This window comes from Seriola lalandi, unplaced genomic scaffold, assembly GCF_002814215.2.
Source record: "Seriola lalandi dorsalis isolate HSWRI2012SDOR001 ecotype SW California unplaced genomic scaffold, Sedor1 jcf7180002054320, whole genome shotgun sequence".
NCBI classification, from domain to species: domain Eukaryota; kingdom Metazoa; phylum Chordata; class Actinopteri; order Carangiformes; family Carangidae; genus Seriola; species Seriola lalandi.
The window spans coordinates 6586-67412 of NW_019524873.1; the positions used below are offsets into that span (position 1 = coordinate 6586).

Sequence of the window (60827 nt, forward strand, 5' to 3'; positions counted from 1 at the left end):
ACTATACTATTACATTTTTTGACATTTTTATGCCTTACTATACCATGATATTTTTTGACATTTTTATGCCTTACTATACGATAATCTTTTTTGACGTTTTCATGCCTTACTATACTATGGCATTTTTTGACATTTTTATGCCTCACTATACTATAACTACTTCATGCCTTACTATACTATGATGTTTTTTGACATTTTTATGCCTTACTATACTATGACTCTTCATACCTTATTATACTATGGCATTTTTTGACGTTTTCATGTCTTACTATGCTATGAGGTTTTTTGACATTTTTATGCCTTACTATACTATGACGTTTTCATGCCTTACTATACTATGGCATTTTTTGACATTTTTATGCCTCAGTATATTAAAATGATTTTTGACATTTTTATGCCTTACTATACTATGACCTTTTCATGACTTACTATACCATGGCATTTTTTGACATTTTTATGCCTTACTATATTATAATGATTTTTGACATTTTTATGCCTTACTATACTATGACCTTTTCATGCCTTACTATACTATGACGGTTTCATGCCTTACTATCCTATGGCATTTTCTGACATTTTTATGCCTTACTATACTATGGAATCTTTTGACATTTTTATGCCTTACTATACTATTATGTTTTTTGACATTTTTATGCCTTACTATACTATGACTCTTCATACCTTATTATACTATGGCATTTTTTGACGTTTTCATGTCTTACTATGCTATGAGGTTTTTTGACATTTTTATGCCTTACTATACTATGACGTTTTCATGCCTTACTATACTATGGCATTTTTTGACATTTTTATGCCTCACTATATTAAAATGATTTTTGACATTTTTATGCCTTACTATACTATGACCTTTTCATGACTTACTATACTATGGCATTTTTTGACATTTTTATGCCTTACTATATTATAATGATTTTTGACATTTTTATGCCTTACTATACTATGACCTTTTCATGCCTTACTATACTATGACGGTTTCATGCCTTACTATACTATGGCATTTTTTGACATTTTTATGCCCTCCTATACTATGACGTTTTCATGCCTTATTATACAATGACATTTATATGCCTTATTATACTATGATCTTCTTTGACGTTTTCATGCGTTACTATGTTATGGCGTTTTTTTACATTTTTATGCCTTACTATACTATGACTTTTTCATGCCTTACTATACTATGGCATTTTTTGACATTTTTATGCCTTACTATACTATGGCATTTTTTTTGACATTTTTATGCCCTCCTATACTATGATCTTTTTTGACGTTTTCATGCCTCACTGTACTATGACTCTTCATACCTTACTATACTATGGAATTTTTTAACATTTTTATGCCTTACTATACTATGATATTTTTTGACATTTTTATGCCTTACTATACTATAATCTTTTTTGACGTTTTCATGCCTTAATATACTATGGCATTTTTTTGACATTTTTATGCCTTACTATACTATGACTTTTTCATGACTTACTATACTATGGCATTTTTTGACATTTTTATGCCTTACTATACTATGATGTATTTTGACATTTTCATGCATTACTATACTATGGCATTTTTTGAGATTTTTATGCCTAAGTATCCTATGATGTTTTTTGACGTTTTCATGCCTTACTATACTATGATGTTTTTTGACATTTTTATGCCTTATTAAACTATGATGTTTTTTGACATTTTAATGCCTTACTATACTATGGCATTCTTTGACATTTTTATGACTTACTATACTATGACGTTTTCATGCCTTATTATACTATGACATTTTCATGCCTTTCATGCCTTACTATACTATGGCATTTTTTTGACATTTTTATGCCCTCCTATACTATGACGTTTTCATGCCTTATTATACAATGACATTTTTATGCCTTATTATACTATGATCTTTTTTGACGTTTTCATGCCTTACTATGCTAGGGCGTTTTTTTTACATTTTTATGCCTTATTATACTATGACTTTTTCATGCCTTACTATACCATGGCATTTTTTGACATTTTTATGCCTTACTATACTATGACTTTTTCATGCCTTACTATACCATGGCATTTTTTGACATTGTTATGCCTCACTTTACTATAACTTTTTCATGCCTTACTGTACTATGGCATTTTTTGACATTTTTATGCCTTACTATACTATGACTTTTTCATGACTTACTATACTATGGCATTTTATGACATTTTTATGCCTTACTATACTATGGCATTTTTTTTTTTACATTTTTATGCCTTACTATACTATGATATTTTTTGACATTTTTATGCCTTACTATACTATAATCTTTTTTGACGTTTTCATGCCTTACTATACTATGGCATTTTTTTGACATTTTTATGCCTTACTATACTATGACTTTTTCATGACTTACTATACTATGGCATTTTTTGACATTTTTATGCCTTACTATACTATGAGGTTTTTTGACGTTTTCATGCCTTACTATACTATGGAATTTTTTTGACATATTTATGCCTTACTATACTATGACGTTTTCATGCCTTATTATACAATGACATTTTTATGCCTTACTATACTATGATATTTTTTGACATTTTTATGCCTTACTATGCTATAAACTTTTTTGACGTTTTCATGCCTTACTATACTATGGCATTTTTTGACATTTTTATGCCCTACTATACTATGACTTTTTCATGACTTACTATACTGTGGCATTTTTAGACATTTTTATGCATTACTATAGTATGACGTTTTCATTCCTTACTATACTATGATATTTTTTGACATGTTTATGCCTTACTATACTATAATCTTTTTGACGTTTTCATGCCTTACTATACTATGATGTTTTTTGACATTTTTACGCCTTACTATGTAGTTCTCATGCCTTACTATACTATGGAATCTTTTGACATTTGTATGCCTTACTATACTATTATGTTTTTTGACATTTTTATGCCTTACTATAGTATGACGTTTTCATGCCTTACTATCCTATGGCATTTTTAGACATTTTTATACCATACTATAGTATGACGTTTTCATGCCTTACTATGCTTACTATACTATGACGTTTTCATGTCTCACTATACTATGATGTTTTTTGACCTTTTCATGACTTACTATACTATGGCATTTTTTGACATTTTTATGCCTTACTATACTATGAATTTTTCATGTCTTACTATACTATGGCATTTTTTGACAATTCCATGCCTTACTATACTATGACGTTTTTGACATTTTTATACCTCATTATACTATGACGTTTTTCGACATTTTTATGACTTACTATACTACGATGTTTTTCTCATCTTACATTCTCATGCTTTACTATACTGTAATGGATTTTATGCCTTGTTATATACTATGGCGTTTTTAGACATTTTCATGCTTTATTATAATATGGTGCTTTTTCACGTTTTTATACCTTACCCTACAATACTTGTTCCATGTGGCGACACAATTTTACTATTGTTAGTTATATTGCCCCACGGGTTTGTAAGCAGTCCCTCTGCTAGTATGGATTTTCTGTGGGTACCGTAATGTTTTTATGCCTCAATATTTACTGAATAAAACAACAGTGAAAATTTTCTACTCAGTATTTAAATTGACAATTCTTTCCTAACAGAACCATAAGAACTAATGACCAAAAGCTTGTTCTGATGTCTTTGTTTTACTTTGATTTGGGGTCTTTCCACCCACAACCCTGGCCCAACAATCTACCAGACTTTATCTTTCTGAAACAGAAAAACTGTATTTTAGCATTAGCAAATGTACATTTAAGTCTGGGACTTCTGCAGTGACTCCATCTGTATGTATAAACAGTTTACAGCATCTGAACAAACCAAAAACTGCCACGGAGGTCTTAAATAGTGAGAATGATTGTGTTGCATCACAACACCCCAATGAAAATGCTGTAGAGCAGTTTGCAGTCTCACTCTTCATGTACACACAGAGAGAATGATGCTAAACATGGACTGAAGGGAGATGAAGAGAAATGGCTTTTACATGACTGAAATTACCCATCATCCTTTCTGCTACGGCCTTGAAGATTGACAGGAGTTTGCCAAAAATGCAAATGATGGAAATGGTCACTGACAGACATGAAACATAAAAATGGATAGAAGGCCTCGGATGAGACAGGCAGTCGATTCATGTAAAGCAGGCTGATTTTCTTCTTCTCCCTTTCAAAATTTTATGCACAGTTCTTATTCAAAACACACACCTGACACTGAGCAGTAATGCTGGAAACAGGACAAAATGTTTTGTTGTGACTGTGTGTCAGCTAAGACTGATGGGGATGTGATGTGATGTGATAACTGTGGACATTTTACAAAGCAAAGCCCAGGTGTTTGCTGCATTGAACTCAGAAAAAACAGGGGTTCATGTGGGTTCTTTGAGAAGTCCAAAGACACCAAAAGGCACTTTAGGGTTCTTCACTGGAACAAGACTAAAGTGCAACACACACTAGCTGTGTCATGCCACAGCGATCTGTGAAGTGAATTAGAAAAAGCTGCTGCTTTACAGGAGATGTGAAGCGTGTTGATGCTGGGGAACAGGGCAGTATCTTGGCGGTGGTGCTGCTTACATAGAAACACTGGGTAGAACTGTTAAGACATGTCATACACTGCTGGTGTGTGTTGCGTTGGATGATTGCAATATTCATGACACTGGCATGAATGAACAAACTGATGATTTTGCCATTCTAAGAGTCTTCAGCAGCGGTGTTATAAATGTAAAGATTTGTTTTGAGAGTGGCACTTAAGGAAAGGAAATGGAGTTATTCATATCAAAAAGGTTTGTCATGTTAAATGTGCACAGCAAATAGCTCATGGCAATACACAGGCAAGATAAAGAGATATCTTGTGTGCATTTACAATTTTGACCTGAGGGGGGCACTAGAATAAGTTCATGGAGCATCCAAAATGGAAACGCTCAACTTCTGGGGAGCTCAGAAAGTTTTGATTACAACCTGCCAAAACAAAATTGATGGTGGCCTGATGGTCTACGGTCATCCCTGTCTCAGGTAGGTTTTGAAGGAAATGTAATACAGACAGGATTAACTTTCCCTTAAACACAATGAGGAAATTACACAATGAGTTAATACATGTATGTAAAGTTGCAAAACTGTTGATATGCATGAATGTGTGTCATTTGTTTTCCACCAAAATATTAGATTTTGAAAAACTATATCCACTTGTAGTGACTACAGCCTTATTCAACGTATATATGTTTATGTTTAGACTCTCACAGAACTTGGTTCAGATCAGTGACAGATGACAGATTGGTGGTCTGATTTAATACAGATGTTAATAGGGACTTGAAACAGAAACCCCATCTGAATGGATAAAATAGTGTAATCTGGACTGTCTTTGCAACCACGCTCCTGACCTTATTTTAACATGGGTGCAAAACTTCTTGGCTTTGGGTTGAATATAGGTGTCTCTTAATGTAAGTTTGTTGCTCTATTTACTGTGCAGATTAACTTTTGTCGTACTGGGCAGTTATGAAGAGAAGGTAACTCCAGTGGAAAGGGCTAAAGGGAAGCTAAAGTGAAACTAGATTAGTGAGCTGAAAAAATATCAAACCTAACAAGACAAGTGAGTCTTGAGTCATCCAATTCTCTTTTTATCTAGAGCCAGAGAAAAGGAAATCTGCCAGTAGAGTGTGAAAGCAACTAGTCTAGCAGCAGTCTAATGCAAAGAATCTGACAGAGAACAAGAAAAATGTAAAATATCTCCACAGACTGGCAGATTTCCTTCACTATGTCAAGGAAACAAACATTTTCTGCAGCAGGTTGAGAGTTTCTGCTCTTTTCTATCATTCCCTTACAATCACTTTAAAACTTGAATATATAATTGGGAAATAAAACTGAACTATGAGTAAATTACTAAGTATTAGGAGTTTCCTCCAAGAAAGAAGAGCAACAGTAGACTCTTACTGTAGTAAGATAAAAAAAAAAATGCATCTCAAAAAAGTTCTGATAAGATCAAGGAAAAAATTGCTGCCCAATTATGTTAAAGGTAACTGCTAAGTTGGTTTCAAATGAAATGCTCATGTTGTTGGATACATATTGTGTAAAACGACTGAGTTTGGTTAAATTTTACAAAGTCTGGAAGTCACAGAGCTACAAGGCTTTGCAGTGACTACTGGAAAATGTAAAAGCAAAAGCTGTGAATTGTCCTTCAAGACTCAAACCTTTGACTTGTCAAGCTGGATATGTTTTGCAGCATGTGGATGTTGACAGGACTGACTATGCTAGAGCAGAGTGCTGAATGTCCTGCAGGAGAAGGGTGAATGAACTGCCCATGCCACATACCTTCCTCCTCATGAACCACCTCCTGCACCTCCTCTGGCTCTGGTTCTGGTTCAGGCTCTACCTCTGGCTCTGCTTCTACCTGGGCCTCCGCCTCAGGGGCTACTTCTACTTCTACTACCTCCTCCTGGGCTACGGGCACGCAGCATGCACCAAACCGCCGGGGGAGAGGGAGGGTGTCGGAGAAGGCCGTTAATGAAGACCACAGACATTACAGAGCCATTAGAAACCAAAAGTGAGAGATTACTTTAGTTACAGAGAGGATGGGTGTTTGAGCGAGGGATAGCGCTGCTGGAGAACAGAGAGAAAGAAACAGATGATGATGAGAGAAAATCACTTGACCTTTCACACAGAAGCAATATTTAACTGTTGAGGTGGACAACTACCTGAAGAGCAGCGGGTTTTGTGTTGACATTGTGAACATCAACACAAAATCAATACAAACCAGAGAATGGACATCTAGAGAAGCCTCCCATTATCCTGAGATCATTGAGATGTTAGTTAGTTTTCTGCCTGTTATTCTAATAATTTTAACAAAGCCTAAGGTAACAGGGTCAATAAAAGATTATTTATATATTTAGCATTAACAGTTTCAGCAGAAAGAGCAGACACAAGAGGCTCATTTCCAGAAACCAAATGGCTTGAAAAGGCCAATGTGAAAAAAAAGCTATCTAGATATACTCTATGGTACTAATAAATATGAGCTTGTGCATGCATTTTGTCACTTAAATATATTTTATTTAAATATATTCTATTCCAGAAGAAAACTCAAATTACATTGAGATTCCTAATAAGTCAAATTACTAAAAACATTTAAACTAACTTTTCCAGTGTTGCCGACATGTTGCTCACTTACCAAAATAAACAAATATATATAATGTAGTTAGCCATGGTTCAGTCGAAATGTTGGATTTTATTTTGATATTTTGTGAGTGTTATTAACTTTAATTAAGAGTGTTGAAATTCTAAGTAGATGCTATTTTTTCTTAGTTGATATAGATATTAATGTTTAAGTAACTTGATGTACAGAAAGACCAAACCCTCAAAAATATTAATTGAGTTATAAGTTAGTGAACTACAGCTTGACTGCTAGCTAGCTAGTAGTAAACTACGGCTTTTTAGAGCTGGCTAACTTTTTTCTAAATTTATTATGATGAGACTGATTTCCCTGCGGTTGCTGCCAGTTTGCTCTTCAGTGAAGTCCCTCGTGATATTTGGATTAGTAACTCCAGTTCCATGGGAATCATCCAGGTAGCTTCCACCTCCACTGTTTAAAATATGGCCGTTGTGTGAATGAGGTCAATGACAGTTGCATTGATGCAACCTTAATAGATGACCATGTAAACATGTCACATGCCAAGAAAATAAATGCAAAGAGCTGAGAAGCTCACATTTTTTCCTTGACCATGTGAATTGAAACATCACTCAGAAGAAGTCGCCCTTATCATGGAAGTGTTTGATTGACAGCTGTAGCTTTACGCCGCAGTAAATACAAAATAAATAACATACGCTCCCTAAATTACAGATGTACATTTATTTCTGCACAAAAATGAAAAAAAGTTCTGTAATAATAGCTCAGCACCCACACAAAAAAAGGCATTTTATATTGTGAAAATAATGCAACTGCAGATGATTAAAGAGACAATACTGACCTACTCAACTGAGACTGACCGGTCAACTTATAAAACAATGAGGTTTCATAGTATCACTTTGCTCAAAGGAAATCCTGCTAAGACTGAATTAAATCTGCGCAGATGTTGTCTATCCTGTATAATGAGCAGGTGTCAGAGTCAAACACTTCAAATAAAGGGCGACAACAAGCAGCTGACAAATTAGTGCAGTGGAAAAATGTCTTAAATATCATCTTTACCTTCCTCGTCTTCAGTGTTGGAAAGAAAGAGATGGGAGAACAGAAACAAATACAACACAGTGTCATTTAATTTCATTACATATAATATTCTCTGAGCTGACAAGTTACCATTTGTGAAATAAATTGATATAATATATGTTACCAGTGCATTTAAAAAAAAAAAAAACTGTCACAATAATGGAGAAAAGAGAAAGACAAGCAGCTCTGAAATCACGTCATGGGCACATTTATCAAAATCACCACTGTGAGGTAACACAGCATGGAGAAGAAGGGATCTTATTTTGTCAGGTCAAATTTCATTTTCAAGTCTGTTGTGGACACAAAGCCTTACAAAGTCAGTTACTGTGTGAGAGGTGAATCTTAAAATATAACTTTAAATAGAAATAATAATTCTCTGAAAAATAGATTAGATTTATTTAATAGATTTTATTTTAAGCATTGTATGTCATAATTTGCAGTGAAAATGAAACAGAGATTATATGCATGGTTTGGTTACTGAACAGGCCGACTGAGCACAGTAGGGGTCCATGGCCATAGGGGCCGTGGGCCAGAGCCTCTGTATTAGGTCATTGTTAATATTTCTTGTTGAAATAGTTAAAAGACACAAACATCTACAAAGAAACAAAAAATGAAATAAACGACACAGAAGAAGATGAAAAATGACCACAAACAAACTGAAAACAGCCATGTAAAATGACTTAAAAAAAAACATAAAACAAGCAAATAGAAAATCAGAATGACTACAAAGAGACGAAAATGACCGTTAATAAATATGAAATGACCATAAATAGACAGAGAACAACAACAAAGAGACTCAAAATGACCAAAAAGCAATACAAAACAACTAGAAAGACACATAAAATAACCATAAAGAGACAAAACAAAGAGACGCAGAACTACTACAAAGAGTGACCAACACAAAACACAAAGTTTCAGTCTTCAGGCCTTTTTACGTGTTTGTGCCCGGGGGCCATTTTCTCATAAGCCGTCCATGCGTTGTGTGTTTGTTGTGTAGAACTTACAATAACTGAAACAAACACGTCTGAACGGTCGTCACTTACCCTCGTACCTGAAATACAGAAACACAAGACATTCAGAAGTCATGAATAAAATCCTTCTGACTCATCTGCAGCAGCTTGTTTTAATTTGATCTAGTCAAACACATCAGACAGTGTGTGAAGTTACTGACAGTGTGGGATTCACTTACACTTCCTCAGTGTCAGACATGGTGACAGCAGACTTCACACCTGAGGAGAAAGACAAAGGACTAATGAGTTGACAGGGTTGAAATAGCAGCAGAGCGACTGTGCTGATATGAAAAGATTAGTAGAGTAGAGTAGAGTAGAGTAGTAGGGTTTGATCCCCTCAGAGACATCGGTCTTCCTGCAGAAATACCAAACTTCTCCTGCTCCAGTCACACTTTATTTTTATGAAAACTTAATTTCTTTCATTGAAGGTAAAAGCTACAAGACTGTGCACACCTGGACGAATAGATTGCACTTATTCTCTTTCTTGTCGAGAGTTAGATGAGAGTAACCGCAGTAAAGCTACAGTTAGCTTAGCATAAAGACCGGAAACAGGTAGCATGGCTTTGCCTGGAGGAAACAAAATCCTTCCTTCCAGCACTTTCACTAATTAACACGTTAAAGTTCACTGATTAACATGTTATATAATGGGATTATTTTGTACAGAAACAAAAACATAAAAAATTAAATTTGGGGTTTCACTGGGAGTTACATGCTGTTTCTGCTGGTTGCCTGGCAACATCAAGGTGACAACAAGACTCAATAGTAAATTATTATAGAATATACAATGTGTTAGTTAGTGAGCTTTTGCTGGTAGGTGGATGTTTTTAACTTCCCAGAGGTGAAGTATTTACTGAGGCACTCAGTACAAATTTGAGGTTGAAATGATTAGTCAATGGATTGATTAGCTGATTGACAGAAAATGAATTGTCAACTACTTTGATAATAGTTTAAGTCATTTAACCATTAGAACCATCTGGAAATTCAAATGAGATTTGTTCACACAAAAGGCCTGTGATATCACCCACTCATTCTCTACTCCCTATAATACACACTAACTGGTTTCCTCAAGTCAATTCAGATTTTCAGACATTTGACTTCATCACTGATAGATGGGGAGTCACACAACTGTAACTTTGCATCTATAAATTATGATATATGTAGAATTTTTTGGGATTCAGAATTCAGATATTCAATTATAATGGCTACGGGTAAATATGAGTTTGATTTAGTTTTTTCTTTTACAGTGCTGTGAGCACCACAAACAAAAAATCCATTCACCTCCATTGTATTGGAGTTGAGACAGAAATCTCAGCTAATCGAATCAAACCAAAACTAGTTGCATGATCAGATATCACTACAGCTAAGTGGAAAAATTACAAAAATCATTTAACCCTTGAATGTGACACATTCAATCAATTACACTGTTAGACTTCAAGCACACAGGGCAAACATATTTCACTGTTTGTGCAGACAGCTCATTAAGTCTTGCTTGATTTCAGCTGAAACCTTCTTTCCTGGAAGCAACAACAGCTTTCACAGTTCATAGAAAATGACAAACTCTGGTCTCATATATGGAAAATACCCCTCTAATCAGCTGAAGTGGCACCGTGAAGCTCTGCTGAAGTCCCAACATCACTGCCAATTAAGTACGGAGGGGGGGGGGGGGGGGGGGGGGGGGGGGGGGGGGGGGGGGGCAGCCACACTGGAGCCATAGTAAGAGGATTTCTGCTCACTGTATGTACAAATATATCATATTTGATATATATATATATAAAGTGTCTTTGGATGACTCCTTCACACTTAGTGGTGGGCACAGCTGCAGAGGACTTGGAGGATTAGTTCTGGATCATATTTCTACCCATCAGCTGAGGAACGGTGTCCAAATAGCTGCTTTAATCCCTCAGCTCGGTCCAGTGGGAGGATCCTCTGCACTCAGGCAGCCAATCAGCATCCGCTTCCAACAAACGAGCTCTTTGATCGACTTACAGCTGACAGCAATCTCACCTCTGTGTGTCCAGCAGTCGCTCTGTACATACCGACACTTCAGCACTCTGTATATTTAGTGGATGGTTACTTCATTTCTTCAGTATGAGAGCACTGAATGCTGAGAAATGTTTCTGAGTCTTTCTGAAACCAAAACTCTGTGCTGAAACTCAAAGACCGATCAAACAGGTGACACCACAGAGGAAAATCACATCCTGAGCCAATCGAGGGCAGAATCAGCAGATTTAAAGGCCAATAGGAGACGGATATATAGACTCATCACATCAGTCCCTATGAAGGATTTGTATTTTGCCTCTGACAGTAAACAGACCTTGTGACTCCTCGCTATCTCTAAACCTCATGTCTCTAAAATGTTGGCCGGGCTTACAGGTCGACCTACGTGGGTGTATCAGTTTAAAGTTCAACATACTGTCAAGAGCTTACAGGGGAGGAAAAGAGAAGAAAAGAGATGGCAGACATTGTGAAGGAACCAGAAATCTGACAATTCAGCATCTGCTCTTGTAAAACCTGAACCAGATCCTGGATGTGAAAGTCTGTTGACGTGCGTGTGTCTCTACAGATCTTCACATGTTAACATGAACCACAGGAGGTATAATCGCTTTTACAAAAACAGGACATGCAGGAAACAAAGACCAAAGATACACCAACAAAGTGTAATAAATTAGATATCAAAATCCGTGTGGTTTCAGGCTTTTCAGCGTTTGATTCTTTGAATGCATTGTGATTTTTCTGTGGCGTACATTTCTACCACTCATCTTTGAGCCACAGGCACAGCATCCTCAAAATGATTTTATATTGTGCAATGCTGCAGGAAACAATTTACATCCAGTGCAAATGCAGCAAGTTTGATATTGGGGAAAAAATTGGTAAAAATTTTCTTAAAATATTAGATATAAAAATCAAATTGTGGTTCTGGCAGGTAAAAACAGTAAAAAAAAACTCTAAAGAAAACATAAAAACTAAATCACATCAGAATTTTCCCTTTATAGCTGAAATTCAAAGCCATGAGTGGAGCATTTCAGCATCAAATAAAGCAAAGGATTATTTGGCAATATCTGATCATATGTTTTTTGTTCTTCATTACTTAGATACATTAATTTAATTTAATTTATTTATTTAGGGACAGTGCACGTTAATCAGCATTACTATAAATGTGCCACAGTGTTAGCCAGCTGGCTGATTTTAACCATTCAACTATTTCCCTCCAGAGCTCTCAGGTTTTACTCCTTCATTTCAAATGATGATCTACTTCCTTCAAAAGTGCATAAAATAAAATTGAAGCTGTCATTTTCAAATTAAAACATCAGATTTAATTACATAAAATGACATTTTAATTAATCTGTGAATAAATCAAAGCTGAGGAAACTGGACTCCAGCTCTTCAGCCAGACTGTCAACCATCTCAAACATAAACTACACATGTTTGACATGCAGGAGAACATGTCTACGTCTATTTCAAACGTCCCTCCTGAGGTTACAGCCAGTAGTATTGGAGGAAAGATCTGAGGAATGATCTGGGTTTTCTCTCTGTCATTTAACACCTGAGGCTGCACACAAATGCAACAAGAAACTAAATCTGGGAGCAGCAGATTTTGGCTTAAAAGAAGAGACAAGTAGTCAGAAAAGTGTTTGTTTAGTGTTGATGAGTGATTTCAGGGCTGCCGCCTGTCTGCGGCCGTCTTACCTCAGAGGGGAAGAGAAGCTCCTCCGGCGATGAAGATGAAGATCTGTAAGAATCTGCAGCCTCTGCTCAGAGAATAAGTCCTTGTGTTATAGTGATACTTGAGCTCATCAGGCCCTTATTGGCTGCGGGATGAGAGCGAGGTGTGTGTGTGTGTAGTATATATGTTTATGTGTGGAAAAGGTGGGGAAAGGAAGGGGTGGGGTGGGGGGGGTGGGGGGGTGCTGCCATGACCCTGGAGAAGGAGATGGATGAAATACTGTGGATGGAAGAGGAGGGCTCAGGTTTAGGAAAGGAGCAGCTGAGAAGCTTCTGTTGCTAAATTTACAGTGATAGAAGGCTGAGAGGGGGAGTTACACATCAGCTTGGCATCCAGACAATGGAGGGAAAGTGTGTGTGTGTGTGTGTGTGTGTGTGTGTGTGTGTGTGTGTGTGTGTGTGTGTGTGTGTGTGTGCATGTGTGTGTGTTTATCAGCCACTTCATCAACCAGCCATTCAATCACCCAGGCACTCAGAGTACACTTCAGAGTAACAGAATAATAGAATAATAATAGAACTAAAAACAGAATCCTAAAAATAAATGAAAATAGACAATAGCAGGTACTTTAAGTACTACATGCCAACTTACGCCAGTTTATAGATTCATTCATAGCTAAAAAGCCTGGTTATGTTTTCAATAAACCAACAATAACTAAACAAAACATCTCTGCTAAGCAATCAGTCCAAATATGCAGATTTGGCCTGTGTGGACTTTCAGGTTTTCTGTTGCTCATCCGAAGTGATCAGGTCTCAAGTTGAGCAGCAACAGTTGGATTCACTCGGTGTTGGCTGGTGGTGGGTCTCAGTTTTAGGCCGTTACAGAAGTAGCTCCCTCCTTGAACACAGCTGCAGGCCTTGCTATGACTGGATGGGTGTATTACCCAATTTGTATTAGCAAATACGTACCATCACACAAGGGTGTAATCTCCACTGGGGATGTGGGGGCACATGTGCCCCCCACGTTAAGGTTTCAGTTTGATTTAGTCACTAATATTTCTCTAAACAGAATCTTCAAACTGTCCAGGTGACAAATCCAGAAGAAAGAAGAAAGGAAATGATAAAAATGTTGATATGTTGATCTAGGTCTCTTTCTTTTAATCATACTTTACAAGTAGTGAACTATGTATAGACTTTTTTGCCCCTGCTTTTGCCTCTCAGGCTCACATACTTTTGAAGGCTGCTGCTCCATCTTGTGATTGGTAGAGGTTGTACCTGCAGCCTGAAAGGCACAAGTCAGGGCTGTAAAACTAGTGAAAATTGCTCTGCAAGCTTTTCTGGTACAAAAAAAAAAAAAAGATTGTATCTTATCACACATGAAAAGCATGACTTGAAAAGCATAAGGGTGGACTGAATGAAACCAAAATCTTATCTAACCAACGTCCTGTGATTTGCACACCCACAGTCCTCTCCAGCGAGTGTGCAGTCAGATCGAAATCCATCTGGCAAAATCTACAAGCGTGTTCAAAAGCAGGAGGGGACAGGAAAGTATGGATTGAGCTTTAAACATAAATAATGGGAGCTAGCATGGCTAGCAGGCTAACAACAGCAGTCCACAATGTTTTAAATCATACAGCATTTTATCAAACATATTAATCCCTGTTACTGTCTTTGCATTCACAACAATCAGTATTGTCTGTAGTCTTGGATTCATTTGAAATCATGACACAAGGTTATGAACAGTCAGTATTTCCTGAATGAGAGGTTAGTCCCACCCCTGTCTCTTGTTCCAGTATTACGTTTTAATGGCTGAATGAAGATTATTGGACATTAGAAGTCAGCTGATAGCAAAACAGCTGGTGAATGAGCCACTCATGATGAAGCATGACTGAAGCAGCTGATACCAAGCTGGACTTCTCTGACCCATAGAAGATAAGTGCATCCTGTACAACAACAGTTCAGACCTCCGCTGCAATCAGACCCCTGATTCTATCGCCTGCTGAGACCACACCACAGCTAAAGGATTGGATATTGGACTTAAATTTGTCAGGACAGAAACTGTTGCTACTGCTAATTGTTTGCTAACATTTTACATCCCACGACTATGTAAGCTGCTGGAAGGGTGGTGGCTGTTTCTCTGTCAGCTAGTTTTTAGATAGAGACCAAAATCAATCAATACAGTTTTGATGAGTCTGTATATCTGTATATACAGAAGTTTAATACGAGAAAATGAACTTAGTGCACTTGCAGGAGTGCTCTCAAACCTGTTGTTGTTGGTCGTTCATCATCTCAGATAGGCCTGGTTCACCAACAGCCAACTGGCCTATGTAACAGTTTAATGGGGGGATGTGTATTGTGGCCAATCACCCCACAGCTCTCTTGACAAGCTTTTGGAAGAAATCCAAGGTGCATAAATTTGCACTGAATGAAGTGCTGCTGCTGTGCGCTGTACAACACTGCCACAGGTGGTCGGAGGCTGTACTGCAACAACATGGAACAATATTGATTGTCAGTGATCATCAGCACTTTTTTAAGAAAACAGAAAGCTAACAATGTAGTCACACATAAAAAGACTTCTAAAAAGACAAACTTGAGAGATAAAAAATGTTTTGTGACTACTGTTTTTGTAGAAGCTTAAAAGACATCTGTTTTCAAAAAAGAGCTTTGTCATAGTTCCTGAAGCCTGAGTATGGTCAGAAGCTGCAGCAGGGAGTTAAAGGTACAGTACTAAGGGGGGAATTGCAAACAACAGTGTGACAGAAGGGCTGGGTTAAAAAGCAGTGACCCCACACTTATCGATGCCATGTGAAGGGTTCATGTCCTCCTCACATGCTGGTTGTCCCCCTGCGGTCTGCTGAGCCGACACAGGTGACCACCTTCCCTCAGGTGGAGGTGGCTGCCGACTGCCTGTAGGGGCTGCACATCGGCCAGCTCAGGTGGCCTGGAAACCCCCATCTGCCCCCTGCAACACACACTGAAGGCAACAGTTTTATTTTTGGAGCGGCAACGGGCACTGTGGCTCGCTCCCTAAGGCTGTAGTTCACTTCAGGATGAGACGGCCCTGTGGCACTCTGAGCCGGGATTAACAAGCAGAGAGCAGTTTGTCCCGACAGCCGCTCGCCGAAGGTAAACCAGTCAAACTCAGTGTCTGTTGATTGACAAGCTGGTGGTACTGCAGTGTGTTCCGGACCCGTTAGCCAGGTGCTAACTTGCAAAGGGTGCATAGGATTTGATACTGGCACGTGCACGATCTGAAATCTTAAACGCATGATGCATATCAAACAATATATCCATGAGAGGAAGGGCTTGCAATGCACTGTTTACCATGTTGTCTGCTTCGGCACAATTTTGTGCCATGGCAGGTAAATGTAAGCATGAGTCAGCCATTATAAAAACCTGCACACCAGCACATTAAATTATACTTTTATTCCTTTTTTGGCCTTTTTATCCACTTATGGTTTTAAATTGTAGATAAATAAAGTGTCTCTATTCCCCCTTTCTTACACTTACACTGTTTGTTTTGCAGCCTGTCCAGCAAAACACAAGCAAAACCTGTTTCCACTGCAGGTAAGTGTTGCTCCGATTCGTAATGTAACAACCTGATGATTGATGAAAAGCTGGCCCTCGATTTTGTTTAATTGAATTCCTCAAAGGTGGATAGATTGAGGTCATGGCACAGTTTTATCGCAAGGCTAATCTTATACTTGCCTCTTTTGAGCTGCACCAGTGGAAGCCTCCCAGATATCCAACCCCAGAGCCTTAAAAGGGGGACATCTCATGTGTCAGCTGGCCTTCTTGTCACTGTGACTCCAGGAGTCACTTTGACAACAGGGATTCACTTTAAACATTTGCTCTACACAAGATAAACATCTCAGGGTGTTTCAATTCACAGCGACCACACTTCACAGGAGTTATTTCTATGCTGGAGCTTTTATAATCTTGTCAGTCAGAGATTGTCAAACTTTCAGTAAACACCCAGTTAGGTTTGATTATCCTGCTGACCAAACCGGCGTGAATATGTCATAAATAAAAATTCAAGAGAATCATCGCTCCGAAACACGAGGCTAAGCTGACGGTCAGAGCAGCTCTGAGAGGATTTGGGCCTCGGATTGATTTCCAGCAGACTGAGGCTGTTTGTGTGAGAGTGGGACAGCAGGCAGCAGGTGCTCGGTGTCAGGATGTTTGCTCTTATTTCCCTCAGTGTAAAATTAGACTGTGGCCCTTTTCTAGCGTCACCCAAAGATACTCCAATATTCAGACTGAAAGAGAACAATCCAGCCCATGTTGACACTCAAGACAACCAAGTAAATGTACTCTATATTATATAGTTAATACAACCAACTGACTCTCATAAAATTTGAGTATTAATTATCTTTTTTATGTAAGTTTTCATACAATATGTGCATCAAAGTTCAACTCCCTCTGTAGCTCTGATGCATCTCTGTCTCATATGATCCCGGATGCACAGGGATGTCTGTTACATGTTACGTTTATTGTCAGTTAATTATGCCTCTGACCTTTGACCTCCTTCTTATTGTTTGCTTGTAATGTCAATTACCAAGGAATTTGAACCCCATTTACTGCTGCTCATGTTTTAAGTTTCTTTGGTTATGAACACCAGCTAAATGCAAACACCCATCTTCCATGCATGACCCTTGCCACCCTCCTGTATCATCTTCCTTTGGATTTACTTTTATTTCGTGCAGAGGTCATTTTTAAATTTGACAGTCTCCTTGAGTGACTATTTTCATAAGTAGTTTGTCATCATTTCAAAGTAGCCTTGCCATAAGCCATAAGGCTACATGCCTTTCTATTTCCACCAGTGACGCTTCTTGTAGCCATGCAACATCTTAAGGACCCAATTAAGAGTTTCAAAACCTGCTAATGAGCCCGTTGTCATGCGAGCTCATAGTTCTCTAAAGTCAGCTGCAGACTTGTCTCAGGGCCATTAGCATGGGTTAAATCAGTGCAGTTGGCAAGCAGCTGAATAAACTATACAGAGAACACAGTGGATGGAAGCAGAGACACACACTTTCTGAGAGCTAAATATTGAGGAATCAAACACCAGGAACGATTTTAATTGATTTTATTTCATCTTATTCAAAGATATGCTACTGCTGAAGAACCATGAGATATTATTCACAAGATAAAATGAAATACCTGTCCAGTTTAAACAGAGAAAAGACTCCCTACCTTTTTACCTTTTGTAATATGGTAACAGACTGTTGAAGGAAATTTATCATTACAACAGGATTTAAGAGCATTTCCAATCTAAGGCTTGAGTGATAGTGGCTAAAATCTGTGCAGTATTAAAGTTTTTTTCTTTCACAATCCAAAATTCTTCAAAGTCCAAGACGTCTTTTACAAATCCTCATAGAACTGTCCAGCTGTAAAGAAAAAAAAAAGATTATCAGCATTTCATGAGACATTTTGTTGGATCTTGGCTCAGATTCTTTGGAAAACTCTGACTCATTATTAGATTGACAATAAATTATGTTAGAAATATTTTTTATTTGTTATAAATCATATTTGTTATCAAGCAAATACGATGAAAACAATGTTTACATGACTGGCTCTTCTGAAGAACAATTTGATTGCTGATTGCTTTCCTGTTATTATATAAATATATGTTTTGCGTATGATAGACTGACAATTCTCATCTGTCTTGCAGGAATCTGAAATGCTGATGGAAGTCAGCTACACTAACGGGCTGGAGCCTGACCTTTCCCAGCAATATCCTCCGCCCTTGCTGCCAAAACCAGGCAAAGACAATGCGAGGCTTCAGAAACTCAAGAAGAAGAGAGCCAAGAAAAAAGGCAGTCTGTCTCAGACGCCCATCCCCTTTCGCTCCTGTTTGTCACCTGTCAACGAAGCAAGCACAGACCTCGAGCACAGTGACCAGTCCAGCCCACCAAAGACACCAGATTCAGTCTACATTGCAGACTCCTCAGTGTCCAGTTTCCCCTTTGGCTCCCTTTATGATCACTGTGCACCTGCATTCCCTCATCCTCAGAGCAACCCCTATGGTCAAACTGGCAGCTTGCCCCCTCAGTCCTACACAGCTCAGAAAAGGACTTCTGAAGAGCTGGTGGCTCCACTGTATGAGTGCTCCTCGTTTTTATTTGATGAGGTGACTCCTTTGATGATGCGACCTTTGGCTTCACCACCCCTATCACCACCTGAGCAGGTCCCAGCACCACCTCCTCCTTCTGGTGTCAATTTAAACATGACACCAAATTCCCATGGGTCAGTCACAACAGTCCCTTCAGTTGCTGTGTCGCTGTCCAGCCCTAAAATATCAACTCACAGCCTGACCCTATTCCCATTGACCCCCAACTGTGGCCCAGGCCCAGCACCTTCTCAAGTTGCAGACCTACCTCCTGTTCCAGTGCTGCTATCACTTTCAAACACCCAGACACAACGTTTTATTCCCAGCCAGGGGGAGACAAACACCGCTTCAAAGGACAGCCCTCAGAACCAGACATCGTCTTGGACTGCCAGACCTACCAGTAATGGCAACTTTGTACCAAGCCAGATGTCGCCTGAAATAACGGCCTCAAAAATATCACTTGTTGAAGCAGTGAAAGAGACAAGACCTGCCCAACAAACCAGGATTTATACATCAAAGGCAACATTTTATGAAATCTCTAAACCTCCCTCCATCCAGGACCTTACAGTAACAAACGCTACTTACCAGGGAGAATCATTATCTGCTGTACATGGGGACAAAACAGTTGTGTCAGCAGTGAAAACTGATCAGAAACTGTCTGTATCCAGGACCCAAAGTGGAAGACCTAAGACCCCCTCTTGTAAACCAGCTCAAGTATCCACACCTATATTTGAAATATCCAAACCTAATCCGCTTTTATTTGCTGCAAGTCCAGCTTTCAACTGCTCCCAAGATTCGCAAGCTCCCGCTATTCCTAACGAGACTCTACGACACAAATCAGCAATTCAAACTAGTGGTACAAGTAAACCTCCTGTTGCCACAGAAGAACTGAAGCAAACTGATGTTAATCACATGACTTCCATCAAACAAGCCAGCAATAACAAAGAGATAGAGATTCAACAAACTCAAAGAAGTACAGTCAGTCTCAGCGTTGCCAATACAGGGCTGTACCACAGAGAGAATTTAGCATCAAGTATCAGTGCACCTGAATCTGCTGTGGTCAAACCAACACTGATAGAAGCAATCACCCCAAAATTAAAATCATATGAAGTTGCAGAAAGTGAAGCTTCACCTTTGCCAAAGGTTCCATCATTTCTCTCTGTACCAAAGACTTCAGATCTAAACCCTACACCAGTGATTTCAGTGCAAGCACCAATTAGTCCAAGTCCCATGTCGCCCACTAATCGACCTCCTGTGTTTGAGGCACGCAAGTCCTTGTCGTCACTATTGGAGACTCAAATGTCATTAGCGACCTCAAAGCCCAAATCACGATCAACATATTACGGACTTACTCCAGCTGAGTATGTTGCCTATGGCGGGATTAGGACTATCGCATCTCATCACAGTCCTGTACCCTGCAGGGTTAATGAAACCTCATCAAACAAAGCACAGTCAGAAGTAGCTGTTGATGAATCACACATCTCAAAGTATGATGCAACACAACAACTCAATGGGCATCAAGACCTTTCCGCTTCAGTGGAGGTTTCTGCTGCTCAGAGTTTACAACCTCTGTCATCTCCAAAGGATTCAGAGCATCCACCTGAACGGACGGTCACATGTAGCAAAGATGTGTTTGAGGAAAGTCACTCTGAAGCTCACAGTACTGGAATACAATCACTTAAACCGTCTAGCATGGACACAATAAAACCTGAGTTCCATCTTGGCTTGGCACAGAAAACAATGCAACAATCCACAAGTGATGTATCCACACCAAAAGCCTTATACTCTGAGGCTTCAATACCAATACCTAAAGCAGGTGAGGTACACACACAACTATTTTCTATAGAGGCAGCACTAAATAAAACGCAATGCCTGACTGATAGCAGTGGTCTGTTGAGTTCCTTCTTGCCTTTACTGAAAGTAGATTCAATGGCAGAAAAACAGCATAGTGCAAAAGGGATAAATGCGATAGGGAATGGTGACAATCTTGACAAAACACCTACAAAAGGAGAATTCAAGGTCACAAATGCAAAACAACAGTCAGGACTAATAGAGGTAGTGCCGGTCCAATCTTACCAAACTGCTGGTGAAGTCAGTCCATCAACAGTTAATGGTTTCAATGTTCAACTCACTGCAAAGCCTGACCAAAAAAACCCGGTTGTTCAATCCCTTGCTACAAAGTTAGAGCCCAAATTCCCAGGAAGTCCCATCATAAATGATGCCTTCATTTTAGAAATAAAACAAACATCCAAACTGGTTTCAGAAACACCACTGTCCAGTAAGGTGGTTACTGAAACCATCTTACCTCATCAAAGGGAAAAGGTTAACCAGCAAAGCAAAAAAAGCAGCGAGGTTATTCTACCCAATAAGACAAATGTAGGGAACATTTTGCCATCTATAGCTGCTAATACAGAACATATTCTTGACAAAACAAGCACTGAGCCCCAATTATCAAATATAGTCTCTAAACCAGTTGTTGTTACCACAGAATCTACGCTGCCACATGAGCCTGTCACAGCTTCTGTATGTTCTGCACAGTCCAGTATCTGCACAGTATCTGCAGCAAAGCAAAGCACCAAATTCATACAACAGCTCAGTGCAGAAACTCAAATTTACAGTCATAGTCAAACAGCAGAAATAAAGAGAAATTTTCCTGAAGCAGGTCGCTCTTTGAAATCGTCTAAAGAACCAACTGTACCAAACCAATCTGCTGTAAATACTACACTACTGGGTAAACCTACCACAGAAATCAAACTTCCAGGCCTATCCATCATTGCAACCAAATCACCCAATATGTCAGACATTAAATTCCCTTTAGAGACCGGCTCATCAAATGTGCCAATAAAAGAGCCCCAAAAGCCAACCAAAGTTACTGAGAATATACTTGTAAGCACACCGAGTAGCATAGGACCCAGTGGCCGAGATAAAGTTGTTCAAGGACTACATTTCTACAAAAACTCTAGCAGAACTACAACAGAGATTACACAAGCCACTGAAACCACCCTTAATATCCCTTTTAAAGATGCAATACTGTCTAGCCAAGCAAATATAGAAGCCAAACATCCAGCTTATATTAACAGTAACACTAACAGAGTCAGCAGCTCAACAGTAAACACAGAAGGGTATCCACAACTCACCAATCAAAGAATCAGTTTACTGACTGGGAAAATGCAAGCAGAGCATCTTCCCACTACAACTATTAGAGCAGAAAACATTCAAACAAAACTAGCTTCTAATCTTTCAAAAGGAAATGTGGCACTGACTGTACCTAGAAGTGAAGCCAAACTAACCAACACTGCACCATGCTCAGGATTAATAACTGTCAACAAGTCTTCCACAGACACAGTCTCACCTGGACAACCAGCAGGTGTAGAGGCTGTCCAACACAGCAGATCTACTGCAGAACAGTCAAACAAATCAAGTTTGGGCAGCAATACTCACAGTATTCCTGCTACTGAAATCAATGTCAAGAACAGGCTTCACACAGAAAGTATTCTGCCAATGATGACAGATCCAGCAGTGAGCAGTAAACCAACATTTAATACTGTGCAGGTCAGCAAACCGACCGTGCCGTCTAGCCCTACCATGAGGCATGTCCCACCAAAAAGCCCTCAGATGAGAACAGGGAGAGCTGAGAGTCGATCTGAAACAAAACTACCCATTGATGCAAAATCTGTTTCTGGCTCTGTTGCCCAACCAAGAGTCTACTCAAACTCGCAAGCAGATAGTGAACACATTGTCAACCGTGTAAAAAGATCATCTGAGACATCTGCATCTCAAATTACAACTAAAACAAATGTAAAAGAACAATCCCCTTTCATCCAGCCAATTATTGACAATAAATTTTTAGCAAGTCCAAAGACAAAAATTAAACACTCTGTAACATCCAGTACTGAGACAACAACTTCCATTTCCACTGGTTATATCACAGCTAACATATTTAATACCAGTGTAGAACAGCAAACCATTACAATGCCAGGTCATATGATGCTGTCTGAAGATAATGTTCAATCCTCTGCAAATTTAGTGACCTCACAGACTGGAGTGAAACAGTTTCAGCAATATGTTACTGAAACAAAGAAATCTATAGAAACTAACACTCATACTCAAATCCCCTTACAACCTGCTTTAAGTAACTACGCTGCTACAAATATTCAGCCTCTTAGTGAAGCCAACAGAGATTTTAAAACCCCATTAAGTCCCCGTACAGTAGCTAAACCTTGGGTTGCAACCAGAGCTTCCCCTCTACCCGAGCCAAGAGTGTGTAGAACCCCTACACGGACCTATACTCCAACCTTACCACAGTGCCCTCAAACTCCTATCTCTATAAATCATACTACAGAAACAAAACACTCATCAGTCGTTATGAAAGACCAGATTAACCTTCCCATCAAACCTATTCAAAATAATACACCCACTACTGCTGTTCAGCCTTCTGCTAAGTCATTCACAGACAATATCTCAAAATTCGACATAAAATCACCCACGACTAAGGACTCTTCAGGCCCTGAGGTAAAAATACATTCCCAAACACAACAGGTAAAAACAAACATAGAATCAAATTCCAATAAGGAAGGAAAACTCTCCCCACTGAAAATCGAAGCTAGTCCTATCCCTTTGACCGGTAATACCAGTAAACCTTCTCTAAAAGCAAAACTTCACACTAAGCAGATAGAATCAAGACCTTCCTCTGCCACTGTAGAAACGAAACCCTCAGTTGTAAAAAGAGATTTCTCAAGGTCTCCCTCCGATTTGGTCCAGATTAGCTCAAACATCAGTAATGCTCAGCCTGCGACAGAGCTACCAGTACAGAACAGTTCCCCTGCAGAGCCAGCAACAGATACTGTCATGAAACCACCCATAGTTAAAGCTGCTGTGATTGACTCTGCCACTCCTGCCTCTCTGCCTCAGGCCTCAGTCTCAGTCAAAGCTCCATCCCCAAACAGAGGAATGTCACCGCCATCTCAACAAAAAACTGGACTGAAGGACAAGGACGTTCTGAAGACCAAAACTACACCTGTACCGACGGAAGCCCCAGCAGCCGAACCCTCCACGAAGTCAGCGACATCAACTGCATCTTCAACTTCTGACAAGAAGATCGTTACTGCAAAGACACCCCCTTCATCCGCTGAGCCGAAGGCAGCCCAGAAGCTGAAGGGTCTTAAGGGTAAGCTCAGTGGGTGGACACGGCTCAAGAAACACATGGTTGTTGAGCCGGAGGAACCTACGTTTCCAGAGCCAGAGGCTAAATCTCAGGTTGATGCCAGTGGCAGCAATGAGAAAACAGATCAAGGTGGTAGTGAAGAGTCGTCAACAGACCAATGTGCCAATCAGGACGTCGTGGCGAAGGACAAAGAAGGTCCCAAGGCGTTGAAGATGTGGGACGCCCTCCTCTTTCAGATGTTCTCCACCAAAGAGAGAATAATGCAGCATATCAACACCACCAAGAAAGATTCAGACAAGAAAAAGGCCTCCAAAGACAGTCAAGCAGAAGTTCCCTCTTTTGTCAATCGCCTGCCAATTTTACTCTACAGTCCACGTTTTGATGCCAGGAAGCTTAAAGAGGCAGCAGAGAAGCCGCTCACAAAAATAGCAGCAGTGTTTGAAAGGGGTTTGATAAAACGCAAAACTCAGGAGGATGAACGCAAAGACTTCAACAGAACAGCCAGAGGATTCAATCCAAAATAAAGTTCAAATATGTAATTTGAAATGATGCAAAAGTATGTTCAGTATTGATAAAAGATTTCTCTGTTGTGTAATTCATCAACAGATAAAAAGATGCAATGATCTCAGCTAGGAGAGTGAGCCTCATAGGAAAGGAATCATCTGAAGACAATTTGGAAGAAAATAGATAATAAATGTAAAACCATTTGTGCAATAGAATAGCTGAAGTTACTTTTATAAGTTTGGGCTACAGTGAGGAGGTAGATTATTCTAAAGGGAAAAAAAAGATTAAAAGCATTATTGATTACTGCTCACCATCTACTTGACCCAATTGGTCTTTGAATTTTTACTTTTAAATCAAAGAAATTTCACTAAAACAAAATTCATCCCAATGTAAAATAATGGTATATTTCTGATGTTCTCATCATTTGTGTTTATTGAGGATGTAGTTAGTGTATAAGTACCTGTGATAGCTTTTAGAGGTCAACAATATTACTACAGCTGTGATACACGGGTGGCGTCTTTGCACTTTTAATAAAAAAATAAAACAAAGATGAAAAGTTAAGGCAAAGAAAGCAAGGAACACTCTGCAACTGTACTTGGTTAGATTTTTCTTTTTTCATTTGATGATGGCCTAGATTGGATGTAGTGTTGAATGCATGAACTGTAGATACTTTGATAGGTAAAAGATTGTTTCATTTGTCATGTTCTACCTTTTTCTATTTTTCTAAACAAAGTGAGGCTTTTAGTGTACACCGCTGGTAGGCAGTTTTTAATCTCTGTAATAAATAGGGCTTTTACATTCCTGGACAACAGGGCAGATGGGTTTTGAATGATGGAGTACAGATGAATGAAGGGTAAAGGTCTACTCAGAAAAGATTTAGGTTTCTGCAAGTCAGGTATGGATGGCAATGTGGTGGGATATATCTGGGCTTTGGATCAGGGCAGGAAACTACAACCACACATGCTGGTACATTGTGAGGTTGGGCAACATGGTAACTAAAACCTCTTATGATGACAGAACATATGATGGTACAGAGTCTGGTATCCGATTTATAGGTGCTTAGATATTTTAGTTTCTAGTGTCTTGAGGGTTGGAAAAGTTGGGTGTGTTTGTTGGTTGGTCTGCCACTTTGGCCTTGACTGAAATATTTCAACAAATGTTTGACAGATGGCCAAGAAATTTTGTATAAACATTCATCATCCCCAGAGGATGAATCCTATTGATCGTCTGACTTTTCCTGTAGCACCACCATGAGATTGATATCTTTGGTTCAGAATGAAATATTTAAACGATTATTGGCTGGTTTGCCATGAAGTTTGCTACAGATATTGAAGGTGGACGATTAATTCTAATGATTTTGGCGATCCTTAGTATCTGGCTGTAGACTCTAAAGTTTTGTTGTTCCCAATTGACTATATTGTAAGAGGAAGTCAGACTGCACTCAGACTGTGCTTTAACTGACATTACAATTGCTTTTTGGTGTAAATTTTAACCATCATTGCCCAGCCCTAATACATCCAACAATCAAATTGTTGTTTCACCATATCACTGGTGTTTTGTGAAAACTCAACTCAAACCTCAAGCTCTTCTCCCAGCTGGAGAAAGTCGCTGGGAATAAAATGGGAAAAATTGTGGTATTTTCAGGTATATGAGAGTATGTGAAAGTATGTATGTGTGAAACTGTTTTCCTAAGATCCAGAAAGTTTGAGATTAATCGTTTTCATCCAACTGCGATGACATGATAATATTTCCAGTCAGTGTAACAGATAAACTTAGTGACAAGCATCGTTCTGGTGGTGGACTGTATTTTCCTGTTTTGTGAGGGATCGTCCAGGCCATGAACAACATTACTGAGTTAGGACTGTAATAAGGATGTGGAAGTGAATACCAATGATGATTAGAGGCCTGCTGTAGGAGGACAGACTGAAGGAAATTAAGTGACAGTTTGAGGAAGAGGGCAGATGTTACACGTGGTATGTGATATTTTAACAGTTTTGGAGGATATTGCTGCTGTAGTAGCATGTTGTTGTAGAGGTGATTTTGACCCTTTTTGTCTCTAGACTGGATTTTAAAATTGTTTTCCACAGGATGACCATCATGATGTGGAATTTCTTTTACTTGAGGGGCATCTTTACCCCTATAAGCTAACTACGGCCCCATTTATTACACTGATGCTTAAACTTAATATATTTTTGTTAATGTGTGATTCTCAAAAATGCATAAAGTTGAATGTGAAATTGTGGTCTTGTATTTCTTTTTTTTTTCTTTTTTTTTATCACAATGCTTCAGCTGGCATGGAAAATATCCTAAAAGCAAGTTCCAACAGAAGTAGTTACAGCTGTAGTTGAAAGGTTTAAAAGACTAAAGCCAACAGCGTTAGTCTGTATGTAAATATTTAAAATTAGCTCACAAATGTATACTTTCATTTCTTAAAAAGGCTAATTAATTTCTTAATACAGCTGGGCACTGTTGTTATTCAAACGGGAGTAAATAGTGACTTTGTTGGGGACTATTTTCAGTGGCAAATTAATCCACATTTGGTGCTATTTTACATTAATTTTAAAAGAACTTTCACCGGCTTTGCACATTTATAAATTCAGAATTTAACCAACATTGGAGCCACTAATTCTATGTGTTAAGATAATATTCACAACAGCCAGAAAACATTCCTTTCATCTTTCATTGTTTTGCTACAGAATTAAGGTTGAGGAACTTCCTTACCTGACGGACAGTTCACGTCTTCAGTGTCAACAGAAACCTTCTCATACTTGCCGTGACCAGTCACGACAAATTTATACCTTTTACCAGGGGAACTCTCCTGAAATACAGTTGATAAAACAGTGTTAATGGAAATGTTTACAGACACTTATGCTGTGACTTCAGAGTTTCTTCCTTCATTCAGTGTCTCATGTGAACAATCCAAAACATCACTTTGAACTTTTTATGCTCCAAAATCTGCCTGTGTTTTCCATATTTTCCAGCATTTAATACATTAGCAGATATGTGATAAGTTGATGTGGTAAATCTTTTTTCCTAAAAATAAAAGATCAGAAGTTTAAAACTTAATAACTTAATAATATTGACCTTTAATTTCATTTTAATTTAAGACAGGAACTAGAAGAGTCTTTTTTGTCTATTTGTTCTATTTTCTTCATCAGCTCTCATAGTGTCTCTGATCACATTTATATGGGAAATGTATCAATGAGCAATTTCTTTTATGGGACAGATCTTTTTCTTGTTCGTTCAGTCCTTGAGTAACCTCTCAGATTAATCTTGAGATAATTTCTGTTACACGCATTGTCACAAAATCGGACTATTTTCATCTCTGAAAATTCTCCAGATGAAAAGCTCTTTGCTTGAACTAATCATAATTTACATTCACATTAAGGCTATAACCTGTGGCAGTGGGGTCACGAATAGACATTGCCTCAGTATAAAGGGGTCATGAGCCAAAAAGGTTAGGAACAACTGCTTTAGGGGGTCCTACTCCCCAGATTGGGAACCACAAACTCAAATCACATTTTAAATGACTAATTTATTGTGCAACATCTGGTTTTCAAGGAGGCTATCAGTTGAACAAGGGGAATTGACTGTGGATGAATGAAATTTTGCAGCGTTACTCATTTAAACGGTCAACTTTAATATAAATTATAAAAAGAGTGGAGTTTGCTTCGTTCATTTATTGCAGGCCGCTGTGGAAAAACACTGTTGTCTGATGAATGTAATAAAAACAGTAATCCACCAGCACCAGGCAACAGATTCTGATGTGAATTCGTACCTTTCCATCCTTGCCAGGAGATAATGGGTCACCGAGACTCTCCCAAAGGTTTTTCTTGTTTAAAACACCACCGGGTTTTATTTCCTGCAAATACAACAATATACAGCAACGTCATCTCTGCTTTAATGATCTCCATGTGAATGAACTGTAAGATGCTGCTGCTGCTGCTGCTGCCACAAGGGGGCAGACTTTCATAGAGTGTTTGTCAGAACTGAGTTGTGATGATTTACACCACATGGAGGGAGTCTGGGGTGTGGTTGCATGAAGCAGAGAGGAGCCGAGAATAATGTGGACTGAAAAGAGCCATGAAACAAAATCAGAATTACCTGACGTAAAGTAAAGACAGAGAAAGTATTCAGATATGTTGAAGGGAAAGCTAAGAAGAAAAGAGATTGACAGAAACAGTTATTGAAAATCTTGTGTCACAGAAATTAAACTTGGTGAGAAAAGATCAGTGCAGGGGTAAACTATTTTGTGCATCTTGTCAAACACACCAGGTAATGCAAGATAACAACGCAAATAAACACAGGATTAGAAGGTAAATTCTGACTTACTGCTGGTTTGGAGGGCGAGCTGCACCTGCTGCCATCATCACTTCCTCTCACCCACTGATTGATGAGATCAGCCACACCGACTTTTAACCCGTCTGCATCCTGAGACAGAAACGAAGAAATCATCACTATGAAAAAACTAATCTCGCCCAAAGGAAAGAAACTTTAATTCTATATGTGATGGGTGGTGCCCCGCTTAGGCCTTACATGAAGGACACCACCTATGGGTAGGCAGGTCTTCCCAATTACTAACTATTTGTTGTTTGTGAGTTTATTTTCCTCCAAAACACAAATTTGTTTAGATGAGCTATTCCACACTGATAAAAAAGACGATGTTGAGAAAAGTCAAACTTTTAAGGCAACAAACTTTTGAATTAAGCAATTTAACTTTTTAAATTTCGGCTTTGAGTTTGTCTAACTTATAGTTTTTACTCCCGTAAGTTAGAGTAACATCACACATCAGCACAACTCAAAAGTTTATGATTCTGTTAAGTTACTCTAAGTTGAAGTGTTCACCAATTTGTATGTTTACATTTCCACTTAAATTCATTTTTTTAAAATTACAATTTATTGTGTGAAGCTTTATCTCCCATGAAAGCTTCACAGTAAATGACAATAAACCCAGCACTAATGTCCCTCAGTATGATCCCCCATAACTCATGAGAATAACTCTAATCTAATCTTACTTTTAACCTATCAATGTTTCTACATAACTTAAACTGATGAGTTAAGTATCCATGGGATATTTAATCAACTGAACTCATGACTTTAAGTTCTGAAAGTGATAAACAATTAAAACTTGAAACCGACAAACTTATCTAATCACACTGAGTTAACAATAAAAGAAAAGCTGGTGAACAGCAGACTAACGGCCCCTTAGTCCCTCATTTGTACGTTTTGTATTGAGATGATGTGTGAGTGTGAGAGGATTTAATGTGCCGGTGTCCTGTAATTACCACTGGTGGCCATAGAGGCTGCTGCTGTTACTGTTACACAATCTCACTTAAAAAACTTCTAAACTCTTCCTCAATAGACATGAGAAAAAGAAAGGAGAATTATTTATCAGATGTGATGTGAAAAGTTATAGATTATGTGACTGATAAAGTTAACTTCATCAGTTAACCTGTTAACCTTAGATGCTGCGACTGAGATGGCGTTTTGGTTCCAGGCTTCTCCGGCCTCAAACAGGCTCTTCTTGGAGGCGACGGGTTCAGTGGGACTCGTCAGATCCGTCAGAACCTGACCGCCGGATCTGCCTTCCTTTGAGGAGACCTGAGGAAAATGAAGTAAGAACAGTTTGAGGTACAGGATTTGAGGATATAGCCTGAAACTGGGTACAGAAAATCTGAGCTGGGTCTAAGATCACATCCTTTTCAAGTAACAACACCAAAACAGTCTCCTCTCTGAGTTTAGCCGGTGGTGGGGTTGCAGTGAGGAGCTATTAATCCATTATAGTTTTTTTTTAAGAGCGTGAGAGAACAAAACAAGCATGTAAGAGTTGCTCATATTATTCCAAAGGGTAAAACTGCACTTGGCAGTTTGTGGAAGAACTTTCAGGGTGCACAATAAAAATTCCCCCAAATACATGGTTATTGCTCAAGTCAATAAAAAGGAAAATTCCCATTAAAGGAAAGGGTAACTCAGTGGGGTTCTACCTCGAGAGCATGTGTGTACTGCTCCAGTTTCTTGTCAATCTTGGAAACAGCAACAGGTGACGGCGTCTTCTTTGTGTTGTTGGTGCTTAAGAAGAATGGATTAATTATTATTAAATGTATTATCAGTTTATTTAAACATGTAGTTGCATTGAGACACACACAAACTCACAGGCATTAAAATGGACACACACAGACATACATTATAATTTTCAAATTATGCTTTTTTTATCAGCAGTGTGTCTGTTTAGGAGAAATCAGACTTTAATCTGAAGAGCGCTGCACTTTCTCTTTGTACCTACAATTAAATTAGATTTTCATTCTTAGGAACATTTCCAAGAGGTGGAGTGATGCCGGAGGCCGACAGAATCTCGATGGTTGCGTCAAACCCACAGAAGAACAACAGATTTCTAAAGGTCTGGTTTGTTGTAGCAGCCACTGAGGGTCATTGGTTTGTTGCTTTATTACACTGCTCCGTCCTGCTTTTAAATCTATCTCATGGCCAATCAACACAGACTCACCTTTTCCTCAAAGACTCAGTTCTCTCCATGATCTGAGGGAAGAATGAAGACAATCAATGGTTAAAACTCACAGGAATTATCCTTATAACCCACACATGGGAAAAAACCTGCAGTAACACAGAGCTTTATTGAAGCAGGCTGAAGTTCAGACCTACAAACTGACACAAAGTTGTTATTTGTACAAAATAAAAACTGACTTTTTTTCATTGAGCAAAGCAGAAACTTATGTTCCCTTACTGGCTGGTTTTTAAGGGTGGGGTTTAAAAGAACCCCTCAAATCTAGAACATGGATTAAATTAAAAGGAGCTGCTCAAGAGGGAGACTCTGTTTCTGTTTATTTGACTGTTTTAAATGACATAAGGAAAGAAAAATAAAACAGTAACAGAGGCATGCATATAGGACCCCCAGACTGAAAGAGACCCAAAACAATTACAAAGTTGTTTTGCATCTCTACATAGTTGACTTGAGTTATTTCATGTCTCTTCGTTGATGCTTTTCATCTCTTTGAAGTCATTTTACTTGTCTTAGCAGTTGTTTTGTGTGTCTTTGGAGTGGTTTTCTGTGTCTTTGTTGTCATTTTGCTTTTCTTTGGAATAATTTTACATCTCTTTATGTTGTTTTTGTGTCTTTAACTGAGCCTCTTTGACATTCAAACAACCAATAGCAACAGTGACTTCGAACACAGACACAAAGAGAGGTCAGGGGGCCTGTGTTTGATAGTCAATCTATAGAAGCAAAGCAACACTTGCACTAAACAGGAGAAACGTGATGGTCTAATACATACTGCATACTGCAAGTTGCTAGAGTTTTAACCTCTGATAATCAATCCATGCCTGCAACCTTTGTAATCTTTAGGCAGCTGCTGACCTTTGACCCTGACCATATCTGCACTCACCGTGCATTTTCCGTCTGTTGAGACTCTGCTGTTGACTTCATCCTGTAAAGAGACAGTGAGCTGAGTGAGTGATCACTGCAGGATCCAGCAGCTCTGACATGTCGGCCTAATGGCTGTAAGTACAACTCAGACATGCAGGAAGTTTCTCCTGTTTCAAACATAAAGCGTCAAATCAAATCAAAAGCAAACTGTTACAGAGATTAACAGTCAGCTGATACATGCAAGGTACTTACTGGGTAAAACTGTATGAGGAGTTTCTGGTGGGACAGCAGGGAGCATGAAAGAGACAAGATAGTCAACACAACACAATAGAAAAAAAGTGAGTTTATCAACACAGGTTAATGGGAAATGTAGTTTTCCAGGGAAACTAGTTCAGATTCTCCACACTTGATCTAAATGTCTGTGATGTGCAGTTAGAAACATTCAACTTCCAATCATGGTGTCTCTAAAATCTGATGGTTGTCTTAACTTTATTCAAAGGTCCATATTTTACACTTCTCCTGTGTTTTATGTGAAGTGTTGATCCATAAGAAAATATATTTGTGGTTTTAAGAGCCAAAAACCATCTCAGTGTAGTTTTACATCTCCTCTCTCAGGCTTCTCTCTGGAGCTCTAGTGACAGGTCGGTGAGCCAATCAGAAGAGAGGATGCTCTGAGCTTCTCTTCTGATTGGCTGAATGTTTTCTGAGTGATTGAATAAAAATACAGCAAATTTCAGGTAAACATTCAGAGCAAACACTAAATCCTGCAAGGATGGTGGGTCAAGGTGGGCGGGGCTTGGGGCATGGCTGAGAATGGTGACTGCTTTGTTGTGACATCACAAAGTTACAGTAGTCCTGACAGCTCGTTTTAAGGCTCATTTCTCTGTGGACTGAGCGCTTTGATTCTTTCACAGTATTAATATACTGAACATAGACCTGCTTTATGATCAAACAACACATGGAAATCTACCTTTATACAATATGGGACCTTTAATTTAAACAGTGCACTGTGCAGGTGCGATACAAAGGAAAATAGATAATCAGATCAGGATATACTCCACTACTAAACAGCAAAAGTAATGAGTTAAATTACTCATTAAACATGTAGTACCTTCAATTTATATTTGGATCAGAATCACTTAATTGTATGGACCACTTTTGGTTTCATGTGATACCTTGAACGTCGGGCTCATGGGACCATAGCAGTTTAGTGACTCCTCGCCTTCGCTGCTGCTGCCGAGAGAAACTGCAGATGTTCTGTTCACCTCCTCACTCCTCCTGTCTCTGCTTTCCACTGAACTCTACAACCACACCAACACACACGTTTCATGATGTCACTTCTTTATAAGCGGGTGTCTGATCATACCTGATCAATATGCGAAACTGGGTTTTGTGGCATCAGTCATCTAGTGCTGGTCCAGATTTTGTAGCGCTGATCTATTATATGATCTCAAGAACAGTTTTCTCCAATATCTGTTCTTTCTCTCTTTTACATTATGATTCACACTTTTAAACCTTGCTAACCCACACTGTGTGATTTGGTGGAAAAGACTAATGAATAACTGGCAAATCCCTGGTGCTAAAAGTTGGAATTTGTTGCAACATCTAACACACGAGATGGAGCAGCGTTTTTCTCTTTTATTACTTTCAGATTTGAAGCCAAATTCCTCTGTGAGTTTTATAATAAGCATGCATTTGCTTCATGAAATATTCTATATAACACTGGGAGAAACAGGCACATTTTTGGGAGTTATGCCAGCACACTAAGTAGCAGATGTTATGTATGAATAACAAGAATGAAATCCCTTGTTAACACCCCACTATGTGAAAGTGTCACAACATATGTTTTAAAAAGTTCATCCTTGTGGTGGCACTGGTGTGATGACATATGGACATTAAAGGTACCCTGTGGAGCACTATGAGGCAATGTTTTTACAAGTGGGTCCCTGTTGTGCATGTTGTCGTTCACATGCACAGCGTCACAAAACACATTCCTGCCAATGGTTTCACATTATTCCACTAAAATTATTCCACATATAAACCAAGCAGGTTTCAAAACTGTTAAGAAAAAATGTCTTTGTGAATGTTTTATGAGGGAGGAAATGGATTCAACATGTTTGTTGTTGAGGATACGCACAGTGTGTTTTAGTGGGTAACACTGAGTGCAAACAGAACTCCACAGTGCAGCTTTGCCATTAAAAATGTTTATCTGCTTGGGAGTCTGAATGTGCTCAACATCTTTCGTGGCATTTTACTATAAATTATATAATAAAAACTAATAATAAATAAATAAACTAATAGATTATGAGAAATCTTCTGAGCAGTGACAGTTTATCCACTAAACCCATGCATGTGATTGTGGTGCTTGAGAGAAGGTCATCTAGTCAACAAAAACATAAGGATTCATCCTCTGGGGACCATGAATATCTAGAGCATACTTCATGAAAACCGGGCAGTTAGTTTTCAAGATATTTTGTCATGCACTAAAATGTTGGTCAAGGGGAAATTCTGATCTGACAAAAAGTCAAGGAGTTATCCTCAGGTGACCACGAATGGATGGTAGTTTCCAACATATTTTGGTGTGGACTCAGATGATGGAAACACCAACCACATGACAACTGTCTTTACTAGTGGAACAAAAAATACAGGTACTAGTAAGAGCAGTAGAAGAGCAGCAGTAGTAATAGTATTATTGGAAAGCCAACCTTGTCTGTCATCTTGTGCTCTTCCTCTTCCTCCTCCTCCTCCCTGTGTCTCTGCTCCCTCCTGAGGTGGAGGTCTTCCCCCTCTTCATGTGTGAAGCTCAGTTCTTCTTCTTCTTCTTCTTCCAGATCGTCTTCATCCGCGGGGCTCTGTCGGGTTTCTGTTGACCTCCACTCCCTCTGCAAAGTGGGCTGTACCTCTTCCTCCTCTACTTTCAGCTCCTCCTGCTCCACCTCCCCATCCACCCTGCAGGCCCCTCCGCTGTGGAGGAGATAACTGAACTGGTTAATGGAGTCAGAGTGTTACTGATCAGAGCATCCAAGGATGCAAACACAGCATACACTGAACCAAGAGAGCAACAATAATCATGAGACAACAGTTAGGGTTATAAAAACATGTCATTTAAAAAAAGAGGGAGAGGGAGAACACACCGTGGCCTCATTGTCCCTGCTGCCAGGTAGGACGTCCTGTCTGCTGGTTGGCCTGCGGCGTGCTGCAGTCTGGCGTCCTGTTGCAGAAAGACTGATGAGCTATATGACGTCCTGACGTCCTTTTTGTTGCGGGACATCTAAAATAAACAGAAAACAAAGCAGGTCGACATGTTTCTCTACAGTGACGATGCAGAAGTATTTCTCAGATTAACTTCATCCACAAGTTCAAACATTAAAGACTGAGTTCATGGAGTCGTTTACAACAGAGTTTGAAGTGGCATCAGAGAGCTTATTAAGAGCATAATTAGCTGTACTTTTTGTAGTGATGACACTTTTCAATAAAACTGATGCTTTTGGTTAACGCTTGCTCAGTTTAATCATGTTTACAATTATCATGTATTAGCATTTTCTGTTTTACGATGTAAACTCAGCACGCTTGTAAACCAGGGCTCTGGTTCTTTAATGTGCTCTTTCCAAGTGTAAAAAAGAAAGTAATAAAGAACGTTGAAGTACTTGCAAATAATTACAATGGTACTCATGGTTACTGCCTTCACCTTCACATTGAATATTTAAACAACATTAAGAGTCTAGTGCCATGCTAGCAGCTCTTTGAGGCTGCACAATGGCCCTTTGGGGTTAATGCTAACGACAACATAGCTTTCAACATCTTAACAGTGCTGAATATTAGCGAGCTAACATTTGTGTTCTTGCAAGAACCTCAGGAGAGTCCAGTTGCCTTTGTAAAGCTCTGAGATACCTGGATGACTGAGAATCTTCATCTTTGTTATGCTCCACCTGAAAGCCCCAGTACTGCCAGTATTGTTCTGTTGGGTTTTGTACCTTCTCTGGAGGTCTTGTTGAAGCTTCTTGGGACCGACTGCTGCTCTCTGGCTCCCGTCCTTCCACCTTCTCCTCCTCTTCATCCTCCTTCAGTTTCTTCTCTTCGGCCCGTGGTTTCCACTGTGGTGCTGAACGTGTCTGCACCCTGGCCCTGCTGTCATCCTGCACCTCCTGCTCGCTGCGGTTCTCCAGCCTGTGGCTCCAGTCGCTGAAGCCTTCGTCCTCCTCCAGAACCAAGCAGCAGCTGGGCTTCAGCTCCTCGTCCAACCTGAGGAACAAATGCAGAGCAGCTCCCTTAGAGGACTGGATGAATGTTCTCTCTGGCTTGGATTAGTGGGACTGAAGCTCTCTCTCTCTTTCTGAGCCAGGATGAACCGTCCAGAACGTCTGAATCCCAGCAGACGCATAAAAAACTCAGAGAAGAAAACATGCAAACTACTTTACTGAGCTGCTGCATGACACACACCAGAGGAAATGAAGACCATATGTAGTGTACATGTGTTTGCTCTTTGACTGTAGCTCATAAATAGTTTTGTCAAAAAAAATCAAGACTATCTAATATTTAAAAGCATATGGTCTAAACATTATCCTCTAAATTTATAAAATTTTCTAAATACTGGTGTTTGTAGACTGAATACATTTCTGCATCCTGTTTATATATATTGTGCAACAGTGGAGGAAGAGCTCAGATCCTTAACTTAAGTAAAATGAGCAAAACCACATAAAAACACATAAAACATATAAGTCAGTAAAAGCATTAGAATAAACCTCAAGTATCAAAATTATAAGTACTCACTATCCAGAATGGTCCATTTCTGAATAATAAAGTATATTGTATTATTTGATTAAAATTAATGATGCATGAATGTGTTCATCACTTTAATGTTGAAGCTGCTAAAGGCAATTATAATCGCTTTGTAAACAGCTGGGTATCAATAAAGGCTTATCTTAAACCTAACCTTAATAACTATTAGCAGAAAATGAAAACACCTGTAGTCTTTTGATTTTGTTCTACTTAATGTGTTTTCTGTTACAACCCAAACTTCAGCTGAGTTTCTTCCCCAGGTGACCGAGTGTTTTTCATATCACCCAGAGGTCTCCAACAGGGCAGAGTGTTGAGCGAGGCGGCAGGTGGCAGACAGGACGTGCGGCTTCAGGCTCCATGGCAACAGAGACAGTAACCACGGAAACATCAAACAGAGAGACACTGCTGCCTCCTGTTTCAGGTCAACTCAGATCGGCAGACTGAACCTCATCGGCACTAATCACCCAGATAAAAGCAGATGTTTTCTCCAGTAGTTTCCAATTGGTATCTGTGTTTGTTTCACCTCTGTTAATCATACTTACCACTATATAAATATATATATATATATTTAGTAAAGGTAAATATATATATATATATTTATATATATTATTAATTATGTACAATATAGCCATTTCTATCTTACAGAACTAGTAGTTAAATGAATAATATTCTAATCTCCAGTCAGGAGGAACCATGAAGCTAATGACTAAACCACTGAGCAGGGCTTTATTTGATGAGTTTACTTCACAGTGCAGTAAATAAATCTGCTCAGCAGCGCACAGTCTCAGGTGAGGAGGATATTTCCCCTTGAGAGACCTCATCTGACCAAACAACCAAAACAGCAGCTTCCTCAGCTCATTCACCTGCTGCATCACTGGACAAGCTCTTTTCCACTGTAATCAGCACTGCAGCTGATGGAGACTGAGCTTTAACAAGGACAGTTTACTCATTCACTCATTAGGCAGATGCTTTTATCCAAAGCGACCCAGAAGTGAGGGGCAACATTAAAGCTTCAGTGTAGTTGGAGACCTTGAAGTAAAGTACTAAATCTGTTCAGTAAGGTAAAGTGCAAGGAGATCAGGTGAAGGAGTGCACCCAAAGTGCATAGTAAGTGCTAGTTAGACATGTGAGGGTGTTAAAAGGTGTGAGGAGAGGAGGTGCTCTAGGAAGAGAGGAGTCTTCAAGAGGTTCTTGTATATACAGAGCAACGCCCTGGCTCTGAAAGCATCTGGTAGCTGGTTCCAACATCGGGGGAACCACAAACAAGAACAATCTGGACTGAGATTGTCTTGTGTGCGTCCAATCTGTGATCTAAAAGCAAACAAATGCGTCGCCCCACTACCAAAATTCAACACACATGACTCAAATCTATCAACTAACAAACCAAGTTTTGCTGGAGGAGGACAAGCACCAGTCAGGGTTTTTTTTTTTTTACAACCTGGCAAACCAAAAGTTTTTCTTAATGGCTTCTTACTGGTCTATAAAGTTTTGATAGATGATTATTAACTATTCCTACATCATTAGTGACAACTAGGCTGGATGTGCACGAACATGGACATCCCTGTATTAGTGAGGTGAAATCTTTGTTTTGTACAGGAGACTTTTGTTAAGAAAAATTTTACTAAAAGTCAAAGATCCACAGCCACGTCACAACAAGCTCTTCCAGCTCTGTTTCTAGTCTGACTGGTTGATATTTACACACTGTGAGATTGTATTGTACTCACTCCGTGTTTTGTGTGAGGTCGTTGTGATGGGGGGGCTCTGTCCAGGAGGGGCTCCCCTCTCCTCTCTGCCTCTCCCTGGCTCTCCTCCTTCGCTCCCGCTCCACCTCCTCAGCGTCCTCCTGGCTCCGCTGGGCCGTCACCCTGCAGTCAGCGTGGACACCAACAGGCCGTCAGCACACACTCCTACTGTAGGAGTCAGATAACACCTTAAAGTCTCCAACAGCTGAAAACATTCAATATGAAGAGCTTCTGTATGTGAAAAGTGAGCAGCAGCACCAGGATTCAGAACGATCCAACGGACAACCATGGTTAACATGCAGTTTTCTACCATCCATCAATCCATTCGTTAGCTATAATGCTAATCCTTCGAGGGTTACGTGGGGCTGGAGCCAATCCCAGCTCACATTGTGCCAGATGCCAGTCTATCACATGGCTAACATATGTCAGCAATGTTTCTGTTCTTCTCTTTTAAGTAACTTTCATGATTCTATCAAATATTCTAAATGTTTTATGCATCATTTTATCCAAAATTCATCCTGACATATTAAGTATCTTTGGACATTACAAATACATATCTGTTGATTTGTTCACACGTTGTTTCTGTTTATCCCAAGCATCAACCTCTGGTGCTGAAAAATACTACTTCTTACTTCTTCTTGCCACAAAGTGTCATGAACCGAATTGGCTCCACACCAGCCCCACCTCTTTGCCCATTTTTGGATTAACCGAGAGTTAGGTGCGGAGTCAGACACTGCCAAGATGGTGGTAGCGCAGCAGCTCACTCTGAGCTTCAAAACCGCTCTTCATGGCTGACATCATGGAGCATCTTTATATCTATGGTTAATCCTCCATAAACCACAAATATGAACAAAACTAGTTGTGGAAATGACTTCTTCACACAACTTTCAAATGTTTGGAGCCAATTGAAAAGATAGTAGATCATACTGCTGTTAGAGAGATACTGAGGATGATGTTGATAAAGTTGGTTTTCCCTCTTTTACCTCCACAGCTGCTGCAAATCCCTCAATCCTCAGGGCCTCCAGATACACTACATGGGTGAAAGTATGTGGACTCCGAACATCTGATTTTGAAAGCATGACCATCAATCTGCTGCTACAACAGCCTCCGCTCTTCTGGCGTCAGGCTCTCCACCAGATGCTGAACCTGGCTGCAGGGATTTACTCCCATTCAGACACGAGGGTGTTAGTGAGCTGATGTTGGGTGATGAAGTCTGACTCATTCCAGTTCATCCCAAAGGGGCTGAATTCAGGTTTCTGTGTAGACCAGTCAGGTTCTTCCACACCAAACTGGGGAAATCTTTGTTTTATTTCTTTTATATCCCTTCTAAAAACATCTTTCTGTCACTAAGCTTTTTCATAATCTCTTTTAAATATTTCACATACGTTTACATTGCTTATTTGTGTTTCTATTTTACTTGTTTTGTTATTTTATCTTTGTGAAACACTTTGTAATCTCAGATTTTGATAGGTGCTATATAAATAAACTTTATTATTATTATATTATGTATGGAGCTGGCTTTGTGCACAGGGGCAATGTCTCGTTGAAACAGGAAAGAGACAAACACAAACTCTTGCCGCAAAGACAGAAGCACTCTATTGTCTACACAGCAGGAAATGGTGCAGCATTAAGAAGATATATGACATATAAGTCGAGAAATGAAAATTTAAACCATGTTATCTGCTCTACCAACCACTTTGTCGCTCCACTACACATTACTCACATTTCCTATTGTTATTTTCTTGGTACAACAGTGAAATATCTCTATGGAAAAATTTACGTAAGAGGTTTTTCTCAGGTAAGTGGATTTTAAAAATCAGAGGAAAATATGAGTTTCTTTTTCATAGAAAGCTCATTCACTTCTTCTGTCTGATCGGCCTCAGTTTCCAGGGGGCGGGACTTGATAACAATAACTCTTTTTATTGTCAAAGCACATCTGGTGGAGCTTGAGCCAGCTGCTGTGCTGTTTCACTTAATTTCAATCTCTGGAGAGAAACAAAGACAGAGAGAGAGAGAGAGAGAGAGAGAGAGAGAGAGAGAGGGAGGGAGGGAGGGAGGAGGTGGTGAAGAGACGTAGGAGGAGCAGAACGGAGGATGGAGAGAGACTTTAATCCTGCAGACCTCCAGACTTCCATCATACTTATGGAGGTCTGGAGAACATCTTGTCAGAAAACTGGAATAACAAGAACTTTGGAAATATTCAGTCAGCCATCTGACTGGCTGTCGGTTTGAGACTGTCCACCTCTGAAAACAGAAACTGTTGTTGGATATTGGTTGGCTACAAACAAGTTTTCCAAAGTCTTATGTCATTGTTTTTAAAGGAAAATTCCAGTTTATCAAAACTTGGGTTCAATTTTTTATCAGTCATGGTGGGATTGTTCAAGTTAACTGCAACAGTGATAAAAATTAGTTTGATGGAAAAGAAACACAAGAAGTCAGACAATCCGAGAGTTTTTAAACCTTAGAAAAGAAAACAAAGGTGAAGGATAAAACTATTACTCAAACTGTCCATAAACATCCATCACAGTTTACCGACCAACTTCTCTTGACTTCCTGCACTTGCCACAGTTTTCCTGTGCAATGAGGGATTACTACCAACATATCGGGTGCGCTCACTTTCTCTTTCACCTCCGAATGAAGTGATTTACATCCTCTGACGAAACAACCTGCGTGCTGTCTGAATGATCTGAGTGATGTCACCGTGTTTGCATTTATGAGCAGTTTTTTTCCATCTGTGTTTTTATAACTGTTTCAACCTACAAAAATACATGAAAATAAATCCTGTATATCCTCACAATAAAAGTCAATGTTGAAGTATTTACTGTGAAGGCAGAAGTTTTGACACTGATTAATTATATGATGATTAATATTCAAAGACAGAGGTTGTACAACCAAAAACAAAAAGACACACACACAAAATGTTGGCTAAGATTAATGTTTTGTAGTTTTCTAACACTAGTTTAAGACATTTTTTTCTTTTAAAAGAATACATTGCTCGATAAATGAAAACAGAACAGAGAAAGAGGTCTAATCTTACATCTAAGTAATAAAAATATTTAAGCAACTGGAGTTAAAAGTGCTACAAGGGAGCTACATTGTTTTGCAGGTTTTGGTTTTTGAGGCAAAACAGAGCCATCCGCAGGTGAAGTGGTTTAATGAAGCGATGCAGATCCATGTATCTACACTCAGGGATTATTTTTATCACGTTATGTACTGAGTCTAGACCTCTGAGCGAAACACCTCGAGTGTGTTTTTAAGAGTGTTTAAGTTTGTAATGCTTTCATGTTTATGGCTGACAGTGAGTCTGGCAGTCTGGCAGTCTTGGCCAGGATGAGGTGAGTAACACCAGTAATTCTACCACTAGAACTGAGCTGTGTGTTCAGAGGTTGATGCACGTTTTCATATCGGACCAGATTTATTGTAGCACTAACATTTTGTTGAGAGGAAGACTCTCACATTTTGTTTCTTTTATCTTTGGCAGGTAACCATCTTTGTTTGGAGGGCTCACTCTGTTTGAAAATCCTCAGGAAAATCTGCTGGTAGAAGCAGCTTGTGAATTTAGCGATGATCACAACACTGCAGCGCCGCATGGTTTTCATTAAAAGAATTCATAAAACATGCAAACCATTCATCTTTGTACTGGCTTATTGCGGGTCAAATAAATGCAAAGGCCTTCAACCAAAAATATGATTAATTTTCCAAACATGTCAACCCCTCGATTCATCAAACATTTGTCCCCATGAGGTCATCACAAAAAGCATCTTTAATGCGCAAAAAACAAATTCAGATATAAAAGACTAATGAAAATGTCATTGGTTAAATCTGCTGGTGAGGACACTGGCCATGAACGTTTAGAACAGGCTGCGGTCATTATAATGTGGGAAAGTGACCTACATAAGATCGTGCTCACTGGAGATGTAGTGGGAGCCATGTTGGCAGGAGTCAGTCTTTAGTTCACTGTAAATCGATTTGATGTGTGACAGGCCTGTTTCAGCGTCTCGGTCAGGCCATTTTTGGGGGGGAAATGGGTCAAGTGGGGATCAGGTTTGATTGCCTGGACCTCGTCGTGCTGTCTGAAATGCAACAAGGGGAAGGAGCATGAAATCCTTAAAGCACCATATCAGTGGTTTTGCACATTTTAGCCCAGGAACTACGGTTCACAGCAGTGTAGGTGAAATCAAACATTTCACCAAAGCGTAACAGTTTTTAAATTGATTCCTGGACTTAAAATCGGTTGGTGCCAAGTACATCACTATATGAGTAAGTGAGTGAAGTAAGAAAGACACATCAGCGAATAATTCTTTGCTTTCACGCAACTTTTTATACTTGGCCACTTCCTGTGTCTTTGACTAATCGGATAGCCATCTGATACAGCCTGTGTGTACATATTTGGCAAATACATTGATATGGAAAGTATCAGTTAAATGTCTATCAATACTAATAATATTCGTTCAGAGTGAATACTATACCCACTAATAATAACTCAACATTATTAACTGTTTTATGGTTCTGTATAGACTCTCACAGCTCTTGGTTCAGGTTAGGGAAAGATCCTGGTCTGGTTTAATACAGAAATTTACAGTGACTTCAGACACAACCTGTTCATTAACATTTATCCCAAACCGTCATCTTTTCCTACCCAAACCCAAAATACTCCTACTGACTCTGGTGTCACAGTCCTGCACTTCATACACCCCCCATCCGCCCCAATCACTTCCTGACCTTGTGGTGACCGTGCTGCCATTAATAAATGTAATGCTTTATTTGTTAAAAAAAATTGTAAAACATACGTTGCCTCTGGACGTGATCCAGCCAGTGATTATGTTTCCTACAAAATGTATTTGCTGTTGCCGATTAGTTGTTTAGAAACGTTGTTCCTGGGAGACAGGGGCAACAAGTCACTACCTGCATCTACCCAAAGACACTGTGGGAAGTGTATAACTCCAGTACATTTAGATGAGACGTGTCTGTTCTGCCTTACTCACGCAGTAAGTGCAGTTACAGAGTATTGTCTCTGCAGGGCAGTCTGGTGCACAAGGTATCTTCAGGGTCTGCTGGGACATTTAACATGATGCTGTGAAGCATAAATGTGAAACGAGCAAATTATGGAGGAAATCTCTCTGATACGAATCACTTTTTCCACCATTTACACAATGAGGCAATGGAGGCCTGGGGAACGGCATTTTCTTTGTGTGTGTGATGTGTGTGTGTGTGTGTGTGTGTGTGTGTGTGTGTAGTGGTGCAGGAGGGGGGTTTAGGACTCAGCCAGATGATGTCATGGCCATTAAGGAGGTTGCAGCTATAAAAGAAGCCATTGAACTCGGAGCTCAGTGTCATTTTCGGTGAAGTCACACAGCAATGTTCCACCGATCACAGAGGAAACAACAACCTCACTGACAACAAGGAGCAGTAGTTAGGAGACGGGTGCAAATGTGGAAAACAACTCAAGAAATTAGGCTTGATGAATCAGAACAGACTGCGTTAAGTGCCCAAACCAAGCCAACAAAACTATATGATAACAGGTGGTTATCTTTATCATACACCCTTTTATTTTACCTGTTATTTCATTGGATGAATCAGGTCTCGATACACTGACAGGTTGCTACTGGAAGAAAACAAGACTGTGGGGAACAAGGGAGGACAAACTGGGCGTTTTAGAGGAAAAAAGAAACGAATATACTCTAATTAGTTTTGTAAATATCGGGTACTTACATGCAACAGCTCTGGGAAACAAAACTTAAGTTCGAAAATGGTTTTAACAACCTTTTTCTTACCGTGTAATTAAGGAGTAAAAAGAGAAAAGCAGCCACACGGTATATTATAGCCCACATACCTTATAATTACTATGTAATGAAAAAAATAATTATTAGGTTCCTCATTCAAGTTTAGCCATGTTTGCTCACATGTTGTATTATTACATGACTTTATTAAGTTGTAATTTTCCCTCTCAGGTGACAGTAAAAAACTTCCCATAGACAAACATACTAGACAAACATATGTGGACCATCATGCCTGCTAGGAGAGAGTTTCAAAAAATATAGCCGCATTTTTCGACACGTCTTTATTCCAAATCATAGAATAAAGTAGAAGACATGATATTAAATCCCTGTATATTGGATGTAATTGAGCTCCTCTCTTTTATACAGTTTTCTCCTACACATTGTAATATTGTTTATCAATGAGTGAAACTACATCATGCACAGCAATGATGAGATGTGTGGGCTGTAATATAATGTATTGCTGCTCTCACTTTTTTCTCTTTAATTACACTTTGATGTTGATGATGTTAAAATACCTTCTGACTGTCGATGTTGAGGGTTGCTCTGTTTCAGCAGTTCTTAAACTCAGCGCTGTATTCTGTTTACTTAAATGGCCTCAGACAACAGGTGTTGGCCGCAGACTTTGAAATGGTCTCAACCAAATCGTAGACTACAGGCTGGTTTTCTGCATCTTTTGTCTGGTGTTCCGCATGGTTTCATTCTAGGTCCCTTACTGTTTTTTGTTTTTTTTTTGCAAATGCTGCTTCACAAAGTATACCTTTCTTAAAGCCAGAAGCACATCAGTCAAAGACAAGGAAATTAAGAGGCGTCAATGTTCACTTGTGTGTAATATGTGTCGTGATAGAGATTTTGAAACTGAAATTACTGTTCTGAGATGTTAACATTTTTGAAGAGAAGCATGTTTTGGTGCATGTATGCTTGACTGAGATCTGTCTCAGCCTCTCCCACTCGTTTTTTTTTAATTGCAACTTAACTTAACTTAACCAATTCTTTTAACAAATATGGATTGTCATGCCTCAAGCACATATATCAACTACACAGACATTACTGTCATGTTTTCTTTTTTACACCGGCAGTCTTTTAAAAGATCAGGGTGACTCTGATGATCTGTTTTCCATATAATATAGGTACAATGATGGTGATCTTGTTTTACCCACTGGCTGGAGGTTTTATCATAATGTTTTACATTGTTTTAATTATACATTTTATTTATTTTCCTATAAGTAAGTATATGCACATTTGGAGACAATGAAGTTAAAGTTGAAGTGTAAGAAAAACAAGCAATCCTGCGTTTCTCCAGCAGTTCTAGAAAAAGTCTTCTGACAAGAAGTTGATGCCCATAACATTATATACATTTCATGTATATTTTATATGCTTCTATGTGTACAGTACTGATCATAGGTTTTTAAATCTTTAACTGAAGATTAAGTATTAACTGTAACTGTCAAAATAAATGTGGTGGAGTAAAAACCAGTGGTGGAAGAATCTAAAGTACAACAACTCATTTAGCGGAATGACCCAGTTAGTGTTTTATTATTATAATACTGAATCATTATTTATGATGCATTAATATTTAAGTGGTACATTCATGTTGTAGTTGGTCGAAGTGGAGCTAATTTTAACTACTTTTGGGTAGTTTAATCTACACTAACAATTAAAAGTTTTATTATTCAGCAGATCAAGTCTAGTGAATAACCTTAAATAGTACACAGGTAAACTGTAACCTTCCCAGGTAAAAAAAGATTCATCCTACAGCAAAATAATGACATTTTGTTATGTTTGATTCCCATTGTAGAAAGAAGCCACTAGTGTGTTAGGATGAATTTATGAGTGAAGATTCCATGATTCGATTCCTTGTTTATTTCTGTAAAACATCTTTATTATTCATTTATTCTGTGCTTTGATTTCAGAAACACAGACTTTACACTGGGTAAAATTCAGTATGAACTAGAAAAATTGAGGTGCATCAAATTTATTAACTGATCCTATGTTTCATATGTGATCTCTTAATCTTGAAAGTGAATTGCAACTATACCTGATAAATACAATTTAAAAAGTGGAGTAATAAGTACAGTTTTCCCTCTCTAAGTATAGAGCTTGACTAAATGAACTTAGTTACTGTCAGCCTCTGGTAAAAAGCTAAAACATTAAACAAAAGAAGAACTCTAAAGTAAAGGACAAATATCTTAGAATTGTACATAAGTAAATGTAGTTAGTTTCCACCACTGGTTAATTAATGTTTTCTTCCTTGATGACGACTACATGAAATCTTTTAATCACATTGTTGTTTTTTTTCCTGATCCACAACGAAATTGATCAGATTCTGGAGAACACACCTTTAGCAATCTGCTAATTCGATCCTGCAGGTACGAGTGAAAACAAAACAAAGCTGTCATGTGTTAAAAGCTTTTTTCTCTGACCTGATCAGGTTCTGCAGGAGCTGTCTGCTGGAGCTCCTTCTTTTGATGGACTCTGACATGTTGGACTGGGCCGCTCCTGGTCTGTGGTCCTGGGTTATGGTTCTGGTGGTTGCTCACAGCCTTTGGTCCTGCTCCCGGATCTGATCTTGGTTCTGGTTCTGGAGTCTCAGACCTTTCCTACAGCTGTTCTGTTTTTCTTCTTCTTCTGTCTCTGTTGCTCATGTCACCCTCTCTCTCTCTCTCTCTCTCTCTCTCTCTCTCTCTCTCTCTCTCTCTGTTTAGTCGCAGCTCTCTCCTCCCTCCATGTGGTTTTCATTGAAGCATTTTGACCCCCCCCTCTCACTCTAACAGAGGTCACGTGACTCTCCCTAGGGGAAAAGTAAGATGATATCATAACAGTGGATCAGCAACAATATTATATGCATGTGTACTATGAGGGGAGTGTCAGCTTGTATACTGTAGTTGTGTGTTTATATACAGAAACACGTTTGGAGAGACCGGCCCATGTGTGACTCACTGCTCTTTAAAAACCCAAAAATGACTGCGACATGAAGCTTGATCCACTTCTTTTGTTGTTTTCTCAATAGAAACAAAAACAAACATTTACTGTATTTCTAGAATTCCCTGAGAATCTATTGATTTCCATTATTTATTTATTTTTACCCATCAATCGAGTCCTGACTGTTTAATGAGGGAAGTTATAAACTATAATTCAAACAGCCTGATAGGGTTGTATCTCACTTTTCAACAAACCTCTTCAAAATGCTCAATGAGTTAACTTATTAACTGCATTTAATTAATTGATATTTCTGTTCGGTTCCAAGTAGCAGAGAAAACACCATGAAATGTGTCTAATTCTTTCAGTAAAGACAATAACTGAATATAACGTTAAAAATAACTTAGATATAAGTAATAACTAGTTTCTTACCTCTTTGTGATTTCCGTTTGTCTGCATAAATGTTTCAGGTGTTAACTTACACTCTTTGTTGGTCAGTGTTGCCAGATTTGACGGCCCAGTCAGAGCCTATGTGTAAGAGAGGAAATAAAACAGAGCAAAGGTATTTTGGATAATGTTACACTGAATGTTAAAAGTTCAACAAATATAAATCTTTTGTCAGAGAGCTAAAAATTTCAACTCAGTTGTAATAAACTGAAAAGACATTTGGTTTTAATGATCATCAGTTATCAGTTATTGCGTGTCGACCTGACCCTAACCTGAACCACTCGGATACGAGCACTATGAGAAACTGACCAAACGGTACAAAAAATTGCCCAAATCACTAAAGATCCAGTTAATCTAGACACACTGTTGGAGTTATTACATTTACTTTAAAAAGTAAATAATATTTGTAACATTTGTATCCAAAAAAACAAAAAACATGAATATGAATAATTTGCTTTCAAAATAATGCCTTTAATTATTAATTATAAATTAACTTGATACAAAGTGCTGTAAACAGAAAAAACCTATTCAGATCAGTATTTGCTGTGACCCCCCCTTTGCCTTTAAACCAGCGCCAGTTCTTTTTGGTATACCTGCTCACAGTTTTTCAGGTACTTGGCAGGATGGTTGCTCCAGCATCTGGGAGAAGTGTCTTCAGTCTCTTCATGTGATCTCAGACTGACTCCATGTCGTTGAGATCAGGGCCCTGTGGGGGCCAGACCATCTAGTTCTTTATGACTCGTCCTGCTGCAGAATGAATCTGGTCTGATCAGATGCCTCCTGATGCTTCTGGATGACGGATAAGAATCCACATCTGAAGTACCTAAAACTTTTCCACAGTGCTGTATATACATTTGAATTTTGAAGGAAGCACAGGCCAGGACAAACTGAGCTTGAGCTTTTGTCTCTGTCTTTCTGGTTTAGTGTGTCTTCTGTTCTGGGAGGCACAAATTAAAACAAAAACATCATCATAGAAGGAGTGTAAATGATACTTTATGGTCTTTGTTCGGTCTGTATAAAACTCAGATATTAGCAGCAGCTTGAAAACAAAACTGAAGGGATAATGAGTGTGCTGGATCTGGTTACTGTTCTGCAGGTTATGAATAAGATATGGCAGCTCAGAACAGGAGCAGCTGCTGGAGGCGACGAGCCCATCTCCAAATACAGAGTCACATCACTGTCAGAGGACTGGGGCTTAACCCCACCCATTCTGTCCGTCCGTTTGTTTTTTTGTTTGTTTGTTTGTTTGTTTCTGTTTGGACACTACGATAAGAGACTCAGCTTCTGAACACAAAGACAGAAGTAGAACTTTTTCTCTTACTAAAATCTCTCTCCATCTATCAGTCCAACACACACACAGATGTGCATTAGGTCACCCAGGCATCTCCAGCCAACACTGATTTACACTCACGCTTAAACACACGCGTGCGCACACACACACACACACACACACACACACACACACACACACACACACACACACAGTTTCTCATTTGCCCACCCCCTAAAATCCCACGGGAGCTTGAAACGCTCACAAACACTCCACAAAATGGTTACCACGGCAACACTCCCACAGCACTTAACACAGTCTGACTGTCGAAACAGCTCGGTATGAGGCTGATGGTGACGCCACGCCAACTTCAACACTTTCTCCAGTGCTTACCCTGAGGAGGAGTTTTAGTTTTTAGTTTGGAGAATTAGGAACCACAACACACACTGCGGTAAACTGTCCGGTGAAAACCGCAGTCCCTTCGATTTTCAGGTTAGTTTTAGTTGAAAGGAGCTCTCCTCAGTTCTCTACAAACTGATAATCAATATGCATTCTTATCAGTTTTATGTGATATACAGGGCAGCTTATGGATTTTCAATCTGTTGGTACATAATTTAGATGACAAGAGGATGGCAACACCATCAACAAGTCCAAACAAACAGCCAGAGACATTATCTTCAGAGACAAGATGAACAGAGTCCTGCAGCAGATGGTCTGGCCGCCACAGAGCCCTGACCTCAACATCATGGAATCAGTCTGGGATCAAATGGAGAGACGGAAGACACTGAGACAGCCTAAATCCACAGGAACACTCTGGCAGTTTCTACAAGATGCTTCTTTTTTGTACAGTATATTATATGGACTAAAATATTGCAATATTAAAGGTTCTGTAAAGGATCATTACTGCCACTAGATGTCGCGCTAGACCACCAGCATCTCAGGCCTAAGGTGTTATGAAGCCCAGTGGAAGTGGCCACTAAACACACAACAAGAAACACAACTGAATAAAGTCACACTGTGTATATGAGAGGCAACAAAAACAATCCAGCCACAACAATTAGCCAACGTTAGCATTGCAATGATGTGCTTCCACAGCAATGCTAACATTAAGCCAGCTAGCAATAGCAACATTTGCTGAATACATTCATAACTTCGGTTACAGAAGATTAGCTAAGTTGTCATGGCTTCTGTAGCCGGTCACTAATGAAAACAGATATATAACATTGTGTTGCATCAAGGTACTTACACATGGAGGAGAAGAGATGTCCTTTAGCAGCTGGTGGGGCTTTCATCTCAGTAAAGCCAGACCAGTATTGACTCCACGGTTGGACTGGGAAAGAAATTCAGCCTTGGACTTATCCACTGGAACCGGGCCGTACGAGTGACACTGACGGAGCCGGTTCATGGTCTACCAGCCAACCGAGCTGATATTCCCCATGGCCACGCCGCCTGTGCCCCGGTCTCATCTCTTTCTCTGTCGGAGGCCTTTTCAGATGAAAACGTTTCAGTTTCTTCAGTGAAGGAAATTCTGGAAGAAACTCTGCTCAGGACGCCATTATTCCACTATATCGTTACATAGAAAATAGCTGCTTGCTGCTATATTATTGTTTAAAATCTCATTTGCAGAACCTTTACATTTTACAGTGCACCCTCTCTCCTATCTTCTCAGCTTTGTTTTCACGAAAATGACAGGCTTAAACTAATCCCTCTCCACTAACACGTACGTCAACCCCTCCATATTGAAGACTTATAAACCGTACACATTTCAGTGGTTGCTTGATTGTATAAACAGAGAATGAATGACAACAGAGGAAAAGCAATGTTGTGAGAATATAAAACATGATAACATTAATAAACACTCAAAATTGCACTTATATCTGCTGACAACTACATTTTAATGTGTAAGAAACTATTCATTAAATGTTTGTATATTGCTTATAAATGCTAAATGGGGAGGGGGGTTACAGTAAAGTTACCTAATCAATCACCAATCCTTCTTTTTAACTATCAAAATATTCAGATTGATCTCTCCTCATGCAGTTATATTGTGACGGTCCGGTTGAGTCTGACAGAGGAGTTAATTAAACAAAGGCTGCCAGGATCAGTTCGCACAATGTTCAGCAAACAGGCTGACTGGCTTCTGATTTTCTTGCGTCATGTAAATTTCTCTCTGAAGGTTGAGACGTTTTCAACTCGAGCAGATGTCTCTACTCAGTTACTGTCACCTGAAGTGAACCTGACTCTTTACATTCACTCTGCTGGTTTCATGCTGCCTTTGCATTGTATCTGGGCCAGCTGTGTAATCCAGTGTTGTGTTGTATTTTCCCTCCGTTTGGTTGACAGGCATGTTACTATTTAATTAAGTTTTCTGCACAATTTGAGACCTCTCGTCTAAGTTTGGGTCTGAAGGTTGCAGCTCCGTTCTCCACTCTTGGCCCAAACACCCCGTCCGTCTCTCCCACTACAGTAAACATTGCCAGCTGTCCCGTAAAAACGGCATCACGCTGTAGATCCAGTCCAGACAGATGAGGGAATGGATTACAGGTGAGTGACGTCAAGGATTAGCACTCAGCAGCTCATCCAAATAGCTGGAAGTTGGTAGAGCTTGCTGGAGGTGACATACAGCTTGGAAGGAAACACTGCCTGGGGGAGTAAGTCTTTGTTGTAACAACTGAGTGATGTACTGATACATTTGTTTAAGGAAAAGTGTGGAAAATAAGAGCTCTGTGTAGCGACTTAAAAGGTCAACAAAACATTGTTAGGTGGGTGTCTGTCCTGTGGCTTCTCCGAGTTTACATGGTTTTTTTCCACCTTGTCAGTTGCTAAGAATATGAAAGAGAGGACGACCTGGGGAGTTCATATGTTCAACATTTCCCCAGTAATAAATTTTGAGAATGCCTGAGTGACTGCGCAATCCAGGACCAGGATATGTGGTCTGAGCGTCATGGATCAGGGTTAGAGGAGGGGCTGAGAGCGCAGTAGGTGAACAGCTTCAACACATCACACGTTTGTACACTACTGCGTCTGTGTCTGTTTGCATTCACAAAATAAACAAAACTCTGACATCACGTTTTCCAAAGGTGACGGTGAGAATGAGTCATGTCATCTCCCTACACAATACTCAATTTTCCACTTAACCTCTAATCCGTTGTAATCTCCCTTTAACTCTAAACTTTTTTTCCCCCCTTCTCTGCATTAAATCTCTTGGACAAAAACCCATTATTAAAATTTAAATAGATAAATAAAACCTAAGCAGAAGGTTCTACACCACATAATGAATGTTGTGAGAGTTTCTGAGCTAGCTCTGGCCTCTGAGCATAAAAGCCAACCTCCTGCTGAAATCCCAAAGTTTTGGTGTGTGGTATTTTCAGTGTCAAAATTCACCCACAGAGACCAAACCACAGTGAGAACGACCTCCACTTTGACTGGATGGATGAAGTTCAGTGTGTAACGAGGACGTTTCCAGCAGAGGCAGAAACGTCTGCCACCTAGTGCACATCTAACTGCACTGCATGTTGGAAACCACACACACTGAATGTGAGGTTTTGTTCTACTGTTTCATTTGTTACAAGTTATGATTACTTGACATTACTGCTGACTCTTTACCAAACCATATCATCATTACTTCTTTTTCTTGCTTTTATTACTAAGCCAGCTGCTGGTTTCATTTATCTCTATATGCCATTCAGTTTCTTTAAACAGGTTGTCTGTGTGTGTGTGTGTGTGTCTATATCTATATATACACACACACACACACACAACCTGTTTAATCGGGTCCAAACATCTGAGCGTGGACCCCACTGTATAAACATGATTTCTAAAGTGAACATATGAAACAAATGTTACACATGAATTAAAAGTGTCCTTATAGACATTTTCTTGCAAACAAAAGTGCGAGTACGACACAAACAAAACGGGATCCCACTCGTAAAGACATTTCTCTGCAGCAGCTCTAGTGGTCAGAAAGTCCACAGGGTTCCTTTAAATGAATAAAATCATGACAGTGAAAACATACATGTGGGGCCACCCAGTCATGATCAACTCCACAGTCTGAAAGTCCTGCAGCCATATTGGACGTGCATTTGCTCTGTTAAGTTACTACATTTCAAATGAATCACTTCCTGCTGCTCCTGTTTCACATTAGAAGCTTGTATTGTGAACAAACCACAGGAAAACCACCGACCGGTTTTCACTATAACTGTGTGCACATAAAAAGTTTGTCTCTCAGAAGCAAAAGTGGAAGTGGTATCCTGAGGTGCTCCATCAGGAGAGGCAAAACAGACAAATGCTCGGGGCCCCCAAGTGGAAAAGGGGCCCCTGAAGACACCTCATATTGGCACATTTTGCAATGTCAACTATAAACTCCCTTAAACCTCCCATGAAGACACTATGCAGTGCACTGCTGTTGCAGTCAGCATTATGGATAATGTAGGCAGCAGGTATTTGCTATGGAAAGCAAACATTATTTAGATTGGAGGACTTGTCTGTGAAATTTTGAGCTCTTGGCTTTGTTCATTTGTTTTATGAAGTCTTGTTTTGTCTACTGACTGAAGTTGAACAAAGTCATTAAGTCTCTGCAGATTGAAATTGTGTATTTTTGTTCAAGACATGGTCCATAAACTCACACACACTCCCTGTCAACACCATCCTGTTCAGAGAGACTGGGTTTCTGAGATTCTGCCCTGCTGGAACGGTTTCCTCCTCTCGCTCATAACGAGCATATGACACATCTGTGAAACATTCATCACTGAACAGCTGCCAGCTTCATTAAACTCAGGGAGGGATTAACCTTTAACGAACAGAAAAATCCGGCCACAACTAACTCCTCTAATATCCTTCATCCAGTTTTTAATTCGTTCCAGTTCTCCTCAAGCTTCTTTTATGTTTTTATCTGTTTCCAAAATTAAAATCTAAGATCTTCTCTTACGTCTCAGACATTTCACTCCCAAGATAGCAGGAGAGTAATCCCAGCAGCTTCTCAGCACACTGATGCTTCTGTTATATTGGAAACGCCTTGTGTGTGTGTGTGTGTGTGTGTGTGTGTGTGTGCGTGCGTGTGTGTGTGTGTGTCAGCCTGCCAACACTGATACTCACTCGTCCAGCTGACTGCAGTGATTCACAGTGAGTGTGTTTCTCTGCACAGCAACACTGATCACTGACAGGCATCAGTTTCATCTCCAGTGTTTCCATTACAGCATGGACTTGGTTCACAGTGAGTTATGAACGGGCTTTCAGAATGGCCGGCGTCCATGTTAATCACTCCATCCATCTCCACGGAGCTGAAACAGTGTGAAAAGTGCACTGTGGCCACACAAGTCAGTTTACGGATTAATGCTTTGCTGTCTGGCTGACGGTTGCTAGGTAGCCATTTTTGTTGGCATTTAGCAGTACAGGCTTGTTCATGTCCCAACTCATTTAGATAAATATTGAGGTAACTTAGCTTGTCATACGACGACTCTGAGACCTCAACACAATGTTTTGTCCGCTGAAAACACTTCCGTTGTGTTGTGAGTATTCGCAGCACATGTGTGGTGAAATTCACAAAGATGTTTTCTGAAATCGTTTGTGTTTTGTCTATTTGCATGTGTTTCGTTGCAGTGCGTTGAGCCCTCAAGGCCACCGTACTTTTTGGCACATTACCACCACCTTCTGTTGGTTCTTCTCTGGCGCCGTTAACTCTTGTGAGAGTTTGCTGAGGGAACACTGTCGGAAACTCTTATGAAAAATGACAACAGTGAGGAAACGAAAATTCATTAAACTAACCCTTTAATATAAAAAATGTGAGATAAAACCTGCTACATTTTGAAAATAGTAAAGTTTCATGTTAGATCTTTTAAGGATTTTTGTAATGTAATGATAAACAAAGAGATTTGATGACAGTTGATCAGTTAATCAGCTGATACATGATCTATGAGAGAACCATAACATTTTATAAGAAAAAAACATAGTGTGATTCATATTCCATAAATGAATTTAAAGGCCTATTTACATAACCTACATCTAGCATCTATAGAACAGGTGTACCAAACATTTGCTGGCATGAGAACATCAACAGAGAAGGTGGATGATGTTCGCAAGACAATGTGGCAGCGACTACCCTGATGCAGATGATGATCACTTGCTGTAACAAAGGAAGTTCTTTCTCTCTTCACAGTCTCTGGTCTCCATATTTCCTGTGCTGTTCTTGGATAAGGTTCCACAGTGCTGCTTCATGAGGGGGCAGACGGGCAGGTCAGGGTACAACATATCTGCCCCGTTAATCCACAGCCAATGACCAGCCAGGAAACGAAGGCCTGTCCACACCTGGGGAGAGGAAACAACTAATGAACCTTCATAGATGTATAAAGAGAGCTGCGACAAAAAAAAACAAAATCCCTTCCAGTCTTCAAAGCACTTTCCCCACAAACCACCCCATAAAACAGACGATTACAATTCAAGGTCAAGTATTACTTTTAATGTTCAGACCTTTAAGGTTTAATACAAGATTCTAGAAAAGCTGTTGTTATGTGCATGATGTAATCTCAATGTGGAGTTTATGGGCCGGGCTGGTGGGCTCAGGGAAAGAGAGACGCTGATGAGTGTGTGCAGTGGGACACATGAAGCAAACCAGAGAGAAAACTTCGTTGGCATGTGAGAGAGACAAGTGATTGGCATAGTCTAAGAGTCCAGATGTCAGAGTACTCATAATACATCGATGTGATCATCAGGATTTCTTTTAAAAAGTAGGCCGTTGGTGAGGATTATTGTAATGCAGTTCTTGGAGATCACCTGTGTGTGCGGTACTGTGAAGTCCTTCTCTGTTTGCTTTCATTTATATTCTATTTTCATTTATCGCTTTATCGCCTTTGACTTTTTAATCAAAACTGACAGAGATTTCTACTAATGGTTTATTCGGGAGAGTTTCATGTCCATCCAAGCCATAGCAGTGCTCCACCTTTATGTCACATAACATTATCAATGGCAAAAATGAATGGGACTTTTAACTGGTGGAGCTTGTCCGATATCACGCCTTCATCCACCCATTTCATATTCTGTATAATAAACACCCAGTAGTTTACTTTATAGTAAGTTCAAATTTCTCACTCCACATGCAGCCGTGGCCGCCCAGCTCACAAAACACAGAGCCAGAGCTGGTTGGTGGAGGTGGCATATCTGTTATTTTAATTTATAAAAACAGATCTCATGAAAGCATTTCTTACACATGTTGCCGGTCGTGAACCCACCTCCTCTGTGTCGGCCTGCATGACCTTGTTCATCACAAAGTCATGGTCTTCTCCAGGCTGCACGCTGACCAGCTCATATCGACGGTTGTAGGTGGTCGGTGTGCTGAGAGCTCTGCAGTGTTCCAGCGCCTCCTCCCAGGTCTTGCTCTCCTTTACCAGGACCAGGTTGTCCCTGTAGCAGATGAAGGGAAAGCGGGCGGAGCAGTTTTGGGTAGCCATCTCTTTTCTCAAAGAAAAAATGGAGACACAGTCGCCGTTGTTACTCGGCTCATTTGATGCCCAATTTCTGTACTCGGAACTCCCTTTGGTCCACTTCCACGTTCCCCCTGCAGGACAGATGTTGAAAGTTCAGCAACACAGATGAGGTGAAAGTCTGTCTTTTAATTCTTTTTAGGAATTGTAAGTATTGTTTTATATCACTCACTACCACATTTTCAACTTTTTGTCTCCAGATGTGTGTTTTTCTTCTCAAAAAGCTACAGAATCATTAAGTCTTCAGAGACTACTGTGAGACAGATGTTTAGTAACTTAATTTGGTGACATCTTACAGAGAAAAAAGTTACAGGGCTGAATATATAAGAATAGTTCATAAAAGCATGACATGATGTGACTGTCTTAGTCCTTACCATCTCTGCGCAGTCCAGTCCAGACCGGAAAGTCCCGTGGGACAATAGCTTTGGACATGGCTTCAGTGTTTCTTAGAGTTGCTAGATCTCGGTATTTACTCCTGCAGAACTGCTGGGCCTCAGACCATGTCTTTGACTGAGGTATGAATATGTATTTGTAGTTGTTGGCCTGGATCGTGTCACAGAAGAAGAAGTAATACACTCCACAATTGGAGCCATAAAACCTTTAAAAAGAAATATCAGAAGTTAATGCATTCATCCAGTTTTTCCTTGCTAGAAAAACATACGAGGTTGTTTAAAGTTAACTGCGTTAGTTCAGTGTTTTTGACATTTTCGTACATTTAATACAAGTAACGAAATATTTGTAGTACTGCAACATTAAGATATAAATTGTAAACACATAAAACACAAGTAAACACCATTATACTGCAAAACCCTGGGACTAACCCTCCATCCATCCATTATGAAAACATCATATAAAAGGGCCATCAGAACTCACGCCTTTATTTCTAACTTACACACGAATAACATCAGATAGAAAATTTAACATATTACAACATATAAAATGTGGGAAAAAATGTCCAGTATGGATATTAGATACATGTGATTTGAAGTAGATGTTCTTAAAATGAAAAATCACTGTTAGAAGTTTTTAAAGTGGTGCAAGAACACTCTCACATTACCATCTTTTGGTGTAAGAGACGTAAGCACATTCGTCACCTCGTTGTGGCTCATCTCTTCCCCAGGTAATGTGGCTATTGGCTGGCCCACCGGACCAAGCCCAGGAACTTGAAGAGCTGGGCAGATGCAGGCCGTGCCATGCGTGATATTGGTGTAAGTTTATATTGTTTACATCTGACTGCGTATAGATGACGGCCAAGTCACCTTTGAAACCTGAGCTGTTTGGACAAATAAAATCAAGTTTCAGGTTTTAGGCTACTGTTATGTGGATATTAGGTGTTGGGTGCATTGAGATAAGCAGTGGATGCTGATTCTTCAGTTGGATGCCATGAAACCATTGCAGAGTGAAGAGTGGACAACAAGGTGACAAAGACCCAATTGCCATCCAGCCCAGTGCAACTCTGTGTGGAGTCACACTCGCGGCTGTGGAGGGTCTCCTCATCAGGGGGGAGGGTATATATATACATATATATACACACCGGGACGACCTCGCCCTTCCACGATGAAAACAAGAAATTAATTTTTAAACAAAATATTTCATAAAGGACATTGCTCTTAAATCAATATTCATCTAAAAGATAATGTTACACACAGACTGACAACAGCGTCAAATAACCTGTTGTGATTGCGAGTGATGTTCATCTATCTTGCTCTATAATTCTGCGTAAGTTCACTAAAGCCCAGTCATAACTTTTTAAAAAGCTATTGCCAATAATGTGAATAAAAAGAAAACCCCCACCTCCGGCAGTAACTGCGAGCTTGCTCCCAGGTGTAGTAATGTCTGATGTATAAATAGTATCTTAACACCACTGATCCCAGTCCAGATGCTGAACTACAGAGGACGAGGAGGAGGAAGGAGGGTCTTGAGAGGTCGCTCTTCATCATCATCATCATCACCACCACAGTCCTGTTGTATAGAGAGCATCTTGTTGAACCGCACTGTACTTTTGTGTGTAGTGAGGATAAACACTTTGACAATCTTTACAGCTGCTCAGCAGGTGAATGGATATTATTATCTCTTAATATCTTCCATCATATTATGATACCAGACATGATTAAAAAACACTGATGGTGTTCAGTTCAGTTGGTGTCGTTACCTGTCTTGATGTGTTGGTTTGCAGTGTCGTCAGTGAGAAACTCTTGGTGCTGCTCGATGAGCCTCTGACATCAAGCTGTACGTCTCACTACTTTTTCACTTCTTATATAAGAACAATAATTTGACTAGCAGACGCCCTTAAGTCAACTATCAGCTCCCTATCACTGCACCATTTGACTGCTGGCAAATGAAGGTGAGATTTACCTACAGACCTGAAATAATAAAGACATATGCCCAAGAGACGCTGGGAAGCAGGCCAGCAGTCTGCCTCTCAGTTGGAACCGGCTCCTGGGGGCGTGATATGGCAGGGGCCTCAACTTGAATGCAATTTAATTTAGGAAAATATTGCTTTGTCGAATGAGCTTTAAAATCACCTCATGCGAGCGTATACATTTTTTTGCATTTGAGTTTTTGTTTTTTGTAATTCATGTGTTTCCATTACTGGTTTTTAAGTTTGCATTAAGCAGGTTAAAGGAAATGCATCTGGAGACTCAGTGAGTGAGTTAAAAAAAATCTGCAGGCACTGAGAAAAGACGACATGATTCACAAAGCCCTGTTTGTATAACACTATACTACACAGCACAGCTGTTTATAACGAGTCAGGATTTTAACTGTGAGATTAACTATGGTGTTATCGTATCATAAAATTATTATTTTATGATCTGTCTTCACAGAAGTCCAGAGATGCCAAAGATATCCACAGACAGCAGGTAACTGTATTTAGGCTCCAATATCAGTATCCTGCCTCTAAAATCCTTTAACAGTCTGGCATTAAAGTGATAGACACCGCTTGCCAAATACTGAGGTAACTTGGCCAGTTGTACGGTGGCCCTGAGAGCTCAACCTTAAGAAAACACATGCAATAGACAAAACACAAATTCACAAAACATCTTTATCTCTTTCCACAACGAAAACAAATAACCAGACAATCAAACACACAAAGAATTAATATACTCAGAGATGTTAAATTAATTAATAACATTATATTGTGCAGATGTCTTCACTTTTTTTTTTTTTAAAGTAATATGTAAATCAAAATGTGCAAAGATGCATTAAACTACAGAATTCATGAGTGATACGCAACAGAGAAGAAAACATTCTGCGTCTTAAGTTTAATTATGCACTGAGACTTTTTCAACTGCCGTCACAGTGCAATTAAACTCTGAATTTTATCTGAAACAAAAAGAAAACAGTCATTAGTAATAAATATTTGCTGCCCGTTTTAAGATTTAAAACATTTGAACTAAGATCTTTGTGATAGATTAACACCCCCCTGTTTGCCAAAGGACTAATTTCCATAACTTTTAAAAGTGTTGCTGCTGCACTTTGGTGAGATCAAATCAGCATTTAACATGGATTAATAATTTGTCCTCAGACGTCTGAATTCATGCCCTCAGATTAATGTTGTGTCTCACTGCACCTGGGTGGGACATGCTCCTCTCCAGCCGCTTGAGGGATTCTCCCGTCAACATGCGGATCTCGTCATCCAGCCGGCGCTGGCCGTCCAGAGTCAGGTGCCAAAAGCACGACTTCCTCTTCCCATCTCTGCCCAGCTGGTTGCAGGTTTTGCGGAAGCTGCTGTTGAAGCACAGGTTGTGTCGGATCGTGTTCTTCCAGCCGTCCGGAGCCGTCTGAAAGAAGGGGAAGTGCTCTCTGGGAAAGGACAGAAAGGAATATGAGGAACATGGGGGAGCTCTAACCCCCCTCCCCCAAAACAGGCCATGGTCCAACTTGTTAGTCCAATGCAACGTTACCTTTGGAAATCACACAGGCCCTAATCAAAGTTTTTACCTTCCAGCAACTTCAAAATTGTGCAATTGGGTCCCATCCAATTAGTCAACAGAATGTATGTTGTATAATGACACTGGATCTTGACATAAAACTGTTGGCCGAGTTTTACCAAGCTATTAAATTATGACCTGATGAAGTTGTAAATCTGCTGGACTTTGAGGCTTCCCGCGTGGCTGCTCTTGAGCGCCAAGGCGATGAGGGTGCAGTAATTCACTGGTGGACGGGGCCAGCATCCCGGCTTCACGGCCTTAGTGTCCTGGAATAAAAAGCCAAAAATAAACTTTTTTTTTTTTTTTTTTTTAAAGCCCATTCATTCATTTTTATTAAACGTCCAGTCATTCCACTTGAGCTGCTTGTGCATGACAGTGTTCATTTTAACATTTCCAGAGCAGCTTGAAGAAATCCATGCAGACGCCAAACTTTAGCTCATGGGCGTACATGGGAACCCCCCCACC

General features: G+C 39.6%; 4 protein-coding genes across 5 annotated transcripts in view; 1 reads left to right on the forward strand and 3 right to left on the reverse strand.

The window, feature by feature from the left end:
- The first annotated feature begins 15619 nt into the window (after positions 1–15619).
- On the forward strand, positions 15620–26880 carry LOC111655499 (uncharacterized). Of its 2 annotated transcripts, XM_023406937.2 has the most exons (4): positions 15620–15992; positions 16393–16433; positions 18538–20791; positions 23887–24160. In XM_023406937.2, exons 3-4 carry the CDS (start codon positions 18547–18549, stop codon positions 24063–24065), a joined length of 2424 nt encoding a protein of 807 aa, XP_023262705.1. In that variant the 5' UTR covers positions 15620–15992; positions 16393–16433; positions 18538–18546; the 3' UTR covers positions 24066–24160. The 2 variants fall into 2 exon arrangements, with proteins under 2 accessions (XP_023262705.1, XP_023262704.1); XM_023406936.2 differs by having other exon boundaries at positions 15623–15992; positions 18538–26880.
- On the reverse strand, positions 17936–47011 carry LOC111655501 (uncharacterized). The gene is made up of 15 exons (XM_023406938.2): positions 46743–47011; positions 38525–38665; positions 35996–36263; positions 35156–35292; positions 34727–34985; positions 33197–33322; positions 32274–32297; positions 32041–32082; positions 31146–31177; positions 30628–30712; positions 30104–30244; positions 28976–29074; positions 28422–28505; positions 27365–27461; positions 17936–18253 (listed from the first exon to the last, which is right to left on the reverse strand). Exons 1-15 carry the CDS (start codon positions 46799–46801, stop codon positions 18228–18230), a joined length of 1620 nt encoding a protein of 539 aa, XP_023262706.1. The 5' UTR covers positions 46802–47011; the 3' UTR covers positions 17936–18227.
- Positions 47012–54735: 7724 nt separating this feature from the next.
- On the reverse strand, positions 54736–58658 carry LOC111655496 (putative C-type lectin domain family 20 member A). The gene is made up of 6 exons (XM_023406932.2): positions 58583–58658; positions 58225–58392; positions 57488–57703; positions 56805–57028; positions 56179–56504; positions 54736–55258 (listed from the first exon to the last, which is right to left on the reverse strand). The coding sequence occupies exons 2-6, from the start codon at positions 58377–58379 to the stop codon at positions 55070–55072; spliced, it is 1110 nt and encodes a 369-aa protein (XP_023262700.1). The 5' UTR covers positions 58380–58392; positions 58583–58658; the 3' UTR covers positions 54736–55069.
- Positions 58659–59949: 1291 nt separating this feature from the next.
- foxr1 (forkhead box R1) overlaps positions 59950–60827 on the reverse strand; it is a 3043-nt gene continuing 2165 nt past the window's right edge. Inside the window, exons 5-6 of the mRNA XM_023406933.2 lie at positions 60501–60628; positions 59950–60234 (exon numbers count right to left, since the gene is read on the reverse strand). Coding sequence (XP_023262701.1) covers positions 59967–60234; positions 60501–60628 — 396 coding nt within the window. The 3' untranslated portion in view covers positions 59950–59966. The remainder of the gene's footprint in view (positions 60235–60500; positions 60629–60827) is intronic.

What these genes read in the sequence shown, in the direction of transcription:
- LOC111655501 (XM_023406938.2), bottom strand. Translation starts at nt 46,801, where the DNA reads ATGTCAGAGTCCATCAAAAGAAGGAGCTCCAGCAGACAGCTCCTGCAG. An exon ending in CTCCTGCAGAACCTGATCAG is followed by an intron (nt 38,666 to 46,742) that starts GTCAGAGAAAAA and finishes CGCTGACTGCAG; the next exon opens with GGTGACGGCCCAGCGGAGCC. An exon ending in GACCTCACACAAAACACGGA is followed by an intron (nt 36,264 to 38,524) that starts GTGAGTACAATA and finishes TTTGTTCCTCAG; the next exon opens with GTTGGACGAGGAGCTGAAGC.
- LOC111655499 (XM_023406936.2), top strand. Translation starts at nt 18,547, where the DNA reads ATGCTGATGGAAGTCAGCTACACTAACGGGCTGGAGCCTGACCTTTCC.
- LOC111655496 (XM_023406932.2), bottom strand. Translation starts at nt 58,379, where the DNA reads ATGATGATGATGATGAAGAGCGACCTCTCAAGACCCTCCTTCCTCCTC. An exon ending in GCTCGCAGTTACTGCCGGAG is followed by an intron (nt 57,704 to 58,224) that starts GTGGGGGTTTTC and finishes TTGTCCAAACAG; the next exon opens with CTCAGGTTTCAAAGGTGACT. An exon ending in TGCAGGCCGACACAGAGGAG is followed by an intron (nt 55,259 to 56,178) that starts GTGGGTTCACGA and finishes TCCTCTCCCCAG; the next exon opens with GTGTGGACAGGCCTTCGTTT.